This window comes from Diadema antillarum, unplaced genomic scaffold (assembly GCF_040938485.1).
Source record: "Diadema antillarum isolate AM-2024a unplaced genomic scaffold, OU_Dant_1.0 seq00000442_RagTag, whole genome shotgun sequence".
NCBI lineage: Eukaryota > Metazoa > Echinodermata > Echinoidea > Diadematoida > Diadematidae > Diadema > Diadema antillarum.
Genome location: NW_027271417.1, coordinates 1,357,235 through 1,416,249, shown reverse-complemented (window position 1 = coordinate 1,416,249; position 59,015 = coordinate 1,357,235). Strand labels below are relative to the sequence as shown.

At 38.8% G+C, this 59,015-nt stretch overlaps 1 protein-coding gene across 1 annotated transcript; it reads right to left on the bottom strand.

The window, feature by feature from the left end:
• Positions 1-4,500: 4,500 nt before the first annotated feature.
• LOC139732655 (uncharacterized) lies at positions 4,501-36,297 on the bottom strand. The gene is made up of 5 exons (XM_071643507.1): positions 36,090-36,297; positions 8,101-8,222; positions 6,978-7,112; positions 6,064-6,362; positions 4,501-5,071 (listed from the first exon to the last, which is right to left on the bottom strand). The coding sequence occupies exons 1-5, from the start codon at positions 36,295-36,297 to the stop codon at positions 4,729-4,731; spliced, it is 1,107 nt and encodes a 368-aa protein (XP_071499608.1). The 3' UTR covers positions 4,501-4,728.
• Positions 36,298-59,015: the final 22,718 nt, after the last annotated feature.

Below are 59,015 nucleotides of genomic sequence, written 5' to 3'. Positions count from 1 at the left end.
TTACCTTACCCTCCCTCCCTTCCCCCCCCCCCCCAAAAAAGACAACATTGATTAAGAGAGCATCATATATTTATGACACCAAAGGAAGATTTTAGTGTTTGTAGGGATGTATGGGTGAACAGTGCCTACCTTTACTGGTACTCCTTGCTTGGCTGCCTCGTTCTGCTTACTTCTTGTTACTATAAAAATGGAAATTTTCGCGGTGTTGTAATTTTCGCGCATTTCGCGCAACCAAAAACTTGCGCAAAAATAAAAGCACGCGAATATTTTAGCTTGCCATATGTTCCTGTGCGTGATGTCTTGATTCCGCGGAATTAAAAACTCGCGAAATTCTTCTTACCGGGCCAAGCGCGAAAAATTATCCACTTTTACAGTATATGGATAATGTTGTCAACATTGTGCTGAGCACAGCACTGTATGTTGAACACATCAAAGATGTGAATGAAAGCTCCTAAAATTGACACTATGGGGTTCCTAGTGATCATTTTTTTTTCTCTATGTGGCAATATTTGAGATGGTTGCATCACATTTTAACATTTAGTGAAGAACATCAGAATGTATATTTGTATGTATATGTAATATATTGATGATATATATCATTATATATAAGCATGTACACACACACAGATACATTATGTGTAAATAACTTTGTGCAAGAATAGTAAAATGAAACTACATAAGAAATGAGACTTTGTACAGAGTTCTTCAGTTTATAGTAGTTTATGCATGATTTGTTAATTGAATGAAAGTGATAATTATACAATAAAATGATTGAAGCTTTAACATTCAGAAAGCGCAGTTAGGATGTGTATCAAATTCTTTGTCCAATGTCTTGTATGGAACCAAATATATCCAAATATTCATCTGCCTAGTGATAGCTTAGAATCATATTTTGTATGTACAGTGGAAACTCGGTATAACAAGGTCCTTGGGACCAAGTTGTTCTTTATATCAGATATTTTGTTACATCAGTAGTCAAACAGTACAAAACAAATAAAATAAATTCATTAGGACTGGAGAAATTAGTTATATTTATCAGGTATTTTGTTAGTTGAAATCTCTTTGTATCTCTCTTTGTATCTAGTTTCCACTGTATATATGTTGATATAATATCATCAATAGTAGGAGAACAGAACTCCAGAAATGTATCATGCTGTCAACACTGCTTATTTACAAAGCACACAGATCTTTGGGCACTCTGCCATTTGTCAAGTGATAAAGGATAAATTTGGTGATAAAAGATGAATTTATCACTTGACAAATGCATTGCGTGAGAAATAAGTAGATTTAAGTCTAATTGAATACAAAAATTTATGAATAAATTTATAAATAAACTTATTTCAAGCTTCATGATGAATAAATTTACATGATAAGTTTCTAGAGTTCTGTTCTCTTACGATAAGTATTATTTGACCAACACATGGACTATGAATTACTTAATATTGATGTTCATATATATATATATATATATATATATATATATATATATATATATAATTATAAGAAGAATGAGTCTCAAATACGCCATCTGTAGATCCAACAAGAAGGTTTTTATTCACAAAATTTTCAACCCGCCTCGGGCCTTCGTCAGTGTAGTGTATACTAGGACAATGATAAGTTTTTGAAAACTTATCATTGTCCTAGTACAGGCCCGAGGCGGGTTGAAAATTTTGTGAATAAAAACCTCCTCGTTGGATCTACAGATGGCGTATTTGAGACTCATTCTTCTTATAATTACAGCATTCGAAGTCAAACACGTGGAAAATTCCAAGATATATAATTATATATATATATATATTATATACATACATGCATACATACATACTGTATATGTATGCCTATATGCATATGTATATGCATTTATACATGCATACATATAATACATGTATGTGTTTGTGTGCGTATGCACGCAAGCTCAATTGTGTGTATCTATGAATGTATTATATCACGTAAGCTGAAATGTCTTTTTAAATGAAAAATGCATTATTTTCCTTATCAAAACTGTCATGTTCAAAATCAAAATAGAAATTATTATTCTTTTGACTGTAATATTTGTCAGTTCATAAAATCATAAATGATATTGATATACAGGATTGAATTTATGTTAAGTTTCCATTATGAGTTTTACTTCTGACGAATTTCACTTTGAAATAGATATCGTGCTGCAGAGCTCACCCGTATGATGAACACTGGCCACTGTGTTATAATAGAATTGCCTGTAGATATACAGCGTGTCTACACATTGACAGAGCTTGGGTACGTTTTGAAAGAAGCAGGAATCAAGTCTTCATGCAACTGATTTGCTTCCGGCAATATTCAATCTTAATCCGTTCAAGCCTGTGTCAAGATTCTACATACAGTGCACATTCTGTGAAACCACGTTGAGTTCATACAACCTATGCAAACTGGTTGTTTATCACTTTTTACATATTTTGACATGATATGCAGACGGGAAATTGTACATAACAAATGCTATTCGAAAGAAGGGAATTTGTTTTTCCGATAGATTTTAGTTACAGAGGGTGTGTTTTTCTTTTTACTCTCCATGAATAAGATCCAATGCTCGATCTGCAAAGAGAACAACCTGTAATGTTTTTGTAATTGCAAATGCAATTGCTGTTATACATGCAATGCAGAAAAGCGAATGGAAAATTAGATTTGAAGAAGAATTGAGATTAACATTGTTTCTTACATTTGAAATGCATTTTTTTTCTTTTTAATGATCATTGCACTCATATCGAATACACAGTCAAGAATAGATGAACAATGGCTATTTTCAGACATTCTAAGCATTCAGTTCAGGTTATAGGTATGTCTCACAACAACTATGAAATGACACAAAATCATCTCCTTAAAGATAGGATGTGTGCTACAGTGATATAAGGAATGTTTGAAATTCGGCAGGTCAGGAATGTCACACCTCAATGATAAAGGCTTGCTACGTATAACGCATTTCTCTTTTTTTTTTGGATATATGTTGGGTGTTTTTTTTTCGCCGCTTCAAAAAAAAAAAAGAAAAAGAGTGGAATACCGTACTTGGCAAATGGTATTTCCACTGCTTGAACCCACACGAAACTTATGTGCAAAAAACAGCGAGACGAGTATGTAACAGAAATTAAATAATGACATTGGTCAATTACTGATGTGTGAAATGAGAAATGTGGTACTTGACCAATTGTTACTTGGCATTAGCGTACATGTATATTTCATGCGTGTGTGTGTTGTGTGTTAAAACGGCTCAAGTATTTGTTGGAAATCCCAGGAGTTCTCTAATTCGTCACTGCTAAACCCGTAAGTTTCTTAAAAACAGAATGCTGATACATTAAACATTTAATATCACCTTTACATTATTTCAGTGCGATTATATTTCAGTTATTAGAAATGTGAGGAACGGAATGAAATCGAACGACTGGAAACCGTTACGAAAAACATGGTGTAAAAACAGAACAAAATGTCTATATACTTTGTAACCCCCTATCTACGTATTACCGCCAGTGTCTATCTCCCTCCCTGGCTGACTCTAATATACACTGTACAGTGCAAAAAGCTGAACAGACTGAAATTTGTGCCAAACTGTGCTGAACGTTTGACGTTTGTAGACATTATCGGTCATACATATTGGCATGGAATCTTACCGACATCACACAATCCCAGAACGGCATTTATTGCACGGGTTAGTTTTTTCTAATTGCAAGTTGTTATAAAGGGCGATGATGACGACGATGAAACAGCATTTATGTGGCGCCATTTATCTGTAGAAACATTCAAAGGCGCCCGGCTCACATAATACAAATACAAGGAGACAAATGTCATGTTATATAAGTAAAGAATCATGAAATAATTGAAAAACTTTACCGAGGCTCACCAGCGTATTCAGTATTCATGTACGATAACCGAGATACACAATATGTCCTGTAGTTTAAAGCAAGCAATCTAAACAGCATAGCCGTCGCTGTGACGGTCATAGGGATTATAGATATCTATATTGCACACAAGTGTATTTGGTTATTTACATTCATATCTCAAGGCGTCGAATTGATCACAAACACATTAGAAACAAGATGATATAGATAGCTAAAAATCGACACTTTTGTACAATGTTTTATATACAGTAGACATGGAGTGATGGCGATTAATGACAAAAGCACAACATTGTCTTATACATCAATCATCACTGTTCGTGCAAACATATAACTTAAAGAATTTCGCAACTTTTTTTTTTCGTGGTTAAAGTCATTTATTTAGGTCATCCTCGCATCAACTGACGAATTTCAGATTTTGTTCTACCTCTTGAAGTATTGTGGACCAAGAAGGTGAAACGATGAAAAAGAATTAGACAGTCTACAGAATAATATCTATCGCCCTCAGTTGGGAATCATGTCGCCACATAGGCTCGTGGTATTTGTACTTCAATTTCTCATAATTTATGTTTTCTTCAGTCTCAAAACAGCGACTGTATAGGGATGATAAAACTGAAAAGATGAGATTGTGTCGCTTGTCTGAAAAGCTTAATCGGTCTGTATTATGCTCCCTTGATTCGTCGTGAGTTGTTACGTCATACGTGACAAACAATAAGGGTCTACTGGCATATGAATACAACTAGAATTAATGATGGCTTCGCTCTGGTTGTTAAGTGAACGCTATGTTCCTGTTATCTGTAAAGGCCCATCTTGCTGGTGCCAGGACCATTGCAAACATCCCTAGATAAAATGCAACTTGTCGACTTCTCTAATTCACGCTGACGAATTCATCTTGACTTGGTGGGGAGTCGGCAGACCTCTCAGACACTGCCAAGTCGGAGACATGGTCTGCTACACGCATGCGCAGAGAAGCCACGCCAAAACTGCATCGCTTCTCCTCGTCGTCCAGACAGTGAGAGGCAGGCGATCCGGGCTTCGGGGAGTCCGGGGGACTTCGCGGCGAGTCGGGGGTGTGCACGTGGTGCTTGGAAAGCTTCATGCTGTTGCACGTGGTTGTGGTAGTGGCGGAGTGTGAGATGCAGCCACAACCTGCCGTACTTGCTGGCTGGGGGAAATGCAAGTGATCCCCGAGGCTGGAGCCGCTGATGACGCTAAACCAAGAACCGTTAAAAGAAAACAAAATCGTTTAAATCAGAGTCTTCGGTTTGATTTTTGTGTGATCGAAGTATTCTGTTTTGGATTATGCACTGCAACTTGATGGAAATTGAACAATTATGTCTGGGCTATGTATAGAGTGAGGTGATTTGATACAATCATTGTCAACTCAAAATTTGATCTAGTCAAAAATTAATAGTCGAGCTTATCGACCTTCGTTATTTGTTCACAATTGATCCCGGGACACCCATTGTCGAATTTGCCCCCTGTGAAGAACACAAGTAGGCGGAGAACAAGCAAACTGTACAAGATGAAGATATTTTGTACAAACTTTGACGTCTATGTCTAGCGTACAACGGATTGCAAACAAATCTCGTTTTGACGATGACCTAAACATTTGCTTCAACCCTACTAGCGGGTCTAGTATGTGTGTGTGTGTGTGTTTTTTTTTTTTCATCGCTTAGATTAAGGGATCATACGCTTTCTGTATACACGCGTTCTTTTCCTTTTCTTCGTTTTATTCTGCTTGTTTATCTTTGCTCTTTCAATTTCTTTTCTTCACCTCCCTTCCCCTTTCTCGTCCTTACATTCATTCTTCTTCTTCCCATCGAGAGCAACCCTCTATTTGCTGGAATCACAATTCTTGCGTGGTTGTTATACCACCATATCAGAGGTAAGCCCTACGGAAATATCAGACTATAATCTTGACTAAAGACCTGGGGACCGTTTCATGAAACTTTTTGTCACTGATTTACACTGACAACTGTTAAAAGCTACTGAAATCCTTGCGTCTGATTGGCTGATAGCAAATTTGTCGGTGAAAACCTCCGACGAACTCGTTGGTGAAACGCCCCCCTGATCGTAGCTTCATTGCAAAACATGAAGGAAATGACGGGAATCGTCTCATACCACTTTTTAGTCAAGCCCGCAGTGAATTTTCATGATCAGAAAATGAAGCTCGAAATGAAATGTGATATGGAGCACCCACCTTCCCGCCAGGGACCGCTGAGCTAATCTCGCCACAGCCTCATTATACAGCAGGCCTGGCGCCAGGCTGTTCGGAGTAGCCAGCGCTGTTGCAGCCGCTGCCGCCGCAGCCGCCGAGCTGGAGCGAACTCCCCTGGTCGCAGCGGCGAAGTTTCCTGCTGCTGCGGCCGACAGCCAAGCATTGCCGTGAAAACCGATGTGATTCGGGTATGCGTTTATCTGCCGAGTACGCCACGGATCGACACCCAGTCGCTGTCGGGCCATTTTCCGCCACTTGGCTCGGCGATTTTGGAACCAGACCTTGAGATAAAAGGATATTATAGTTGGACGGGCAATGTTGAGAATTTTTTTTTTTTTTGACAAGAGTCATGTTATTCAAATTCATGAAATTCTTCCGTCGAGATGTTTTCATTGCAACTGATTGACAAATTGCCCTACATCGACGTAAATAAGTCAATTTGTCAATCAGTTGCAATGAAAACATCTCGACGGAAGAATTTCATGAATTTGAATAACAAAGCAGTACCCGCTGCATGCTATAAGGATTAGAACCAACACTTGCTGTCGGGCGAAAGCTCGGTGGTCTAGTGGAGATGACGCCTATCCGGAGATCAGGAGGTCGTAGGTTCGAATCCTGCTCGAGTATGTACGCCCATGATTTTTTATCATGGCTACTACTAAACCACTGATCAATTCAGTGCTTATTTTCGTCGATGTAGGGCAATTTGTCAATCAGTAACTGTTGCAAGAGTCATGTTGAAAGGGACTAAACATTACAAAAACATGATAAAGCGATGCTTCTCGTCATTTTCATTGCTTGACATTTATGACATTTCATTTTCAGCGTCAACATGGAATTTTCATGTGATATAGTGATACGACAAAGAAAAAAAAATCTTGATACATCAATGTTACCTGAACTCTGGCTTCAGTGAGATTTATGCGCATCGCGAGATCCTCGCGGAGGAATACGTCAGGGTAATGTGTTTTGGCGAAGAGTGTCTCGAGCTCACTCAGCTGTTGTGGAGTAAATGTAGTCCGATTCCGACGCTGTCAGTAGGCAAGGAGATAAAAAAAGGAAACGATAAATCATGTTACATTCTGACTCCAGTCGTCTATCTATCTGAAGACTCAGTAGACTTTGTGGCATACAGAGCAAATTCATTAATCAAAGCTGAACGCTCATGTTTTTTAACGTCATTAGAACCTAAGAATGGGTTCAACTTCACACCTTAACCAGTGTCACACGGGGAGCACCTTTACGGGTGCAACTTTACACCTTTCTGGTCTGAAAGGTGCAAAGTTGCACCCGTAAAAGTGCTCCCAGTGTGACACGAGTAAAGGTGCAAAGTTGAACATTTTTCTTAGTGCAGAACAAAAAAAAAAAAGAAAAAGAAAAAAAAAAGAAGAAGAAGATGATCGTGCTCATTGTCAGAGTTGGTGTATAAGTGTCAGATCTAAGTGTTATGAAAAACTGCTATGGGCTTGTACTTATATCTAGAGTATCGCCAATTTGGACGTAACAAACGTCCCTTTTTGTGGTTTGTGTGATGGGCTTAGATTCTGTCCACATTTTGGATGATCTACATCATTTAGTTCTAATACTGCATGGGCCGTGACCATTAAGTTTAAGAGCTCCTCCCCCAATGTTTTGGGGTCTGGAAGAAAATGGGGAGAAAAAAGAAAAAGAAATCGACCTCCACAACATCCATGACTTTCCGAAGGTTCCATCCTTTAGATTATTTTAGTGGGGGAGGGGGCGGGGCGGGAAGCGGGGGGGGGGGGGGGGGATACCATTGACCTTGTCGACCTCTAGCCCTTCCCCTCCCCCCCCCCCCCATGAAACAACGTTCCGCTGCCCCTGATACATTAATATCTTATGAAGTCACAGAACGTAGGAAGCGGGAACAGTAACAGGAGGGACGAGAGAAATCTGCGAAGTAATGTGGAATAGCGAAATAATATCATATCAATCATAATAATCATGGTGCTGTCTGAACAATTCCCCGAAATATGACATGAAAATTTTGGTGCTTACACAAACCTGGCGTCTGCGGTTGTAAGCAAGCTCGTCCATAAACAACTCCTCGCTGAGACTTGACGAGAGACTAGGCTGCGGACATGCTGGTGCAACCAACGGGTGACCAATGGCTCCAGAGACTGGAAAACAGAAAATACGGAAATATTACAAACATACAAGCAAAAGTGAATGAAACAGAATGACTGATAACGGACATTTACCTTATATTGTGAGCTATATGTAATAGCTCGTAAAGCTTTCTTCAAAAATGCGTTAGAAGTTAGTGGACGGTATAACTTTGGCAATTCAAAAACGAACTTGACTACTAAAAAAAAATACAGTTGCGCGGAATACGTGCAACTTTGAATTGAGCTGTTGAAAATCTACTAACCAACCCGTATAAAAACTAGATAATTATGACTGATCTAAAACCCTGAAGATATTCATTACTGGACCATGAGGGATTAGCAAGTTACGGAGGAAAAATGCAGCGTCATTAAACAGATTTTTTTCCCAATGGGGTCAGTTTCCTACACAGGTAAATGCTAAATTTTCGGACCTGCGAATCCGTCCAGTTCCATTTCTTGGTTTCTAAAAGGTTATAACCTAAATTTATGTAGAAACTATGGAACTGGAAGCTGAATGTTATGGCAAGAAAATAGAACGTTTTAGTAATTTCTTGCTATCATGCTGGCCTGTATAGATCTGAGTGACTCACTTGTCGAGCAAGCAAGTCAGGAGAACACACCACAAAATGAATGAGGAGAGAGGCAGAAGGAAGAAAAGAAAAAACAAAACCAACCAAATGAGGACTATCCGGCCAACCAACGGCTGCTCGCCTTTGCTAGTCTGATGACAGTTTGGCAAATGATGAAGTTGGGGCCTAGAGCATTTTCTTTTGTGAAATAATTAGTTTTCTTTTAACACCGCCTAAATCTCGGCTCCAATTCTAAACTTATTTCGTTGTTTGGTTTGGGTGGGATTCTCTCCCTCCACCCCCTCCCTTTCTCTTTCTCCCCCTTTCTCTCCTCCGCCCACTCTCCTTCATTTGACTTTTTTCTTTTCTCTTTCTTTCTTTCCGTCCTAACTCGATCCTTTTGCCTTCACGAGCCTAAATAGCCACTTGTGTCGGCGAGGATTACACGTATGTTTGTTCAGGTAGGACGACTGAAGTTTTATTCGTGTTTTTCTCTCCTTTTAACGCGCTTCTAAGTCTCTTGCTGCTTATAAAGCGCACATGGGTGCTGCCTGTCGAGGAAAACATGTCAACTCGGAGTACGGAAAGAAAATCAAGAATGGACAAAAACGACTATATTCTGGAACAAAGGCAAGCGAATCTTATTTAAAAGTTAAACTATGATCATCTTGACAAAACTGAGTGGCCTTTGATTGGCACTGGCATATGAAATTTTGCGCTATACAATACTGGAATATTCGAGCACAGTCTGATGAGAGAAAAGACCTTTAGATCACTCATTACGTGGGACAGCTGTGGATCAGGGAAGCGAGACGAAATGCACAAGCAGCTTGTGGTCGGGAATCTCATCCTAATAATTCCTTGTCCGGAGGTACATCAATACCGCCTAACATGCTAGGTCCACTGTTGACGAGTCCTCTGCCCCTGCAAACTAACAGATAGGTCCACGCAGGGCTAGTGGGGAGCTAGGCAGTCTTATAGCAACCTCTTCGTCTTGGTAAACGAGTATCGGTCAATAACGGCTTCCGGATTGAGATGTGTGTGCTCAGTGAAGACTTTAGTAGACGACAGGTGAAAACAGATTTTATAAACGTCACTATAGCGTAACAACGTATCGATGGACACCTTAATACAATTCTGCTTGCTCCAGTTTCTGAGAAGTATACGATTCATCATGTCCACAAGTTGGACTCATTTCAAAATGGCGCTCTATGTCACGATAGCCATGAATGGAAGACATATATATTTTGACAATCATGAATGTCGTTCGGGTACCTTTCGTGTCAGTCTCACATTATTCATAAAGTTGTTTTTTTATTCTACTTTGATAGTTAATACATGTACAATCCTTAGATATTTTGAAAATAATTTCTTGCTTATATTTCGTTAAAGTGAAGCATAATAGCTAGAGTCAGAGTCTTTAGCAGACCTTTTCACTGCAAATCAGGACCTTGTTTTAATGAGTAATATTGACATCAACAAAATATAGAAAGGTAAATTGGGTGAACAGATCGAATAGTGGCAAGCATTATTGTTGGATTTTTTTTTTCTTCATTTCAGTCATGTCCAATGTTCTGAAATGTTCCTTATACAGGACTAATCATCCCTCTCTTTTTCAGAAGGGCTGTCGTAATTTGATGTCACGTAGCTATATTTGTCAACTAAATATCCTGAGGATATAACATTACCCGCCTGGATAATGATATCTAATTCAAAATGGAGAGCTTGCATGCTCCTCGGCTCGTCGTGGTGTCCTGGTGTCGTTAGCGGTAGTGTCGCCCCTAGCACTGAGGATCGTTATGTCTTAGAGAGAAATATCACTCACGGTGTAACAGGGCAGACCCTGATAAACGAGACCGACAATGATATGAAATAGAGACAGTACGATGAAGATCAGCGAAGGTTTTGGAAAGAGAGAATAATTCAAAGACATGGAATAACGCACACAAAATAACAAACACACACACGCACACTGTCTTATAGCGACGAATATCATCCCTTGTTCGGGAGAACGCGAGAGCTAACTGCTGGTCCCAAACACCATGGAGGTATCCATTTAGATCACTTTACGTGGTGCGCTGTGGTTAAACAGTCCTCTGACAAAAGAGCTCATCTTCAGTCACAAGTGAAATACTGATTTGTTTTTGAGAGGAAAAAATGTGGACTACACGCAAGAAACGTATCGATATCTAGTTGGGAGTGAGTGAAATGGAAAGACTTTGCAAAAAACAAAATCTGACGGTGACAATTAAGCTTTTTTATGTAAGAAAAACGGACACAAAAGAGGAAAAGGAGAAAAGGCAAGAAAAAAAAAAGCGAAGGGGAATGGGAATAGGAAGAAGGAAGAAATAGAAATAGAACAAAGATGAATGAGAAGAGGAAAGAGGAAGACGAGGAGGAGTTATTGATAATGATAAACGATGATGACAAGAATGGTTCATCTATAAGGGGTAGATAAAGTGGAGGCAAAAGGAATGCGTTAAATATCTTCAACAGTAAAATGATGATAAAAAAGGCGAGAATTACCTTTTTCACCCTTGAATTGTTAATGTCTGATATCCTTGACATGCGGTCTTTTTGTCTCTTCCCTGTCTGTTTGTCTGTTTAACTGTCTGTCTGTCTGTCTGTCTGCCTATGCATGTGCCTGCATGCTCTTCCTTTCTCTTCATTCGTCATCCCTCTGGAAAAGTGTCCCTTCCTACACGCTACTTGAAATCAATTAGCGCTGATGAAACGCCGGAGAACGATACCACACTGGCGGGAAAAATGAATTGTAAAATACCGGACTGATGCACGGAGAATGAATTACCATTTATTTCGTTGTTAATCAAAACAGTTGGCTAGCGCATTACAATGGATTTAGAGGAGTCGGAGTTACATGAGAAGGGGCCGTTAGAAAATATGGAAGAGAAAAACAACGAAAAAGTTACATTTCTCTTTCCCTCTAAATTACAGAAATGGGATGAGGTGCAATTAGAAAAGTGATCAGCCTACTCTATTTACGTTTTGGAAAAGAACGAGAGGAGGGAGAGAGGGAGAGAAAGGAAGAGCGAGATGGAGAAGATTCAAGTGTGTGTTTTTAGTATTTTAATCAACCCCGTTATTTATGCTCATTTGGTCAGATCATCTCGAATTGTTTAAACAGACAGCGGGGCTGGCCGGGGAATAAATCGCTCCTCAAACGAGCAGAGAATGAAACGCAAAACCCGCGAAGAGTATAAATATATATAGTTTCGCCAAAGTAATTGATATTTTATCTGAGAGACTTATTAGGCAAATTGAACTTCGTTGTCGATGGCATTCTTCCACTTCTTCTGTCTCTCTCTCTTTCTCTCCTCTCCCTCTCCCTCCTTCTTCCCTGTCCATCTATTTCGTCTGTTGCATATTTCCCGTCGGTGCCCAAAGTGTTGCTCGAAGCACATCTCAACCCGTCTCTATCTATTTCGTAATAAAGTCGGAAAATAATTGAAACTTATCCTCCGTTTTCCTGCCCTTTTCCATCTTCTCTCGAATCTTCAGATTGCTCAGAGAGAGGGAGAGAGAGATGGAGGAAAAGGAAAAGAGAGAAACAGAGAGAGATTGAAAATTTCTTTTCAAGAAGATTGGATGGGCTTACATCGCAGACATGGAGGGACAAACAGGGTTTAGTATTCTACTGCCTTGTTTTCTGATTTTTTTTAAATATATCCTAGCCGTCCCGGTCATTTTCACATGGACTCTCTGAGTTTTCAATGCCTCAGGACGGAAATGAAAGAGGAAGGAAAATATTCAACATGGTGAGAACGTAAATACATAAGTGAAAATTAGGTAGCCATAGAAGCCATTAATTAGGCGGTTGGTTGCCGAAGGCTCTTGTGAGTTTTTGGAATAATAATGTCGCCTAAATATGACGATCGTCTAACTCTGGCAAGATTGTGTTCTGAGGCTGAACAAGCTGATTATTATAGACTTATTACAAAATTCTTGTACATCACAACAAATTTTTCTTGCACCTCAAAGTGAGATTTCATATTTATGATGCAATTCATTGTGAATTTGACTTCAAGTCAAATTTAATTCCTTATACCTTCTTCCGTAGCACATTAGTTGTTTGTCCATGCTGTGTAGTTCCCCTGTTCAGCTTTTAGAAGGTTGGTTGTCTTGTAGTTTTCTCCTATTGCGTGATAATCAGCGCATGCGTACTGTGCCATCACCTTTATGGATATTAAAAAAAGGCAGGAATTCTCGTGGCCACTGTTTATGTCACGCCAGGAGAATATCAATCAAATATAAACAGTTTGACAATCATTCCGCCAGATTAACAGGCCACGGGCATATCCTATTTGGCAGGGAAAACCAATCGGGGGAAAATAATCATCCTGATTGCTTCGCAGAGTTATTGTTTTATCATGATCACGAGCCAATTTGGGGAGTTTGAAGGAAAATGCCATTGCGATCTTGCTGCCGCTCACTTCGCCAGACTTTCTCACCAGGCTCAACAACACTTTGCTTTTAGAGATCCATTGACACTTCAGGAGGTTTACACGCTACTTCTTATTGCTGACCATTATATCTGTTTCTCCATGTCTCAACTTCTTTTTGATAATAACTGTATACAAGTAGGAACACATAAGCTATGTATATAAACAAACACAAGGCTATTATTGTAATATAATCGTGTGTGCGTTTGTATGTACAATGTATGTGTGTTCGCATGTGTATTTATGTCCCACAATATTGCTTTTCTTGCTCGTTTGTAGGCTAACCTGTCTAGTATAGCTCGATGAGCAATCTCAACACGAAGTACAGTATCGACACTGCGATGACTTATCGCTCAACGGAAGACATAACTTCAAGTATAGAAATATCCCATGCTTCTTCTGCATGGCAACATAAATCAGTTGATTGATATAGAATTACCTTTTCCCTCTTTATGGCTTCTTTAACGTCGTTTTTGCACATACTTTAGCTATACAACCGTGTTAGTTTGTAACTAATTTAAAGGAAAATGAAATTGAAATTCTATCTAGTAGTTGTTTGTTTCAGTAATCGGATGCAAATTGATAACTCGAGAGACTTCTGCTTCAAAATATTCCAAAATTCAAAAGTTAGAAATCGCTTTTGAACCTTGAACACTACTTTCAGAATAAACCGAGATGCACAAATATCTAACGAATCATTGTTTCCTGATAGCAAACAAATGCAAGCAAATAGAAAGTAAAAGTAAAGAGAAATCTGGCTATTGTTATTTCCTCATTTCACCACCTGTTTAGACCGTAACGTGTTGCAAATGAATAACAGATGAAGGAAATGACTACTTGCAATTTATGAATGAAACAAAAGCCATGCCAATGAATGAGAATTATGCGAAACCTTCTCGAATAAAGAGCAAAGACAAACAAAGAGAGATATATTTTCTGTGTAATGACGGACGGATATGGATACTCATTTGCAAAAGAAAATGAAGATAGCGAGGATATTAGGGGTAATGCGGTGATTTCAGCTTTCCGCTTTCAATCATCGGCTGAAAGTGAGTCGAACTTGCGGGAATTACGGCTGGAGCAGGGGAGAATCCTCTCGGTATAGCTCTACGAACTGCGAGAAGAAGTTCCTCTGATGCTAGGTGTCTAAGAGGACATGTACATCTTACTCTGATCAGTCACATGTTGTAACGTTAAATCTTTAGTCATTTTTACATTGTTGTTGAGCAGCTTGTGTAAAATACGTTTATGTACCGGTATGTTTTTCTTCAGTTTTGTATTATGTATTGTTTATGTATTGTGTTATGTATTGTGTTATAGTATTGTATTAATCTATTATAGTTTTGTATTAATGTGTGCTCTCAGTTCCCCGTCATAACTACCTCTTCTGGAGCGCAAACAACAAAACAAAACAACAAATACTCAAGTCAACCAGAGCTAAAAGGAGGTAACACGGAGAAGTCGAAAAATAGTACCATAAAATAAGCCAAACATTTTATTTCAACTTGTGATTTATGTCAAAAAGTAAAAGAAAAGAAGAGATCATTAAAGGAAGGATTGTAATAAAGATTACACAATACAATGGAACACTCTAAAATTGCCACCCTTTGTGTCGAAATCCTTTATTTTGTTTTAACGCAGATTTGAGTTAAAACTGCCTTTATTGCACGTAAATCAGAGAAAAGGTAAAGAAAGAAAAGTTAAGAAGAAATAGATTAGGTTAGTATTTTAGACGAAGCACATACTGCCAATTGGACATCTGTCTACTTAATGTACTAGTATAGTTCCAAAACAAAATTGTATGAGTGGTGCTATTTTAATGGTCTCCTAAATCTCATTGAATTTCTGTATACTTTCAATATTCAGCAAACTTATACATTTCTTTTATTATACAGTGTGAAATAATTTATGCATTCAATTTCTGTAAAACATTTCTATATTTCTGCTGGAAATGGAAGTATGAATGGATGGATGAATGAATGGAAGAGAGACTGAAATGTATGTTATCTATTCATTTCAGGGAGAAATATACATGCATTGCGTATACATACTTAGTCATTATGTATATAATCACGTATAGGCATAGACCTCTATGTCATTATATGACATTAACAGGAGGAGAAAGGAAGAGCAAGATAGAGAGGCCGGGAGAGAGAGAGAGATGGGGGGGGGGGGGACTGATGAGACCATGGCTGTTATTCAAGAGTGTCTGAATTATTTTGCTTTTGTCTTTTTCGAAAGGGGGTGAACACGCACACACACACACACACGACACTCCGTCATACATATGGGGGGGGGGGGGGCGATGACAAGAAAGGAAAAAAATGCTCGGACTGGTTCCTTTAGATCATTCCAGCTTCAGATCACTCCAGCGATCTAATATTTCATCTTAATTCTTATGGACATAACCGAAAAGTACTTTCTTCCATGCAACGTAATCATCGAGATGAATTATGGTTCTTGAAAAGAGAGGGGAAAATGAAGCAAGAGAGAGGGGGAGAGAGATCCCCAGGACGCTGCTCTCAGATGCAGAGAAAACTGATCTGCTTTCAAGGAATTGATGACATTTCATGATCCACACCAAGATGTCATCGCCACCTGATCTCGTTTCTCGTCGGGGATTTTCTCCAAAGAAACACGTTCGGAAAGCAAGACACATTTCCCAATTGGCCACGGTCACTGGCAGTGTGCAGAGTGCGCCTGTTCCAGCGTTCCGGATTCTGCCAATCGCTTAGCGCGTGTCATACCGTACGCTAATCGCGCGAGCTCTGATGCGACGCCCCTTGTAATTGGTTAAAAAGCCGTAGAAAAAACGTCTTGGGTGAGAGATTGAACCAATCGCTTAGCTCGTTACGCCAGTCATTAGTGAGTAATCGTTAGTGCACCGCCCAAGCCCTGATGAACGATGTTTACGCATTGGTTAGTAATGACACCGTGTTTAAAAGATTTGTGGGAATTAAAAGAAGCTTTCAGAATATTGAAGCCGGTGGCTAAATCATTAAAAAGTGACGATTTTGTTGTTTCAGAGATCGGGGGGAGATAAATTCCAATCAGACTCGTGATGAATTACCCTATTTCTCTTTGCCGTACACATGATATTCAAGAGGTATCGCCTACGTATGAGCCAAATATCGTAGACACTATAGTGACACATCCTAGTCTTATAAAAGAGTAAACGATGACTATAAAATGACTAAAAAAAAAAGCAACCCTCCCCCTCAAAAAAAAAAAAAAATCTACTCCAGGCAGTTTTCCTTGTTCTTATTTTGATTGACGATTTGAATAAATTACAGTCTTTTCTTCTGTCTAACCATCATGGAAAACGTGGACCTAACAGTTTGAAGATCTCTGTCGTGATGTCCAACATAAAGCTTTCTTTCTGGAGACTTACTTTGTCAAGTTTGTGGCCTTAAGGTTTGTGGTACACAAGAATAACATGCAGCAGAATAGTACACCGCATTACACGGTAAAGTTTCCCTTTCTCTCTTTACAAAAAAAAAAAAAAAAAAAAAGAGAGAGAAAAATATATGAAAACAATTTTCACTAAGAAAGAAAATGAGTTTCTCGACCGCCATTCAAGGTCAATCCACACTTATCAATTCCAATCAGTCCGTTCTGCCTGTAAATTGGCGCAAAGCACCATATAACCAACTATCTCAAGGTGATAGCAATGCAGTTTGAAGAACGATACCAAAGTGATCTGCGGTAGGACGGACAGCAAGAGAGAGATACAGATAAGACGGCAATTTGTGATGTTTTTAGTAAACTTGGTAAACTTAATGTTGGCCCAATCATCTGAGTAACTCACAGTAGGATCTCTCCATGGAAAAGGGCAACTGCATCTTAAACTAAAGCAGTTTATCTCAATGTCACCTCCTAACTTGACCATAAAAAAGATGCAATCATCATTCACATTATACCAGTGAAGCAAAACATTGCATTCGTATGTCATGTTAACAGCATTAGGCAAAATGATCGACAGTATAGGAACAATTTTAGTGACAATTTAATAATGATCCCATCCTTGTTATTTATTAAAGAGTTCTAAAATGAAATTATTGATGAGGATAAGATAAGGATAACAGAGTGTTAACATTGGCCAGAACAAAAACAAACAAACAAACAAACAAACAAACAAACAAACAAACAAACAAACAAACGAACGAACAAACAGACGAACAAACGACAACGACGACGACGACAACAGCAACAAACCGTGATAAGCACGATCGTATTCAAGGTGGTCTCACCACAGTTCAATTTGGTTGAGTTTTGAATCATCTTCTGCTTCATGATGCTCTGAATGCAAACGAAACTGCAGCAACATTCCAATCTCTCACTGGATAAAATGAGTTTTCATATGGGTGAAAAAAAGAATATTTGCAGATACATCGAAAAGGAATTTTCATAGATAGAAATTAATTTTGATAGATGAGAAAGAATTTGCAATGATAAAGCAGAATATTCACAATTTTTTTCATAGAAGGAAAGGAATTTTCATATATAAAAAGGAGATTTCATGAATACGATGCACTGCTTTCAAAGAGGCCCGAGTGAACCGTATATACTCTCTTCCCTATTACTCTTTAAACATTTGGGTGCTATAATCAAAGAGAGAGAGAGAGAGAGAGAGAGACGGAGACAGAGAAAGAGAAGAAAGTACAGTAAACCTAACTATCTTCTTTTACTGATCTTATCTGGTAAGAACATTGAATGCATTATAAACAATTTGCCTCCAATTTCAAATGATTAACTGTAGAAAATGAACTCCCGACGGTTCGAGTCTTACAGAAGATGTTTCTGGGTGTAAAACAAGCACTGATTGAATTGGCCAATGTGTCCCACTTATCCCTACAATGTGTGCACAATTGCATGATTTCCTTACCAGCTGAAGAATTTTCATCATAGATTTTTTGTCCATTATCTATAAATATGATTGATTCACCAGATACGTACCTGATTGAAGTGTGACTGATATTTCCCTTTATGTTTAGACAGTGACATATTTGTTGAGGCAAACTAAAAGCCGACTAACTACATTGCACTTCGAAGAATCTTGCCTTGAGTTTGCAGCTTTTCCCGTGTTTCCGTCATATTTACAAAATGACAGGCTTAAAAACATCGAATTTCATCTCAATTTAGTGTCGTTTCTGACACTTTGAGGTCCAGCCGTCTTTATTTGACAAATCAAGAAGAGCACAATAGTAAATGGGTAGTATAAAGTCAAGGGTATGCAGATTACTGTTGATTCTTGAACCAGTCATGAAAACGTGTTTCTAATTCAAAGAAAGTAAAGCACACATACCTCGTACTAGAGGTTTCAGCAATGAAAGAAGCGATGACCAATTTCTACAGAGGTCAGTAGAAGTGACATTCACATTTACTACTCAACTGAAGTATTTTCTTTCCATAGTCAAACAATGAACAACACGTGAAGTGTCTATACCATGGAAACAACTGGTTTTCATCTGATGCTCAAGCTGGAAGTCCCTTGAAGGAATCGTTAGAAACGCATGATACTGATTAAAACAAACAAACAAACAATCAAACAAACAAACAAACAAACAAACAAACAAGCAAACAAGAAACCTGTAATATCTGCCATGTATATAAATTTGACATATTCATATGCTTTCAATGCGAAAGTAAATGGTGAAGTGTGATAATATGTACTTATCAGATCATATAATGCTGCAAGGTGTGATAGAAAAAGATAGGAAAGGAAACTTTTATGTCTTCGAGTGACGTTCCCTTTGACTTTTTGAATAGCATTAGGACTAGTGTTTACCTGGAAACTTGATTACTGTAATCGTGAAACGTATTTGAAACTTACCTAATATGCTATCATTGTCATGATAGCTCCGTATCTTACTTCTATAGTAAAGATTTTTTATTTACTGAAACAGATATGACAACAATCTCTTTGAAATTCTCTTTGAGGCTAATGTGGCACATGAAATAAAAATATTTTGTTCCCCTTTTTGTTTCTTATGGAATACGCAATTCTCGATATTATTGTTCGAGGGAAAATGTTTCTCTACTTACGTGGGACATTTGTTCTTTCAGTTTTTGTTTTCATTTTTGTTTTTGATAGATTTCAGATCCCTATTCATTTTGACAAGTTACTGTTGCTAGAGAAATGAAAAAAACCCGAAACAAATGGATAATAAAAATTTGTGGGAGCCGTCGTAAAATCCAGCCCCTTATGGTTGTTGAAATTGAGTTTGACTCGGCGGGCAATTTGGTACGGGTTGTTCCGATTTCCCATGATCCTTTGTCGCGGCAACTTCGGCATGTTGCTTGAAGAGGGATCCTGTAACAAATTAAGCTCGCGGATAAAAATAACATTATTCCCCCGATTTGGACGCATTAATTTGATACATGTGAATCTAGATGGCTGTTGAAAGATGGGAGAGGCAAACTGTACTACAGTTTTTCTTTGTTTCTTGAAAGTCTTTGTTCTAGCTGGAGGAACTGGGAAAATGCAAGGAACAATTTTATGATTGGAAAAAAAGAAAAGAACAACAGGGTTTGATATAACTTTAAGGTTTTATCATCTGACATTTAGTAGAAACCTCCAAAGGTTAATGTCGTTGGGCCAGAGTTCATTATCTATCGTACTGAGTTAGGTTTGATTTGACCAGTTGACCCACATCATATAGGATTTAGAAATTAAGAAATTACACCCTGCAAATATCACTTCATACGATTTTCATAGTTTGAAATCTAAAAGAATAAATTTTCATTCGTGTTGTGATAGGTACTATGGCATTAGATGCACATGGTCCTGTATTATTATGAGTAGTGTAAAATTTCTGCAACTCTCTTCATTCTCTAATTCTCTTATTTCTTTGTTTTTCTGAACACAGTCATGTGAAGATATTGTCGTTCTAAGAGTATCCATTGAATATCTATCAGTGTACGGTGCAAGACAGTCTTGTTAATGCCCTGGCTGACTGCAGATCTAGTAACATGCATGTTATAGGATTACTAGGGCTCTTCTGATTGATATAGTAAGAAATGAAGTGATCATACATTTATTCAAAATAAAATGATAGCTATTAAACAACGCTATTAGCAAGATGAGACAGAGAGTATTATAAAACGCTAGTCGGAGAGCAGTAAATGGACTATGTCGACCTGAGAAAATGGGTCAGGCACGTGAGTTTTAGTGTTCCTTGTCGACAAAGGAGACAAAAATCATGACCGCCTTTTCAGCAAAAACACTCCATTCCGCTTTACTCGCCTTCACTATTGTTAGTGAGAGTGGGAAAGAGTGAGAGAAGGGTGGGGGGGGGGGGGGGAGAGACGAAGAGAGAGGGAGAGGGTGATCGAGAAAAGGAGTTGAACAGGTGAAAGAGAGAACAAAAATAAAAATGGGGCCGAATTCGTTCTAGTTCGAAGTGTCATCGTCGTTTGCCATGGTGAGCAAGCATTGTATATGATAATTGTGAAATGCAGGAACATGGTTGGGGTGGGGTGGGGAGGGGATAGAGAGGGATATGGGGTAGATTGCTAATGCTATTCGTATACATCATGTCGGCCACGGCAATCACGTTTCGGGTCACAGTGGACAATGGACGTGAGACAACGCGGTGGGACGGATGGGCAAACGTGACAGGCCATGGATGAGGTGCTAGATTGTTAAACTGTCAAAAAATTTGCCACGGCAGTCCGATGCAGATGACAAACTTAGAAGGCCGTATTAAAACGGGATGAGCTCGACAAAACGCAACAGCACGTAATAGGCTGTAACAAAACTTGAGCACGGTCTGTAGTGTGACGCGACGGGAAATATTTGTAGTCTAGCCCGGGAGTCCAGCCTGACCAAACGCAATGAGAACGGCGTTTGACAGGTACATGTTCCCTTGAGCGAGGGCTGGAACGAACATGACAACAGGAGAAAAGGGAGAATATCCCACCCACTCAGGGCTCGCTACGTTTTGGGCAAACGCTGCTGCCGTGGCCGCCGGGAATATGGTGTAAACGTAGCATTAATAAGATGATATCCATAATATTCTCTTAATTTGGGGTAAACAACTTTAAAAGGAACAAAATCAAATATGTCTTCAAAAGAGTATCACAAAGGCGTTGTTACGAAAATATCGCCAATACAAAGAGTAACAACCTGAGACAATTAAAACGTAAAAGGTTGTGATCGTGAACCGAAATTCCGCAAGTCTACTAACACATCCCTTGTTTGGAACCTCTAATTTGCTGCATCGGATTCAAAATCGTACAGAACACCTCATTTTTTACTCCTTCAAGTGTCATCACTGCCACACCCTGTTGAGCACAATGTCACCTCATGATGACTCTCATCTATTATGTAGTCGTCCAACAGCAAGGAAGTTGATTCTTTAAAGCGATTTTGAGACAAAGTAGGCTTCGCATTTTTGTCTCCAATAGAGAACCTTTTGAATGACGGCACCACCATGACGGCTGAAAGTGGGCACCAAATAGAATGTCGTGGTCTCATGGTAAAATTTCGTTTTTGAGAATACACTCAGAGGAGGGATATACAAACTGGAAGAAACATATCAGTGAAAGTTTGAACCGAACATAGTAAGATAAGGTTTTGACGCATAGATGTAAAGTCGTCTATTACTGGGTTCAGTGGGCACTTTACAGAAACAAAGCAAAACACAGCGAAAAAAGAAAAACAAACAAACACACACACACACACACACCACACACACACATACAAACATATTGCTTGCACTTTCACAGTTGTAATTTCATATGCAGACAAAAAGAATGTGAGTGGGATATTTCGTCTGTCAAGGGAATTGTTAAAAAAATAATCACTCATGAATATCTGTATAGACTCATTGAATGTAGCAATGTAGCAATCAGTGAAAGTTTGAGGAAAATCGGGCAATCCGTTTAAAAGTTATGCATTTTTAAGGTTTTAGTGCCGCCATCGCTGGATGAGAAGACTATGACAGTTTGCGACGTCACTGCAGGACTTTAGGATTTTCACAGTGTCATGACGTCACACTTTCTCTAATTTGTTTATGAGTTTCATAGTTTTAGCTATTATAATTTACTGTTGTTCAGAGGTTTGCTTCGCAGGAGGTCTTTAGCACTATAATAAAAATGGTTCTCGGATTTCGGGATTTTTTTTTTTTGCGCGAACGCTTTCAGATGCCTTCTCAGCAAAATTAATCCTTCTCCCCCTTAACTGGATAATGAAATTATAATGAAAATAGTCTACCTTACAGGCATAAACAAGTTTATTGGTACGTTTAACCACCTAGCTCGTGCGCTAATGATGACATGCTTCTACTCATCTCGATATAACATCATCATCATAATTATAGCAGCAACATCAAGGCTAACTCTGAACAAAGGCAGCTAACCCTGCTTGATATCGTAATGACTGAGTGATGTTTTCGTTATGAATACAATTTTGAAAGTTTTAGACAGATGCCCAGTCGCGTAAAGAAAAAAAAATGCTAAAGTTCAGTTTGATTCCCAATTCAGTGTGAACTGCCTGCACACGGTATACAATCTATCAAGAATTTAACAAGAAAGAGAAGATATAGAAAAAGACAGAGAGAGAGAGAGAGAGAGAGAGAGAGAGAGGGGGGGGGGGGGGAGAAGGGAATGCCGAGGCAAATGAGGGTAAAAGGGGGCGAACTCTCCTTGAAATAAATCTTTAAAAACTAATCAAGTCGCCCATCGACGTTTTTGCTGCTCATGCTCCATAAACAAGAAGGGCGGCTAAGTGACTACAGTGATTACCGATAAAAAGGTGCTAACAAAACCGCTAAAGACAGACCCTCGTAAACCATGCATGTAGGACTTTTATTTATGACTTTAAGATAGCAATGCAGGAAAGGGGTATGTTGTAAATTTAGTCGAGTAGACGCTCACAGAGATAGAAGTGCTTCAGAGTGTTTTGTTGTCGTTTTGCACACAAGATAATCTCCCCCCTTGTCCTATTAATTATTTCAGAACGTAGCGTAGCCAGCACTAACACTAATGTAAAAAGTTTGATTACAGACAGTTCACAAATTTTCTCACTGAGCTCGTATGATTGGTTCTTTAGTTTGAGCCTCAAAGTGTCCCGACTGAGGCTAGTGTTCAGGATATTATCCCGTAGGCCTGAAACACAGACTGTGGACAGGGCGTGCATATATGAAAAGGTCCTTTTGAGTACATTATTTATGTTGTACAAATTTTCTATTCCTGCAGAGTTTATCTCGTCGTTTGCCAAGGCAAATCAAACTAGGGTATTATACTTGGTTACACATTCGGTAATATATTCCTTTTTACGGGGTCATAATGCAACATGTAGAATTTAGGCTCCCCCCCAAAAAACAAACAAACAAACAAACAAACAACCAAACAACAACAACAAACAAAACAAAACAAAACAATAGAAAAAAAGAAAGAATAACAACACGTTCCTGAAAATTTTAAGACTTTATTGTCAAAAGAATGAATTTTTCTTGAATCTTTATGTAGTATAAAATGAGACATCTGTGCACTATGTTCTACAGTGTAGGGTATTTGCGATATGGGTTTTACTTGGGTTTTCACACTTGCAGCGAATAATAAAATGAATGTTGTGCGAGACTAATATACATGGAGCTATTCGGCCAAAAGATGGCGCTTCATGCCGCGTAATGCCCACTGCCGGGATGCAAGATAACAATCTAATAGACGCCCGTTCTGACAGTGAACCAAATTAATGTAGGGCTACATCGCGGCAATCGGTCAGATGGTAGGTCTTTACTATCATCTCTATGTTGCTGGTACGTCATAAACAAAGATCATCCCCAAAATCCTTTATAAAATTAGCCACATATCAAAGTACTTTCCTTATTTCTTCCTTACATCTAAATGCAATTCAATCCTACACAGACAATTTCATTGAAACTGCCTTAGAATTTTGAGTCAGGAAAACGTCAAATATTTGTTACCTCTAAGTTTATGTAAATTGTTAATCTCCTTACCCAGAATTTCACACTCAGTTTTCAAACTTGCCCCTGTTCCTACATGGCGAATATGCATGAGAAGGGAAGCAAAGGAGAGAGAGAGAGAGAGAGAAGGCCTAAGGCAGGAGAGGGAGACGGGGGAAAAAAGCCGAGGCAGGCAGGAGAAACTTTCTTCTTCAGCTGACGTGGGGTATTCTGTGGTGTTGATTCTCCATCTAATAGGAGGAGTAATGTTCTTCAGGATAAGGTAATAAATCACATATCTGTTATTTGATGACAACTGACCTTTTGCAGAACCAACACCCGGGGATAGACGGGCAGATCACATTGATATTTATTTGGATTATTTCCGTGTCGAATGACCCAGGATGCGTTGATTAAAAACCAGGAGGGCTTGAGGGAGGCGTAAGGGACAAATCTGGTCAGAAGTGCAGAGAGGAGGAGAACGCTGGATGTGAAGTCAACGTATACTAACACTATAGTCTGTTTAGAATCAGCTCTGACCTAATATATATTATCATTTCAGATATGAATCAAAACTTGCGATGAACTAGGCGGAAAGAAAACTTTTCTTGCGTTTGTGTTTGCTCTTTTTCACTGTATATAGATACTGTCCTTATTGATAATGCCTTGTAAACTCATCAGAATGTTCCAGTGACGAGACAATTGCATGCAATGAACATGATGAACAATTTCTTCGTATCAATATCAATTCAGACAGGTTGTTACTACTATCATCTCATTTTTAAACTATTGTAAAAAAAAAAAAACACACACACACACACACACACACACATATTTCGTGACATATCTCGGCTCTCTGCTTTTCTACCCACTAAAGCCTTCGGATGATCGAACTCAAGAGGAGATGACTTCAGTCTCAGAGCAGCGCACATCCTTGCGACCCAAGCATGCCAAGCTTATTGTGGTTGGTGGTCCCTAACGAGATGTTAAAGTTTTATTATACTCGTTCGTCAACTGCTCTGTTCATCTTTTCATATAAAGGATAGAGAAACCACAAATGAATTCAAACACGTTTACCTCCTCCAATCCTTTTTTAAAAATTTCGGATACAGCTTCCTTGATGACTACTCTTATTACTCTTTTTTTTACACTTTTTTCCCTTCACCATAGAATGTCTTTTGATTTGGTGAAAGCCATTGTTTCCCTTATAGTGATGCATGTCAATTTATGTTATCATGAAATTATCATGCATTGTAGCCATTTGTATATCTTTCGATGTGCAGCGCATAGCAACTAATTCACATAACCATGAATTTAGTATTGATGATGAAACAAACTGTGTGTTAAGAGATTTAATGGTATAGTTAGCGGCTTATATATCTTACCAGGAATGATCAAGTATGAATGATTATCACTCTTCGAGTAAAATGTAAATCTAAAATTATGACTAAATACGCAAGAAATCCTGTCTGTATTCGGTGATTATAATTTTTTTCTTTTACGTCGGCAAACAAAAAGTATCTCTGTACCATGACCAGAAGAATCCCTAATTTGACATAACCTTTATATCGGATTTTGTAACAATCAAGCGTTTTGGGTAGCAAATTTAACACGAAATTATATCGACGGTATCAACGGTGTTCTCGTTGTTTTTTATTCATAGCTTGCTTATTCTCATGTACACACTCACATGATATCATACACACACAAATTATGTAATACATAATCCATCGCCCCCTCTCTCCCTCTATTTCATCTTTATAATACGACATAAATAATGTTATATGCTGATGACCGAAAAAATATCATACCTTAAGGTTGGTGATGTATCAATAGTTCTTGGTCCTTGCACTATCCAAGTGAAAATATCTATTTTTCGCATCTCTTTCAATTTAGCTATCCGTTCAATTGTCGAGTGTCCAACTGATTGTCTAACCATCTTTATTTTCATATCTATTCATCAATCTATGTACCTCTGTTGCGCGCTCTCTCTCTCTCTCGTTTTTGCCTTTCCCCTTGTACTGCCTTCTCTCAGCCTCACTTCAAACAGCTGAAACGTTGCTATAAAATTCAAATAAACACTATTACGGCTAGAACAGGACCAGAGGTCAAAAGCGCCGATGTCATCTCCCACGCAGTCAGAAAGTATAAAAGTATGCTTCAATATGAGAGACTGGTAGAAGTCTACCAAAGTACTTTTCTCACCCTTGCTGTTGTCATTGAGCTGAAAGATGGGTGAGGATTGGTTCCCCTTTGAACTACCGCCCCGTCGAACTGCTCAGCACATCACTTGACGACGTCCCGAGTTCGCTGTTCACCCAACCACTAAAAAGTATGTATGTGTTTTTCAAAATGAACTCACTCAAAAACTTGAAGAGGTCTAGCGAGTGTATGACACGGTTGACAGCTGAAAAAAAGAAGAAAATAGCGCACTTTTTTAGACTATATTGAATCATATCAAGAGACCTTGACGATCTCTCTCTCTCTCTTCTTCTTGTGGAGAACTGTTTGTCTTTGGTGACTGAAAGTCAAAATAAAGTTATATCTACCTCATCGTTTATTTGCAGGTCTCTTGCAAAGTCCAGCAGTAAAGGGTAAAATTCAGGATCTTGAATTCTTACGCCCTTGTGCATGTCCCTCCCTCTCACCTGATCCTCAATCTACATGTGAACTCATGACACTCAAAGGAAATGTGTTAAGCTCTTGAGTCCAATTTTGGTTCGGTAGAAAGACAGTTTAAAAAAAGATAAAGAAAGAAAAGATGTGGGTCGACTCGTGACTTGTACTATATTGTGTGTTATAGTTTGATCTCAATCAATCGAACACTTTGATTGATCCTACACATTGATCATGAATCGTCACTACAGAAGGCCCGATAATACAATTCTTTTCGGAGTACGATAAAAGGAAAGTGAGATCAAGTATCTTAGTAAATGAAATACGTTTCAAATATAAATGCAGCATAATTTGTAGATTATTTACAGTGTGTACAGTTCCCATCTAAATGGTTGAACACTCAACGCCACTTTCGAATAGTGAAATTCACATTATTTGGGAAGACCTTGGTTCACTTTTAAGCGGGATCTTCACGCCAGGACCTCAGCGAACCCCGGTTGGTGAGAATACACCGAAAGAGAGAGAGAGAGAGGCCGAGGTGCAGGTAGGTGGAGTTGCTTGGGCATTACCACGCGAATGTAGAAAAGTGTGAGATGCCCGCCGAACCAGCGGCACGCGAATGAGCGGCATAGGCACGCGACCCGCACGCTTGTTAGAGAGCAGGATTCGCCACGGCTCGTGCTGCTCTCAGCCAGCGAGTTCAAAGAAGACCTGAGTGGAGGCCGAAAGTTACCCGCGCTCCACCGGCAGCGTCTCTAAAGTAAAGCGTGTTTATGGGATACTAAAAGTTCTAACTGGGTAAGTTAGTTCCACTTGCTACTTACATGTTCTGCTTTAAGTAAACTCTCCCCGTGATATCACACGAATAGAATAATTATTTATGAATAATATCGGTACTCTGGGAAAGTGGTTGTAATAATTCAATGAAAGACTTACGCCAAGGTATGAGTAACGGTGATTATGAAAACAATAGAGCAGAAGTGACAAGAAATGAAACCCACAACTGAATAAGGTTAAGAGAAAGGAGAATATTGTAATCGGATATGTTAAGCACCTGTCCATTTAACGACCATGTACATCCACTCATTGATTCGGTTGGACACCTATTCCACACGAAAACCTGTTCTTCACCTTTTCAAACTTCTGCATATAGGGAGGGAATACCATTACACAAATTGTAAGTCTTAACAGTATTTACTCCTTTGCCAATGTGTGGAGTGAAATCTATTACGCATGGGTGAATCTATTGTTTGGCATATAAAACTAGATGGTTTCTTGTTTTGCATTTTTTTTGTGTTCAATAATACATGCATAATAATTATATACATGTATGTATCACATGGAGGGATCTTTTAAGTGAGACCACTGGTAGATCACCTAAGTGTTGTCACCGCAGGTTCTATGTGACTCCCACGACTTGGGGAGAGAGAGAGAGAGAGAGAGAGAGAGAGAGAGAGAGAGAGAGAGAGAGAGAGAAAAAAAAAAAATATGTGACACACAGTTACTTCCCATCTACCAAATCAATGTTGGAAGCAACTTTGTTGTGGGCTTTCCAAAGATGACTAACATTCATTGGTACTGGCCACATTGTGGACTCAAACTCTTTTAGATATATTACGTCTTTGGTCATGTCTGAGGCCTCCCCTATGTTTCACACTCGCTGGCCTATCACATGGAACTCTGTAACATGACTTCTATCATGGAGATTACTTTGGTGCTTGCTTTCTGTCACAGGCAGACTGGTCCTGGTTGTTCTACAAAGGGCACATTTTATACAGATATACTCTGTGAGTGCCCTTGCTTGCAGAGGCAAGTTCATGAATTGGGAATTTTTGCAATACGAGATCCCACGAAAGTCCTTCAAAATTCGGTCGTACTCGGCTTCATCAACATTGGTAAACAGAACAGTCGCTTCATAATGCTTGTGGGCTCTCGTCTTACCTAGCAACAATGATAATATAGTTACTATAGTACCAATGCAAACGTCAATTACTTTCAAGGGCTGAATTTAGATAGCTTATGACAGTGAGCAAATTACGGGCTACGTAGCTATTAAAATGAAACATCTGTACCGTGAAAACTGAGTGATACAAACGCATCACTAGAAGAAATGCACAAACACACAACACATAAACACGATTATTATTATTGTTTTTTTAAACTGCCTGATTATTATCACAACAATCTAACGGTGAAATGTGCCCACTTTATGTTATGGCCCATAGCAGTGAGAATGACCTTTATTGTTTACAATAGGCTGATGTTGATGAAAACCAGAACGGCTTCATTTGAGTGTCCCAATCTCCCTAGCCTCCGTCATGTCAGCTTCAAACGAGTGATTTCTCTGTCATTACACAAGGCACTCCCATTCCAGACGGTGACCTTTGCCCTCGGAAGTAGCTCAACAAAGAGCGTTACGACTTCACCACCCCCGGTGTTTGACTAAGAAATCAGACCCGTTCGTGCGCCACGTGGTTAATCTCACTTTAACCTTGCAGAGTATTTCAACAAAATATGGATAAGTATTTGTCCGCGAGAAGTGAGTTCTGACTTTTAGTGAAGAACTCTTTATTCTAGTACATTTATTTTCCTTGTCCATGCAATGAGTGTTGTACAGAGCGGTCATAAAATGAAATGATAAAACTCAATACGGCTGATTTTTTTTTTCCACTTGCAAAGGTTAACCTTTATGATAAAAACAAAAGATACTCGCCTGAAATCAAGGTATTATACAGTAACAATTCACATGAATTTATTCTGTTGCTAACAGGAGCTTCGACAATTCTTTTTACGTGTAATTATACATGAGCTAATTGGTCACTTTAATGAGCATGTTTAAAGAAAATACACAAAGTAGATATGGTTTAGGGTCCTTTTCTTTTTCTAAATATCCTAATCTATTACGTTAATAGTGAAAATTAAACTGTGAAGATACATATTTTTATCATCATTTTCATTTTAGTTGTGACGTCAAAATTCTCGGTGTCATAAAATGCGAACTTCATCCGCCATTTCTACACTCTCACTTTCCAAAATTGTTGTGTGTAATTATGCTTGTTTAACAGCTCCATACAGTTTTTAACATTTCTTCAGACTAAATTAGTATCTCCATGCCAAAGGTAAAGTCACGTGGTCCCACCAATGTGCACCATCTTCGCGCTGAGGAGAGTGGTTTGAGTCTGCTGTCAGAAATGTATCTCAACAGGATTTGCGTGTCAGAATACTTCAAAGTTCAAAGTTCAAATTTATTTTCATTTCCATGAAATAAACAGAGAAAATCATATACAATGTATAAGCAGAACGTATTTGTATAATTATTTGTATAATTACAAAAACCTAAATCAACAAAATACATGTGATGATGAGTAACAAAAAGAAGAAAACATTCTATTTTTATAGATATATACATAAATTATATATGCATAGTACAAATGACACTGATTTCTCAAAGGCGTTTAATTTCTGCAAACAGACATGCGATGATTTTAGAATCTATCCATAATGAGCTCAGTCTTCTTTGGCAAGGTTCAGAGTCTATTTGCTATTTGTCTTAGTATTAAACATTTTTGACAGAAGCCTACATGTTTAATAATTTTCTAAAATTGGAACTTTAAATAGTCAGTGTCCTTTATGTACGTGGTTTCGAAAACAAGATAATGCAACACTTCTCCATGTTGATTAGTAATCAACCAAAGCTCATCATAGCACTTTTTTGTTGTTGTAAAATCTGATCGTGTTCATATTAGTTATGAAAAAGCATATTGCAATTGTATGTAAAGTCTTTAGTCTAATTGTTAATCTTGTCTGCCTATATTGTTATCTGTGCAAGATCAATTTTCTCACTTACTTTCAGTGAATTATCGAGAAGCTCTTAGAAGATTTTAACTATGTATCACGTCTGGAAATGGTATCAAAGGGCCATGGACAAAGACCATATCACTACCATGAGATCCGCACCCCCTTCGCGTTGACATACACAGACAAACACACATACAAATGCATGTGCACTCACGAACAAACACACATACACCTCACACGTCTCGTTCATCCCCTCTTCCCTCCCTTTTCTCCTTATCCTCTCCCTCCTTCTCTCTCTCCCCCTCTCTGTTTCTCTCTCACCATGTTTACCGTCTATCTCTCTCTGCTCTACCCTCATGTAGCAAAGATTTAGTTAAACTTTAATTTACGGATATGAATTGATAGCTAATGAAATCTAAATACTCCTTACGCTTCTATCACATGTAGTCGTCAAGTGCACACGTGTCAACAGCCGACTAAAGATTAAAATTTCCCCCTTTTGGGAAGGTAATTAAGTGTGAGAGTTAAACTCAAATAATCACTGCGTGGGTTTAGTGGTGAGAAAGTGCTTTATTAGGTGTACTTCTTTCAATTATGGAACCATATCCAACACACTTCTTGTGGACGGCCCAATGATCCTAGCACTGGACTTGATCGAATTTCATGCAGTCACACAGCCTGTTCAGTGACGATGTAGCGAGAAACTATATACTTATCATATATATATATATATATATATATATATATATATATATATATATACATAAATACGCACATATGTGCGTACAAATTTAATGATTGCACACTCAGTGAACTGTAGTAGCTGTAGTATATAGTAGTAGAATTAGTAGTACGATAAAATCATTATTTTGACATCGTCGGCATTACAATCATTGTCATTTCTGTCGTTATCACACCATGTTAGCATTACAGGATATGGTATTAGTACCAGTATTACAAACAATAATCTTCATGAATGTCAAAGTTCTACTAAAATCCCATTAACTTGTCACCAGATGAGAGATTGTGATAATCTAAAGTATTGTAATCAGGACATTGAGACATTCACTGGATATTTAAAGGGAATGTATGATTTTAGTTGAGACCTAACTTCAGGGTTGTTGTTTTTTTTTAAGATAATGAGAAACCTCTTATGAAATGTGAAAGAGCATGTAATTCCAAGAGAAATTCGATTTTTATTTGATGAAAATTGGTTTTGAAATGGTTGATATATCCAAAACAGAACAAACCTATTAAAAGGTGGGATCCACCTTATATTACGATTGCTTTGTTTAACTTTGTTTTTGGATGTCTCAGCCATTCCAAAACCGATTTTCGCCATATAAACTTTGAATTCCTGTTAGAATGGCATGCTCTGTACTATTTCATAAGTGGTTTCTTGGTATTTCGCAAAAAGTTAAAAGCCCAATCCTCAACTCCACCAATACTTTACCATCCCTTTAAAGTCTACTGTCCTCAGTAGGTATCGCTCTTCGATTTTCTGTTGCATTAATCAACATTCAAATTAGCTGATTGAAAAGCTGACGGAACCTATGAAAGGGAAATCTTGCACAGAAAATATTTGATTTTATTATTGGTTTTATCTCATCTTTATTCTTTCCTTCAATAAATGAATAATAATATGGGACATCAGTTTGACATGTGACTCAATGAACTCCACAAGCAATTGATCAGTCAGAAAAAAAAATACGAATCATGAAATGACCATCATATCAGGCAACCATGAAAACCTTTACATAACATTTCTCCAAGTCTTGCAGCTGAATGGGAATGATTGTATAGTCACTGATAGTGTCGCTTCCCAAACATCCGTTTATCATAAATTTGGTATCAAAGAGCATGTAGAGTATGAACTAAACAATTACTTCATCAAAAACGGCTGATACACGCATGTGACTGACATGATATAACATTTGAAGTTTGTTTCCAGACAGAAATTATGGAAACTCATCTCCATCGTCATTCTATGAAACCTTGAAGTCATTCTATGTGCATCTTATTCTGACAGTAGGCTTTAACTGGATGATGTCGAACGCGGCACTACTAGACTCCAGAGCCTTTCATGGAATGCCGCCATGCGCAACACGAATATCTTACTTGTAAATAATAACGATATCGCACTTTTTATTCTTTACTTCTGACTTTATTTCGGTGCAATTCTGATTCCCAACTACCATGATAAACTGATAAGGAAAGAATGTAACAAATCATCTTTATAATTTAGAAAATAACAAAGATATAAAAATTGCAAGGGACTTTTAAACTATCATCACCTAAGTACCTGTCAATTATTTCAGACTTTGATAACAAACCACCAATAGCTGTCGGATAGGGTTTGGAACAATTGAAAAAGCACATCCATAAACGCTTGGGAATCTAATGCATTATAGCCTTTTACTACAACAATATAAAACTGCAACAATCCTTAGATTCACTGTGAGCAATCTATCGAGAAGTTGGTTACTTACTTTTTTTTTTATTTCGTCGGTCGCGATGTCTTTAATTTACTCTTAATGCTTTCAGTGACATTAATGATGTGTGCCTATTCACTAAGAAAATGTGCTTATCATGACCACAAAGAGTGTAGGTTTGATAACTTTCCTCTCAGGTCGTTTTATCCATTGTGAAGACAGTGGGACAGAAAGCGATATCTGTGAAAATAATTATTCATCCTTATATGAAAACAAGTTTAGATTTCTTGATATTAACGATGCAACTCTGGAGAAGGAAGGTCAAGAATTGTTACCCCACTCGTTCTCTCATGTTCTTAAAAACGAGAAGAAATATTGATGGCACATTATGAGGTTTTCTCTCTGCTCAAATTGAGTTGGATACGGGGTGGCCGACGGTGTGGGGACCGGAGCGGCACTCCATTGCCACCTGTTGTCTTCTGTTCAGCTTCAGACACAAATCAAATTCAAACATGGGGAGAATCATCCAGAGTGACAGTGACAAACAGCGGCTCTCAAGACAGCGAGTCGGTAAAGTGCGGTTTTATACATCCGTTTAACTCGCTATCAAAATGTTCGATAATTTTTGGCACGAAGAGCACGAAAAAGAAATAAACGCACACGAGCCATGTAGCTCGTGATGCATCTAAAGCAATAAAATTGTGTAGCTATGGAAAACCTCCTCGGTGACACATTTTGCACAAAGTATGCACACCACACTCACAATGAAATATTAGTTTGACTGTCATCACAGTATAACGAAATAGCAGCCTGCGGAAGAATTCAAAGATGTTTCTGCTTTTCGACATGAATAAAAAGAGAGTTACGATGGCAGCTCTTAAATCACCATAGAGGGGGAAATGACGATCAGTGCAGTGGGGTTCAGTGCAGTTCCACATTTGCGCCGGGTGGCCCAAATTTTTCACATATCAAACGCTACTTGCTGCTATGTGGAAAGTAAAGGTAAGAATTGTTGGTCATAGTTAATCCAATAATTTAATTTATCTACTTTAAGGTTTCTTCGCGAGTCATGAAGACGGCTGGAAGATTTTCCACTGTTGCCAACATTAGAAATAAGTCAAGACATTTCAGGGAGCAAAGATAGCAACCAAAGAAAGTGGATCAAGAGAATATGATTAAGATGTTTATAATATTGGAAACCAGTCATTTATACCTATTCCATCGTTTCCACGTAAACCAACCATCTATAAGTTTAATATTTCAATACTTACTAGAATATCAAATGAATGATCGACATTCTACACTTACGGTGTTCTAACAATGTTGTGATTGATGAAATGGAAATACAACACGATCGCGAAAAGACTGTATTGAGGGAGAAAATAACAAAAAAGGAAAAAGTCCTCTAAAATGATTCTACAGTGGATAATGATAAAAAGACAGAGAGAGAGAGAGAGAGAGAGAGAGAGAAAGAGAGGATCGTAAAGAGGTAGCTAAGAAATTTGACAAAAATAAGATTAACAAGTCACTTGTCTTCACAGAGTTAAAACATGTTTATCAGATGAATTGATTCTTACCGGGGATCTCATCAACTATAGTTGCTTAATTGAATATGAAAGAAAACAGTTTGTGCATTAGACCCTAGGGCACTGTCTTTAATTATGATTTCAAAGACTCTTGGATGAAACTAGGCACTGCTTTCTTTTATATTATACCCTTATCTCCCGCTGTCAGTTTAGAGTAATGTTACCACTGTCACTGCTATAAAGTGTATCATCAGCAATGGTGAAACTATGGGCATCTTACGTGAAAGCACTCTTTTTTTATACATTATTGGAAACAATATTATGAGTCTCTGAAAACAACTGAAGAATAAAGACTTTATAAAGTTATGTAGAAAGTAACAAGGAGTAATGGGAAATGGATTGTAAGGACTTTGCGCGACTAGGAATAGAAATGGAAGGCGCGAGGCCCGGACAGCTACTCCTCGATGTGAGAGAAAGATTGACAGGGTATCGGGAGCTGACTAAAATGAGGAAAGCTATTTAGAGAGTTTTTGCAAACAAATCGCACGAGGCCCAGTTTGGATTTTGCGACTGATCGGAACGCTGTATCAATATTCGAACCGCGGCGAACGGAGGCAAGGCAAACAGCTTAGTTCAAGGCTCGCCGAACCACAGCACAAATGCTGCCATTTGACTTCTTAAACTTATAGCAATTTGCAAAGTTGACTGTTCTTTTTCCCTCTCTCGCCATAACCCGGGTCCGTAAAATTGTCCCTTTTTACGCTGTCCATTTGCCATTGAAGCCGCAGGGAAAAGAGGGCAAAAGTCACCCATGAAGTGCGGATATTACCCTATTTCGATAAGGGGAGAAGTGTGACCTATTATGAAATACGTCTGTCGATTGTTGTGCTGTGTATCGCATTTTCCTCGACACTCTTTTTGCGAGCAGAACAATGGCGTCCAGAAACGACCAATTGACTTCTGCGTAATAACTTTCAAGTAGCCGACGAAATTTACAAGTGCTGTGTACACGTATGAGTGAAACAACGGATGAGAGATTAAGTATCTCGATATCTGACATTTCAGTCATTGTTTGAGGATGTTTTGCCATAGGTTGTCGAAAGTAACAGGTCGCAAGTAACATAAGCTCACAGAATAGTATAAGCTTAAAAAGTAATTACATTGTGTAATTTTGTAATTCATCACAAACACAAATCAAAAGCTGTCATAGTCCAACAAATCATAGAGCGCGTCAATTGCAACAAATCAATATGTAACGCTTTCTGTCAATATATGCATATCAGCGACGCATGGAAAGTAAACCCAAATTACACACTCAATAATCGGCAACCCACCTTGAATTGAAATTAGTACAAAACGTATTCATTGCGCGTTTTAGAAATTCTTGACTCTTTTTCATGCATGCTGTAATATAAATTGATTTTTTAAAAACATAAACACATGCAGATGAAACAGATATTCGGCAAAATATCAATATTGTTAGGATAAAAAGGAGCAAAACGTTCCAAAGATATTTAGTCAAGGAAAATGGATGGACATGAAATGTAATTTTGATTTGTCTGACTTACCGCTTGGGTTCACCATAGAGATGGGAAGAGTCTTGGCCGCGTTGGGGAAGAATTGAATGATGGGTGCCGAAGCCGGTCTCTGGGAAGCTCTAGCCGATACAGGTGTGGGAGTTGCGATGTGACTCTTCATGCTAACTGGCGGTACGGACGAGCTACAGGTTGTCAGTGTGTGAGGAGAGTCGGAAAGGCTGCCGAGCTTTAAGGCCATGGCTGCTCGAAAGGCGCCGGAGGAAAATCTTCGGCACTGACTGTGCGGGACGAGAAAAAGTGAATGAGAACGAGGAGGAAGAGAAGGATGCGGTGGCGCATGAAGCGTTTCCAGGGAGATATGGAGGCGAGAATGGGATGCTAGCTTTTTGTCTTCTTTGAGTATGAGGAAGAGGGGATGTGGTGGTAGTTAAAAATGATCAGAGTCTTTTGTCTTTAGAAGTAGTCGAGCAGGGTGACGAAACGTGAGTTGCGTGTGGCCGACTCCGAGAACAGAGATTTCGTAATTGATTTGTTTTCACCGATCAAATCATCCCCGACTTATAAAAAAGGCAGTGGGGGCTTTTAATTCTAGTTTTCAGACACCTGGCTCGGTGCGAGGAAGTGATATATCACCGAGAATTAAGTGAGAGTAGAGATGGGGAAAGATCGGAGCGAGTCAAGAAGGCCGTCCTTTTTTCGGCACCCTGTCGTCAACACACCGGCAACTGGTGTAATGCTGGCATAAGTGAACGGGTTAATGCATTGTGCGCTCTGTGAGTGGCCGGCTCAGACGTCCATCAACTTATATACCTGTTTTTCACGAATCACGGCAGATGCTGGATTAACAAACCCATACAGTATGCTGCCCCGTCTCCTGCGTCATGGAACTCGTAAAAATCTGCACAGCTGTGGTGTATATACGGTGGGTTCTCGAGATGCTCCTCAACTTGAAGTTGACGCTATAAAAAACTGGGCAGCTCATGAATGCGAAATGTGGAAGAAAAAAAGTTGGTAACAACAAATTGAAATAGTTTTCTCAACCATCAATTATTTTTGAGGGATATCGAGAGATAAATTGCTTTTGTAAATTGAGCTAGGGTAGTGACTGGTGTGTGATTGGTATGGCCGTGTTCTGATTGGCTGGTGGCAGCGTTCGACACCACCTCGATCGTAGCCAAGCGGCGCGACTGCTCGCTCCTCTCTCGACCCGTCCCGACGAGTCTGGGACCTCTCAAAGGCTTGTTAAATCTCCAGTTTCACGCCGCCAATTCATTACATTAAGCGGCACGTGGCCGGTGTAGGCTGATTGCACACCATATGTCGAGAACCAGTCAAAAAACACTCTCCACACGACGCCTTCCTACTGGTTACCCCTGCCTCTCTCGGGCGCGTCTCGATGCTACGAACTTCGCGCTGGGATTCTCGCGATACCTAAACAGGTGGTAATTACGCATGCGCTCCTTGTTGTTGCGCTTAATCTTCTTCACACTTTGCAGCGTGAAACTGATTTAGAAAACATACGATACAATCTACCAGCATTCAACAGTCATTTTCCAGTTTGTACTCAGTTTAATCAATTGAACTGCCTTAAATTGATACGGTTACATGTTTCCCTTTACGCAGCGAGAAGCAGAATGGCACGCTACCAATCGCCCGCTCGTACCTACCCATCAATTCCCGCCTTTCCACAGTGATTGGAACAAGCTGCCACCAGCACACTCTATAAAACAACCGCAAATTATTGCATCCATCTTTTATTCTTTTATGACTCGCCGTATGCGATTTAAGGGATTAAAACTCAAATTAAGCAGAATTACTGTTTCAAATTATGCTCCTACAATTTGACCCCGAGGGAGTTAACGCGGCGTATGCTGCTCCCCGATCACTTCAATGATACTGTGGTAAAACTCTCACAGAACCCAATGAGAGGATGCCGATATCTTTTCTTTCATACTTTCTGAATAGCAAACTTCAGCCAAGTTCATTTATTCGTGATTCGGAGGTCTTGTGAGGTTGCCCGAGACGACCGGCCCAATTGAAATCTCCGCATGTCGATCTAGTGCTGCGAAACATTTTAGGCGTATTAAGGACACCATACTCTCATCAGCTTAAAAGTCATGAATAATTGATGGTACCTTCCAATCGACAGTCGCGCCACGACGCGCCTCCAAATGTGACGAAAACAATTTCCAATAGATGACGACATCTTGTCATTTAGGAGCGTCGCCTATTTTGACCCAACTCTTTTTTTTCCTTTTTATCAGCCAGTGATGTTCACGAATGCGGAAAATAAACCCACCACTGAATGATTATTGTCGTTTTGTTAGGACACCCTTGAATGACGATAGTGGCAAATGAAGGAGAAAATTATTTGTCAAGTTTGTGTGATTATTTACCGCAGGTTTGTCCTGTTTTATTCATATCATAGTATCGTTGCCGTTACAATCATGAATTTTATCCATTAACAGACATATGGTTAATGCCCCGTTGTATCAATCACAATAACCATTTTTTGCAGTGATTTATCAAATATTGATATGCTTTGAATTGCACAACATTTATAGATACGACGCAATTCCATCAAAACAAGCTATTAGTTAGATACTTGGTTGTTGTGTAATATTTTTTGATGTCCAATGTGCACAATTACTTTTGTTTTCCTGTGGTGAATCACACCGTCAAAAATGGGCACCCTATCAGCCATGAGCAAAATGAATTGGAATTTATCTGAATATATACGCTGTCAGAAAAGTTCACACACAATAACAGAACACATCAGAGGGTTAAGTGAAATTCGTTCCTTTTTTAGGGGCGGGGGGGGGGGGAGTGGATTAATTCATGTGCGGTCATCGTTAGAAAGGAAGGCCAGTACAATTTGTGATGTCACAGAAATGGAACAAAAGAAAATACAAAGAGATTTCGCACATGCTGATTTTTCCGGCATAAATGAAAGCGCATCTCTGTTACCTCCTTAAGACGGCAGGAGAAATAACATTACCCTTAACATATTATGTCTGTTAGAAATTGAGGGAGTTGTACTTTTAAAAAATGTGAAACAAATCTGTTTGGGGCTAATTCCTCTTAAAACCCACTTTCAATTGATGATTTCAAGTCAATTGATCTTTTGCTCTTTTGCATAATGACACAGCAAGTAAGTCTTGTCTAAGAGAGTATAAACAAGCAAGACGAGAAGGTTGAGACACCAAGAAGATTCATGACATCGAGTAACTTTACATTAAAACATTGCTGTTGATTGATCCCACCACAATGAAATTATAATAAAAAATGAAGAAAAGCAAAGAGAAGAAAGGTAAGTACCCCTCATACATACAGAGTCCTAACACTTTGTATTGACATTGCATGAAGATAAGAGGAAGGAAGGAATTGATGTTGTCTGTGATAACGATGATGCCGCTTTCATCTGTCAACAACAACAAAACCGACTCACTCCCGTCTACCTGACTTGCCTTATATAATTATGTTGTGCACCATTTTCACTAGAGGGAGAAATCCTTGTATGAAACATTTCTATCGCCCACATTTTTCTGCACCAATCTCCCATGGGATCCACAGACAGGCTACACAATTCTATATCAGGATTACACCTGGCTCATAGGTCGACATGACAATAATCGATATTACATCGTGAGGTATGAGTGGAAAGTGTAATACACCGAGACACATTGGAATGCTTGCGTCGACATTTTCTAAACTAATCTACGCTAGGACACATGGGTCGACATGATTCTACACAAGGCTACACTGGAATGAATGGATCTATACATAATTCTACATAAAAAGTTACAGTGGGATGCATATAGGTCGACAGAATCCCACACCAGGCTACACTAGGATGTATGAGTCGACCTATTTTACACTATACACTAAAGACACAAACATTATTCAACTTCGGAACGAATTAGTCAGCTTGATTTTACTCGAGGATACAAACGCCAATATCTACAGCAGATTACAGATGAGTTCATGGCTTAACATGAAGGTGAATTTTATCAAAATCATTCTAGAAAATAATATCTTAAGCTTCATTCATTCCTTCATTATAATGTATGAGCAGACAAATTCCTTGTTTGACATTTCTTTGTTTTTTTCCTAGTCCAGGTTCAACTCAGCTAATATCGTGCTTCCTCCACAGGGTAAGGAGGATTTCTTAATATTTTCTTCTTCTTTTTTTTTGTCTGTAGTTATGGACGCAGTATGATAAAACTGAAGGCTGTCATCTTGTTAAATTAATGCGTTGAAATAGTAGTCTATAATTATAAGAATTACTGGAATAATTATTCCAGTAGGCCTAATCCTTATAACTCGTGCTTGCTAGCACATCCACCTGACAGAAAAAAAAATAGTATTTGGCAATGAAATTATTTGAATTTGATTGAATATCAATACAAAAAAGATGGTTAATACATTCACTGCCAAATCATGAAATGGATTCTTTCCCTATGTGTTAACCGACAGACCATTCTTGTCACCTGGTCTGTGGAAGTTCATTTGTTGTCTAAACATAAAGGTGAATCCTATAATTGTTACTCGGGCAGGCTTAATGCATTTTGTCGCTTTGAAAACGAATGAAGTGCATATTGAAATGACAAAAACGGCCATTTGCACCCGTGTGCACGAGAGCTAACTCCTAACTGGCTTATTCATGCTATTATACAAATGATGCACAGGATAGAGTGCGTTAGTGCGTTAGTTAGTTCACTAACGCCACGAAATGATCCTGTGCATCATTTGTTTTATAAAATGGGTCGAAAACTAACAGCATTTTTCACGTACCTTTGTGGGTCAATACCAGTCAGCTACATGTAGCACTCGCTCAAAAGTCAAGATGTCCGAAGATGTTCGTCCCAAACATTTACGCACGTCGCACCCGGAAATTCGGAGGGTCGTTATTTAGATGATACACGTGTTGCACCTTTCTTCTTTTCCTGGATATTGTCAAAACCTTACACTTATCTGTGTTCAAATCCATCATCCATTGTAAGCACTCATGATCTGTGGAGTACAGTCATAGCCTTTGCCTGTCTGTAGTCTGCATACACTCATGATCTGTGGAGTACAGTCATAGCCTTTGCCTGTCTGTAGTCTGCATACATTCATGATCTGTGGAGTGCAGTGATAGTCTTTGCCTGTCTGTAGTCTGCATATACACTCATGATCTGTGGAGTGCAGTGATAGCCTTTGCCTGTCTGTAGTCTGCAAACACTCATGATCTGTGGAGTGCAGTCATAGTCTTTGCCTGTCTGTAGTCTGCATACACTCATGATCTGTGGAGTGCAGTCATAGTCTTTGCCTGTCTGTAGTCTGCATACACTCATGATCTGTGGAGTGCAGTCATAGTCTTTGCCTGTCTGTAGTCTGCATACACTCATGATCTGTGGAGTGCAGTCATAGTCTTTGCCTGTCTGTAGTCTGCATACACTCATGATCTGTGGAGTGCAGTCATAGTCTTTGCCTGTCTGTAGTCTGCATACACTCATGATCTGTGGAGTGCAGTCATAGTCTTTGCCTGTCTGTAGTCTGCATACACTCATAAGTATAAAACTGTTTTGTTTTTGATATTGCTATATCAATAAAATCACAAGTTGTTATCTGAATTAATCTATCACGTTGTATTATTTGATTATCACATTTTTGCAACTGATTAATATTCACCATATCAAACCAAGACCTTGGAAAAGCTATTTTCATCTTTACACACTGAAATACACAACACAAACAATTCGTCAACATCACACCATTTATCTTTTCAAAAACCTAGCCATAATCCATATTCAATTATCTGGTCCACTTTTACTATACCTTTTTCATACCCGTTAAAAAAAATCTATTTGGATATCCATTATTTGAGTTTTTCCAAATAATTCAATTTTCAAACTTTTCTTTTTTATTATGATTTTTTGCGTTTGTTTGTTTGTTTGTTTGTTTTATTTAAACACGGGTAAAAAATACTTGCACTCAGCCGTTAGGCTGTTTTTCAGCAAGTCCGTACGATATACACTGTACAAAAAACATAATGTGGTACAATCAACGTATAGAATAATACATAGACAATAATCGGTATAACGAAACAAAAAGATGAAAAAAAATACATATATACACAACACTCTTTACAAAACAGTCAGACAGTAGAATGCAGTAAGAAGAAGAAAAAAATCTCGGAAAGGAAGTGATTAAAAAAAAAGATATTACTCAGAAATAGAAAAACTCATAAATCAAGTAAGAAAACAGAATCGATATCCTTCAGAAATTGTGCTAAGTGTGTGTAATAAGAGTGGATTCAGATTCTTGTTACATTGCAAACGTTTGGGAAATTCTCTTTGTTAACATGATGCACACACATACACTATTCGAGACGTCGCATTTCACACACATTAGATCATTGGATAGCAAATAAGAAATGAACATGAAAAACAAAATAGTTTGCTCCGTTAGAGTATATAAGACGGTTGATATACAAAGTAGTAGACTTGAAATGCATTAGTGATTGAGTTGCAATGCATACAGAATGCATAGATAAGTTATCATGTAAACTGCAGAATAACAGGAAAGCACATTTTACTTGATGGCTGTGCTCTGTGCGAGAATGACATTGTAATATGTATATTGTTTACAGTAAATTACATAAATCTGCCTATATCTGATGTATTGTCACTATCGATAACACTCATATTGAAAATAGATTATTAAGTAATTCCGGATGGCCGGACGGTCTAGCAGTAAATCCTACTGGATCCATAACCACGCCCGTCTATGCCCGAATCTCAATGGTGAACTCTACTATGGTCACGTTACCTTTTGGTAACGTGATAAACATGATAAAGGCATGGTTTCGTGACGCGCCGGCACAAGTACGTCAAACGTTGAACAGCCCTGCGCTGATTATGAAGTCTCCCATAATCGGAACTATTACGACACTACCCCATGCACAGTGTGTAGGGTCGTACCATGGTGTCTTATGTCGTACATGTAAGCATTACAGAAGTTATACTGCCGACGTGTAAACTCGGGTGACGAACATGCATTCAATAGCAGTTGTAAGCAGTCATCTTGTTTGAATGTTACAAAGTAGGCCTACACTTTTTGTTTTCCTGACAGTGTCGTATTTATCGGACGTATGTAATCATGAAGTATAGCCAATATATCATTAGCATCTTTATCAGTTCAGAATTGAGCATACTTACTACTGACCTTATAATGTTAGTCGCAAAATATTTGATTCTAGCTAACGTTGACTGAACTGATGATCGTTGAACGTACGTGACAAATAAAATTGATCTCTCATTCTCACTTTCGGTCAAAATTCGTAAAATGAGCGATACTCTTCTTTCCATAATAAACATGAATAAACCACTGTTTGGATGGTTTCAGTATACAGTAGCTGTACATATAAGCTCTCAATCACTGTTTCAACGGAGATAGAATGGATCCATACAGCTACTTCAGGCAGTCAGCTTGAGCTCTATTGTCTGATTGTTTCCATCTATCATTCCCAACGCTTCCCTCACAATCTGAGGAGAAATAACTTTTGCCGTAAAAACTAGGAATGATATCACGGTCTAACAAGGGATTTTATAGTTATAGATTGTCGTATAACTCTCGTACATCCACTTCAGCCCAAATCTTCTTCACTGACGTCCCGTATAAATATCACGGGCAATCTCAGGGAAGCACCAGGGCAGCAAAGGATTGGGCCACGGCAGCATCAAGACAATTTTTATGGAGGGGGCCAAACCGTAGAAGACGGCAGGAAAGCTTTACAACATTTCCAGGCTTAGGAGAGTGCCACAACGGCAAGGATGTGCGTATATACTTGGCCGATAATACAGATATGAAATGACGGATGTACATGGCCCAGTCTTAGTGGGCCTACTACTAGAGGTCCCTAATCCTTGGTCCCTCATCCAACCAGGTCCTCCGGGAATTGATCATGTGACTGGGACTTTCTGAGTTTCTTCAAAAATGCAAATATAAAGGAAAATGACAGAAATGATGAAACATGAAAAGAAAAGAGTGTGGTTTACGAGGGCGATAAGGAAGGGAAGGAGGCGCCGCCCATTCTGTGCTTATAGACGCTTTACCTCATGGTGAGAGGCTTTTTACAATAGTAGCATCTACAATGCTTTTATGATTGGAACCCTCGAACCGTCGAACCCGAGAACTCACGCCACAAGCGAAGCGCTGCACATTCACTCCAAGAATAAAAGCAATCATGTATGCCAATCGGGATGTAATGGATACTTTTCCTCTTTTCGCACATTTACCCGGGGGGGGGGGGGGGGGTGAAATAGATGACACAAGTACAAACATAGATGACGTACACACATGAGACACGAAGGATAAAATAAAGTGAACTCTAGGCATGAATTTGTATGAGACCAAATCAGGCTCGTAACTAGAGGTGGGGTGTTAACTCTCCTGGTGACCAAATTCAGCTTTACACAAAATTGACACTTTTTCTTTTCTTTTAATCACGCCAAAATGAAATAATCTAGATTTTTTTTTTGCGATTTAAAATAGTACGTCTTCTTTTGTGTTTGCACTTCAGTTCTAAAAATGCAGAAGCTCCATCGTATCGGAGGAGAATTATCCCCTCCCACATCCTCCCCTGCTTGAAGACGTTAGATTTTTAAATGATTTGATAAGTGAATGAAAAAAAAAGATCATGCAACAACTAAAGAATTCATTTTTCTTGTTGTTTTTTTTTTTACAATGTCAGACACTGAATACTCACTAGTTCACTTACTGAGCCCCTTGCTACTAAATGCTAACTGAATAGAATTTAAGCACATTGAATCTATGATTATATCATAAGTAAGAAAAGTATCGCATTATACTATTTTGATTTAAAATTTGCCAAATTTTCCACTAAAGATGAGCACCAGATCGTTGAATTTCAATTCTAAACATTGAAAACTCCCTCGTTGGGGAAGGGGACTGTCCTCTCCTAAACCCTTCCTCTTCTAGGCTGATGTCAGCCGGCGCTGCTTGGTCGCTAGGCTCCCTCGCTTGTGTGTTTCCTCCAAAAAGTACCTGGGTATGGCCACGCCCCTCCAAGACCCTATCCCTCTAGATCTCTTCACTCCCCTATAAGAAGATTAGCGATTTCCAATTTTGGCCCCCATAAAAACCCTAGTTACCGGCTTGCATATTGTACACGAATTGAAAGAGACACCAATTTATGAACTTTGAATCTAGGGAATTTTGAAGGTCTAAACATCAAAGAGGTACGCTAAATTTGCGATAAAAATGTGATTTGAACTAACCAAGCACCAGTGTGGTCTATACAAGCCATAAATATGATATTGCTTCTTTTCCACTTATTGCATCAGTTCAACGATTTGTGAATCCAACCAGCCAGCATCCTTATAGGTCAGTGAGCGATGAGTGCACATGGGCCTAAGAAATAATCAGTGGTTTAGTTTGTGGTCAGTGGTCGAGTAAGAAATCATTTGCTTAGGGCGTGGTTAATGGCCTAGTGATTAGTCACTGGCCAAGTTATTCGTCAGCATCGAAGTAGATGGTCAGTATCCCAATAAGTCAGCAGCCTATTGAGTAAGTAAAAAGGATCCAGTGAGTGGCGTAATGAGTACACAGAGTCCTAAAATTGGCCATTGCTCCGTAAGTGGTCAATATTCTAGTGAGTGACGAGTGCTCCGGTATCAGTATCACGGAGGTAAGATGGATTTTCCTTTTTCTTACCTAGCAGGGAGGTCACCTCCCTCTATCTAGTAATTGGTCTGTGGCCTAGAGTATAGACAATGTCCTAGTATCCTATATATAGTGGGTGGTCAATAGTATCCTCATGAATGTGACGAAGTGAACGGTCAGTCATCTTGGGATTGTGGTCAATTGCCTGATAGCAATTAGTGGTAGGTGTCTTTGTGAGTAGTTAGGGGCCAGGGTCCTAGTGAGTGACCAGTGATCTGGTCAGAAGTCAGTATGGTTATGAGTGGTCAGTATCCTAGTGAGTGGTTAGTATGGCGGTTAGAGGTCAGCTGCCTAGTCACTAATTGGTCAGTGTGGTTGTTCTTTGTTAGTGGCCTAGTGAGCAGTCATTGGTCTGTTCAGAGGTCAGGATGGTACGTGTAATGGTCGGTACGTTATAGTCTATGTGCCAAAGTAAGATTTAGGCCTAATTTTGTTTTCCCTTGCCCAATGTCTTTAGATAGTTTTACTCTATTTCAGAGGTGCTGTTTCCGAATCTGGTTACTGCAACTCTTGCATCCTCGAGGGTTTTGAGACTTTGGAGATTGCATCTAAAATGGCTTCTTAAATCAGATAATCTTATATAATTTCCTTTTAAATTGTGTAAAAATTCAAAAGAAAAAAAAATCTGTTTTAATCTATTTCGAGGGTGCTGAATCCGAATCTTGGTGATGCAACTTTTGCACTCCTAAGGGTTTTTAGATATCCGAAATGGTCACCAAAAATAGAAATTTCAATGTAAGTATTTCCTTACAAATGACGAAAGATTGAAAGGGTTGAAGAATTGATGGGTTAACGGTATTTTGAGGATGCTGAACCTGAATCTGGATGATACAACTCTTGCAAACATCCTAAGGGTTTTGAGAATTTCTAGATGGTCACCAATATGGCCGCTAAAATAAGAAATTCCTATTTTATTTCCTTAAAACTGGTGAAGTATTCAAAAGAAAAATTATTAACCATTTTCAGGGTGATGAATCCGAATCTGGGTGATGCAATTCTTGCACTACGGATGGTTTTGAAATATCCAAAGATAACCACGAAAAATAGAAATTTCAGTGCATTTCCTTACATTTTTTACCCTATTTTGAGAGTGCTGAATCCGAATCTGGTTGTCGCAACTCTTGCATCCATAAGGATTTTGTGACATCCAAAATGATGCCAAAATTGAAATCCCAATATATTTCCTTGTAACTGGTGAATGAATTGAAAGTAGATTGATTGATGGGTTTACTCTATTTTTGAGGATAAATCCAAATCTGATTGATAGAACTTTTGCATCCACGAGGGTAGTGAGATTTCCCATATGACCACTAGAATAAACATTATAGTATAAAGTATTTTCTTATAAATGTTGAAAAATTGAAAGTGAATTGGTGGGTTTGCCCTAATTTGAGGATGCTTAATCCGAATCTGATTGATGCAACTCTTGCATCCCTGAGGAATTTGAGACATCCAAAATTATGCCAAAATTGAAATTCAAATATATTTCCTTATAACTAGTGAACTTGCTTATTTGCCGCCCAGTTTGAATACCTCAAAACCCACAAGGATACAAAAATTGTATCATCCAAATTCGGATTCAGCACTCTAGAAATAGGGCATAACAATCAATAAGCATTCGGAGGACGGTAAAACAAGGTTCAGCCTCTGGCAACCAGATTATACGGTTTTTAGTGGATAGTGGCCTAGAGAGTTGTCAATATGGCTATTAACTAGTGTTAGTGGCCTTTTAAGATTTTTGGATTGTGGTACTGAACTTCCTTTACCATCACCCCCCCCCCCAAAAAAAAAAAAATATGATGACACCTTCTACTATAACAACTGAATGCCGCTTTGATATTCAAGCTTTAATATTTTGCTATTTTTTTTCTATGACGAAAAGACGTCTTCTTATTAAACAAAATAATCACTTTTAACGTTTGAAAAATGTTCATATCACTGTTGTCAACGAAATGGCTTGATGCAAGTGATGCCTTTTTTGTAAAGGTTTTATGTTTTCATAAAGTGACACATGATACCAAATGCAATAGATACGATACCTGCAGTGGTTCTTCTCCATTATTGTAACGCAGGCCTATCTAAAGGAAGTTTGTGAATGCTAGGTCTGTTCCTATCCCTTAATACTAAACTGACAGATACACTTAGATGTAGTCTGTTAACCCCCAAAATGGAAAAAGGTTCGTTATTCCGAAGGTTCCTTAATTCGAATATCAATAGAAAGTGCTTATAAACGAACCTCCGGAAATGCGAACCTTATTTCCTTTTCGGATTACTGAACCTTCAGAATAACGAATTCTTTCTAATATTCAGATAAACAAACCACCGGAATAACGAACCTGATTTCATTTTCGGATAAACGAACATTCGAAATAATGAAACCCTGGAATTACGAGCTTTTCAAATAAAAAACTGCAATTAGTTTGTTTCGGTTTATAGGACGTTTTACTAAATGAAGGTCAAGATATGACTTTTTGCTTTTTTTTTACTAGCTTGATCCATTTGTTCGAGAAAAAACAAAACAAAACACACGCTTCTGGTTTTCCTCTCCTGTAAGTGCCTGACCAATGGCCTCAAAATGAAATGTCAGTTGTAAGACTGGAATCTCCTATTATTTCACTACTCATCATGATTACAGGCATTCCCACGTATATAAATCATCGAATCCTCAGATCAGTTTTGCCTGTATATCTCCAACAATGATTAGCAAGCTACTTTCCAGACATCCGTTTTAAGTGGGATTTTCCCCTCAGGGTATTAGGGAGACGTTCAAACCATGGCCAAAATATTATATTGGAGATTTTGATCGAAAAAAAGTTACCAGCTCATGTTATGTAACGTTTGTTCATGAAGAACCCATAACATGACAAGTTATAACCAAGATGTTCGATGCTATACACGGCAGAGGAAAGTGTGACCTGAAATGTTTTCGGAGAGTTTTTATAGTCAGCTCATACTTTCCTTTGTAAATTTTTTTTCCTGCTGTTTAAATGAAGACATCAGCCTGTAGAGTAAGTACTCTTTAATAACTGCACTGGAGTCAAACATTTTTTCAAAGTACAACAAACAAACAAATAAACAAACAAACAATGCAAACAATACAGACCCCCCCCCCCGAAAATGTATACCTCCTGAACTGTTAAAACATTGCATGTTATACTTAATTCCATGCTTCCAAATCCCCCCCCCCCCCCGCCGATTGGAAAAAAGAATACTTGTAGACAAGAAAACAAAAATGGAAATTTTGTGAGATCATGTGATGAATGATTATATTCGTATAAATCATACACTAAAATATATTTAGATCTGCGATAAAATAATATATCTTTTTTGTAATCATAACAAAGGCATTGATTTCTGTCCAATGATGATAATGATTATAATATCAAAAAATCACTCTAACGACAACACAGCACTTTCAACAAAAGGATAAACTGCACAAAATCTGTGCAGGTTGACAGTAAGTGATAACATGAAATACATAACTGATCTATAGCTCTCACGCACCAACACAGAACTTTTGTACTTTACACTATCATTACTATAGCATGTCCTTTAAGTTTGCCACGGTGAAAAGAAAAGGACAAAGGACTAGATTAAACTAATAGGTTTACTTGACATGCCAGAGTACGATTTTTTTTTCACCATACTCTTTCTTCTCTTCGCATCTCTGTAAAGATCAAATTTTCAGATATTGTCCCAATTTGCCGTCTGTCATATGAACTGTATATTATGCAGGTGCACATAACTTATGTGTAATCATTTATCCGGCTAGAATTTATGACAAACTTGTAACACATAACCAGAAAAGGTGGAGTGCTGTACTAGAAAGCGGAAAGGATAGATTAAGGATTCATTTCAGCTCCCTGATGTGCCAATCGCAGTTGATAACTTCTTTGTTTTTATTCCTGCTCAGTTTTGAAGGGTATATGCTCTCCCTTTACCTTGTCAAGCACCAATCTTGTAACGGAGTAAGTCAAACTATGATCTTCTGACCAGAAAAAAAAAAAAGAAGAAGAGAAATGTGCTCGTCTTAATGGAAAAGTACGCCCTACTTATGTAAGTCTGTACCTGAAGTGATAAATATCACATCCACTTCAAATTAATTGCATAAACAACTTCGCGGCTGGAAAAGAGAGAAGAGATATGAGTTTTACGGTCGAAAATCAACAGCGCGCGACTCTCAACCTCTCCTGTGCCCTTTAGTCTCTCGCCCTCTCTCGCTCCATCGCCCTGTCTCTCCTTCCATCTCCCCGTCTATACCTGGCACAATCAGTCGTTTATGTTTGTATTAATCGCAAAGACCAGAGAGCTGCGGAGATTTATTGTGATGATTTTCCCCGACAAATTAATAAGCGATATTTCATTTGGACGAGAGGGCTTTTGAAAAATTAATGTTCACCAACTGCTCTTATGGAGTTGACGGCTCGAAAAAGACGGGGGAGATAAAGTTAGACAAATTCTTAATTTCCGCCAGAAAAATGGGATGAGTATGGTGATTGAGAGATGACAGAAAGAAAAAGAAAAGAAAAGAAAGGAGTTAGACAAGGAAAATACAGACTGCTAGAAAGAGAAAAAAAAAAAGGGAAACAGAGAAATTAGGAAGAAGAACCGGGGAGAGAGATCTTCACTGGTGATAGGTTTTCAAGCTGTGGAAAAAATGACCACTATTATACAAACAATAAACAACTGATATTGACACCATTTACAATGATAAATTATATCGATGAAATAAAAAGAAATAACTGAAAATGAGCGATTGTTAAGATGAAAATATAACAGTACAAGTGATGATACTAATACGTCACTCTTCTAGGAGACCTAGCATTTCCCTATACAGCTCTCAAACTGTGGACGTACCATTAGAAATCAGGAAATCCCCAACTGAACTGTGGCGGTCTGTAAATGATGACTCAAAGCCCTTTTTTTTCTAATGAACCTTTCATTATCATTAAGTATATCACGAGCTCTTGCAGCACAGAAGAATATTATGTACGTAGGTCCTGCGCTTTATGAATTGATATTATTATCGTCATCATTACTATTAATACTTGTGACGCTATTTGGACAGATTGTACACGGAAAAAAAAACCAACTTAGTGGTTGATAAGTAGGACTGACAGAGATCTGAGCATTATATTGGCAGTAAATTGTTCAAAAATAGGTATGAGAACTAGGGGGAAGAATATAATAATGACTGGTGATGTAAATATTCCGCAATAAAGAGAAGGGACCCAACTGCAGCAAGCCATTAAGTATATACCTAATTGGGTGTGGTTGTTTCATCTTCATGCTGAAAATGAAATCTTTCTTTCATATTTGCTTGTTTTTTCCTGTATTGCTCAACATGCTGATTCATTTCAAATGTTAATATAGACAGAGTTTTGCTAAAAACTTTTGCTCAAATTGAAAATTCAAGTAGGGAGCCTATCCGCCCTCATATTCTTGCCAAAAGATCAAATATTTTCTTTTTATTATCTCGCGTTGTAGACTTGTGACTCGGTCACATGAAAAAAAGAGTGAAAGAAGGGCCAGAGTACGCAGAACTCGGCAGTGACTCAAATTTGTAGAGACCTGCATGATCTGAATTGATTGCTAGGAGGAACATATACATTGGTGATTGACTTTCCTTACTGCAATCAGCTGAGTTTGGTTTGAAACCCTTCAATATGATAGATTGGTATTGTATTTCGCTTTCCGAGATATAAATGCAGAATGGTGGTCATAATATCTGTATCTAAAAAAAGTTTCTCCAAAGCAAACAAGCAAGCAAACAAACTAACAAACAAATAAACACGATCCACAGCACTAAAGATAGAGGCAAAGATAGATGAATGATAATCTAATGAATATATTGGATAATTGATTTGTTAGTGATAGATGAATATCAAATTTTCTAATAGAATGAAATAATCATGTTTCATCATCGATACTGACATAACATACTGCTTCATTCATATCATATTGAATTGAATTGAATATTGCAGTTATCCTGAACATATTTTTCTACATTTTATTTCTCCACTAAAGTGATAACTTATATTGAGCATGTTGAGGAAGACAGGAAAAAAAAAACCAGGAAAACGTAGGGTGATGGAGGAAATCAAGTATTTACAGATAGATAGACACACAAAGGCTAAATGCCGAGAAAGGAAGAAGAAGAGGTAGAGAAAGAACGAAAGACTAAGCGAGAACAGAAGCTAAGGAGGGAGAGAGGGAGGGGGATCCTCTGCAAGCCTTAGGGCGGGACAACTACCCAATATCAGAGTATGCATCAAAGGTGATCGAACAAGATAACTCAAGATATATTGTTACCATTTGCTTCATTTTAACACCCTGGTGACTTTTGCATCGAAGTTCGTTCTCGCCGTTTCATTACTTTTCTTACGTCCTTTTCCTTTCTTGCAGCGTGCATTATCTTCCATCAATACGCCAAACAAACACACCTGCTTCTCACCTTACACAACAACCAGCTAAATATTAGGGAGGGGCGCCCAGAGTGATGAAAAGGCGAACATACAAGAATAGAGGTTGAAGAGAGAGAGTGAGTGAGAGAAAAGAGAGGGAAAAGAAGGAAGAAATCTCGCGCAATACGAGAACTCTCATGTAGAGTCCGCAGGTCTCTGCCGACCTTCAACGAATCCGAGTCGCGCGTCAATTTTCGGCTGGCCATTTGTTTAATGAGTTATTACAGCGCAGGATTATCCCATTCCACAAATTGTTTGAGAAAAAAGGACAGAACTAGAGAAAACGGTATGAGGGGGAAATCTTATCCGAGTTCATTCGGTTTGGATGTCACGCCAAGAAACCTTTAATTAGGCAAAAATCTTTTTGCTCCTTTCACTACTGATCGTTAGGGCCTTTCCTAGACCTAAGGGCATTACTTCCTTTGCGATGGAAATGAGCAGACGATGTTCCAGTAAAAGCTACACCGTTGAATTTACATCTCTACTCATTTGTAACCGCCCCAACAAATATCATGCGTGTGGTTTTGTCTGTTTTGTTGTCGTGTTTCTTGACAAACCTACATCGGATCCATAATTCATCACTTTTCAAAAGACTGTTTTATAAATTGTGCCCGGGTATTTGCTTATTAAAGTCTCTCCATGCATTGTCACCGCTTAATTGGGAACTAAGTCCGAAATCTTGTAATGAAGAGAGAAGAAGAGAGAAAAAGAGAAGTAGAGAGTGAGAATGAGAGAAAGGCATTAACGTTTTGTAGTTTTTATAAAAAATAATCTGATACTGTTAGCTAGTCAAATGTCGATCAAATGAGAGTAATAATTATAAAACGACTCTCATGTGGAGACACCTGTGAGATCAGTGAAACTGACATCAGACTTCAGTGTCCATGACACATACTTCTTGAAAAAAAAAACACCAAACCTAATAACATTGATAGGCAATCCAAAGAAAATTATATGTCAGGCCATGAATCTTTAAAATGCAGCAAGCTAAGTTGCATTATAATGAGGCGTTGAAAGGCAAGTACTGTAAAACATGATATATTCGCGGCATGAAATTTTCGCGAATTGGAGCCGAGAGCCTTTTTCATGGCATGCAATTTTCGCGAATTGCCACTGGCGTTCAATGCATGTAGTGTAGACAAAAACTTTCGCGTGCATTTTAATTTCGCGAATTTCGGCGCTCGCGAAATTCGCGAAATTAAAATGCACGCGAAAATTTCTCGTTTTACAGTATAGACTAACATTTAGCCATCGTATTGAAGTCACGGCTTGATGTAGACATGATATATCCCAATCTTTAACTTGTATACTATTTATTTTATACAACCTATATGTGTAAATATTTTCAAACGGGTATGCTTCTGAGGACGCCAGGGAAAGCGAAAAGGGAAAGTGAAAGAAATAGCAAGCACATAATATCCCTGAATTTCGCATTGACATCCGACACCACAAAGATATGACATGCTCTCCGTCCTCTTCTTCACGTAGATGTCCATTTTGGTTACATGTCTCCATCATCACTATCCCCTACGTATAAACGTCACCATCACCATTACACAGCCATATCAATATCACTGTCAGGAGACAACCATCATCGGCAACATCACCATCTCCGTGTTGTAACTATTCTCTCCGTTACACACTCATTTCAATATTACCATCACTATTATACTCTGATTCTCTACACATCTCTGATCATCATTCCTAATATTACCACCAGCACAATATCACCACACCAAATGCATCAATCACTATCCCCAACACCATAGATATCATCTTCACAATTTCCAATGCCCGAGCCCCTACAGCCTTTACCGACACCATCACTCCTACCAATGTCCTAACCCCAAGCAACGTCGCGTCATTATTACCACCACCACCACCACCACCACCATCATCATCATCATCATCATCATCATCATCATCATCCTATTCGTCGTCGTCACCCTTTTCGTTGCTGAGGTTATTGTTTATTTCAAGATATGTGGACTAAACAATGTCACTCTGAAAGCAATACTGTACCGCTTTGCATTGCTTATAGTTTACATGATTTCTGTTTTCAACTTTTATCCCTTTCAGGTTTTCTTGTATTCTTGTTTTAATCTGGATCATCCTCAGCTAAGGTCTCGTGAAGAGAGTTTTCGACCAACCTAAGGCGTGTCCATCAATCCCACTATTCCATCATGTAAGTACCTGCTCAGTTCTCTCAAATTCATCTTATCTCTTGAATCCGCCTCCCAGCGGAGCGAGGGAGCCACTTGAATTGGCCGGCAAACCTATACCAAAATTGTTTTCCTTGCCGATGAAACGCCGATGATAAATTGAACTCGAACGAATGAACATTTTCACGCCTTGTTTAGCTAGGACAAGGTGTCAAGACGACAGTTTTCCCGTCTCTGGCGGAGTCGAATTACGATTAAGAGTGATTTGGGTGATTAATAAATGGGAAGTTTGGCAGTTCAGTATTCAGTGCTCTGATCTAAATATTGAGCTGACTGCAATTGGGGTAGAGATGCCCCCCACCCGAAAAGGTGAGAAAAAGCTGATTGTAAGTAAACGCGCTGCTTAAACAAGCAAATCATTATTGGCAAACTATTCCCATCGTCTTTATCGGGCACGGAGACAGGTCCCTGCATGTCGATTAGACTGAAATTGGCGTTGAATGAAAACAGGAATGTGATGGCTCTAATATGGCTGGACGGAAACGAGGTGCGGTGATGAAGACAAGGGCTGGCGTTGGATCGATGGATCGCACTCTGCTGGCGAGAAACGACTGATTTCTTCGTCTGAAAATCCATTTTGATCTTTTTCTTTCTTGTTCAGTTGTGCAATTTATCAAATCTAACCTCTGAGAGAAACAGCAATCTCAGGTCGTATTTTCCAATTGACTCAGCATGACGCAGAAATAGAGTTGTTGCCAGCACTTGATATTTCGAAACACCCGAAGAAGGTGCACTTTGAGGAAAGTATGCACAATAAGGGATTATCAAACTGTATGGTAACTTAACGCACTTATCTAATTGAAACACAACTCACATGTATCTACAAGCTTCTCTTGTAACTTCAGATCAACCTACCATCTAGGCATGGATCCGTGTGTGTGTATGTGTGTGTGTGTGTGTGTAGGGGGGGGGGTCGGACGGAAGTGATGGCATGAAAAGTTCAATGCGACATTGTGTTTAGACGTGCGCCATCAAAGCTTAAACTATCATTAAACATACCATCCTTAAACTATCATTTAAGGAATGATTCACGATTTTCGACCTCTCTTACTTTTTTTTTGGTGGTTATTAGCTTTGATACGTGCTATCATACCATTACAGGTCTTTTCGCATTTCCTTGATATTATTTTGAGCTTGCAACTTTTGAGTGAGTCTGTCTGTCTGTATTTTTCTTATTTCAACTGGAATGATGAAGAAACAAACAAACAAAAAGAAAACTTGAGACAACACTGATTATGATGTGTTGAAATAGTTATAGACACGGAAAGACACGAATTGTACGCAAAGGGTTAACACACATAAAAATACGTATCTATTTGCGACATAATGAAACTGCGTTGGCCATTAAGCAAATCCTATCCTTAATTCCGCGGAGGGAGTTTTACGTCTTCCCACCAGTGAGATTACGGCCTTAACCGCGTCTTAAAAGATGTCCTTACCTTGATAACATATGCCATATTTTCCCTCTATGCCGTGAAGAAAGCTCCTACTTTGTGTAAGCCTTTTCCGTGGTTTACAAGAGGAGTTTAATGCGGGCTTTGATCAGCATCATCCTTAGCCCCGCAAGACCCTGTTTCATGATTGATGCTCCGAAGGAAAATGGGATGTAGGAAGATTTCCCGGGAGGCGCCACATTACCACGCTCCCATCTATGTAAATATCATGCAAATGTATGCAAATCTCCTCGCGCAACTACCATCATCCCTGGTAATGGATTTTGAAGTTGCGATTGGAATCCCAGAAAAAGAGACTAGCTGATATTTGCTTAAAAGAAGGAAAATACGTCGAAGAGGTTATTATCTTACAAACCTCCCCCCACCCTCCCTCAAAAATGTCATATACATATACATGTACATGTAAGTACCTTGAATTTCGATTACTGGTTTGAAAGCTAGTGGATAAGAGAAAATTGACTTTTGTTGTGAGATTTCGCTGAGCGCCAGCGAACTATTATACTTGCTATAGAAAGTGACGGATGCTATCTGTGTGTTCTTTAGTCTGCCTGAGAAAAATGTGGGCTCAGGCATCAATCCATTGTACTCGGACTACACGAAGAAGGTAGAAGGGTATATATCCATTGCATTATTCAGAGTCTTACGGAATCCGCTTCAAGTAACCAGTCGATGTTCTCTTCTCTTCTTCGTTTTTGTATGTGATTTGAAACTAGATCCTTGCCGATAACCAGAAAGAATATCATATATATATATATATATATATATATATACACACACTCACACACACACACACACACACACACACACATATATATATATATATATATATATATATATATATATGTATAAATGAAGAAACAAACTGCCTGGTAATGCATTTTTGGCCAATAAAGAATGTGTTTATTCGACTCAAATTTTCGGCGTCCTACGCCTTCTTCAGGAGTCTGTCAATTTCCTCGTGGAGTCAATACGTGAAATCTGACCATGATTATATATATATATATATATATATATATATATATATATATATATATGTGTGTCAATGTATGTGGTTATTTATTTATATATATGTATAGGAATAGCAAACAGAGGGGAAACCGACCAGAAAATATGATAACAAATTAACATTGGAAAAAGAAAATGGGATTTCATCGGGATTCGTAACAGAGACCTCCAGATTAGACTGGCGCTCTTACCGACTGAACTATAGGAAGCCCTAGTATGGTGGTCGTCTCTAGTCTAAGTGGATCGCAGGTGAGATAGATTTCAATATTTATTCATTATATTTATTATCATCATTACATACATTGTATATATATTATAAGTATATATTGTCATGCAGAAATTAAAATTTGATAAAGTGCTCTTCTGGCTCAAACTCACACTGTTGCCATCATCGACTACCTTTTTTTTAAACTTTGTTGTCATTATATTCATGAATATAATTCATTCTTAATCTTCAGGGAAGCGAAAAGTCATCTTAACGACTGTGATCCGTAGGCCTCATCACCCGAGCATTGTCGGCCGGTTTTGTGTTTTTGACCGCTACACCGGATTTCTAATGCTCTTCACGAGAAGTGGATTGGGGTCCCGGACGTTCGTAGCGTATGACTCTTCGACACAGGAGTCCGACGTCTTCGAGTCTCCTCCGATAGGCTTGACAATGAGGATAACGTGTCTTGCCGTGGGCTCTACTGCCGGCCTGAGACTTTCTCATTTCTGTGTGTGTTCAATTAAAGAACAAAATCTTGGCTCTTGAACCTGTGTCATTCTTTATAAACTCACTCGTTCGTCGCAGGAAAGTGTAACTTTATTTCATTTCAAATGAAGTTCATCTAAAGCTTTGATTCAATGAAAGTTTGCGTGTAAGCTAATGAGAGACAAAAGAATCGACTGTGCAGATATCATATTGGTCTCTATAGTCATGTACCACCGGCGTAGCCAGGATTTCATCTTAGGGGGGGCGGTTAGTGTGCGAGGGAGCGAAGCGACTGAGCCCGAGAGAGCGGAGCGAGCGAGGGGGGGGGGGGGGGGGAGGGTGTGGGAGGGGGGTGTCCCCCCTCCCACGGTAAGAATTTTTTGCATTTGGATGTTGTAAATGGTGCAATTTGATGCATGTTTTTGCGCGTTTTATCGACGTGAAACAGTCCCACTTGTTTATGGTAGCAGTTTATTTTGATGTAGATTATTATTGAACAATTTGCCTATAAAATGGTATAATTTAGATACACTTCTTGTATTAATTCTTTTCACTGATTATCATGAACGCGACTGAACGAGCGGAGCGAGCGAGGGGGTAGGGGAGGGTGTGGGAGGGGGTGTCCCCCCTCCCACAGTAAGAACTTTTTGCATTTTGATGTTGCAAATGGTGCAATTTGATGCATGTTTTTGCGCGTTTTATCGACGTGAAACATTCCCACTTGTTTAAGGTAGCAGTATATTTTAGTGTAGATTATTATTGAACAATTTGCCTATAAAATGGTATAATTTACATACACTTCACTGAATATCATGAACGCGACTGAACCCGAGCGAGCGGAGCGAGCGAGGGGGTAGGGGAGGGTGTGGGAGGGGGGTGTCCCCCTCCCACGGTGAGAACTTTTTGCATTTTGATGTTGCAAATGGTGCAATTTGATGCATGTTTTTGCGTGTTTTAACGAGTTGAAACAGTCCCACTTGTTTAAGGTTGCAGTATATTTTAGTGTAGATTATTATTGAACAATTTGTCTATAAAATGGTATAATTTACATACATTTCACTGAATATCATGAACGCGACTGAACCCGAGCGAGCGGAGCGAGCGAGGGGGTAGGGGAGGGGGGTGTCCCCCTCCCACGGTGAGAACTTTTTGCATTTTGATGTTGCAAATGGTGCAATTTGATGCATGTTTTTGCGTGTTTTAACGAGTTGAAACAGTCCCACTTGTTTAAGGTTGCAGTATATTTTAGTGTAGATTATTATTGAACAATTTGTCTATAAAATGGTATAATTTACATACATTTCACTGAATATCATGAACGCGACTGAACCCGAGCGAGCGGAGCGAGCGAGGGGGTAGGGGAGGGGGGTGTCCCCCTCCCACGGTGA

Coding starts and splice junctions, on each gene's coding strand:
- LOC139732655 (XM_071643507.1), bottom strand. CDS start 36,297: ATGGCCTTAAAGCTCGGCAGCCTTTCCGACTCTCCTCACACACTGACA. Junction 7,113..8,100: donor ACCGCAGACGCCAGGTTTGT/GTAAGCACCAAA, acceptor GCCTACTGACAG/CGTCGGAATCGGACTACATT. Junction 6,363..6,977: donor TCACTGAAGCCAGAGTTCAG/GTAACATTGATG, acceptor TTTTATCTCAAG/GTCTGGTTCCAAAATCGCCG.